General features: G+C 39.9%; 1 protein-coding gene across 33 annotated transcripts; it reads right to left on the reverse strand.

Moving 5' to 3' along the window:
* Nucleotides 1–14,664: 14,664 nt before the first annotated feature.
* On the reverse strand, nucleotides 14,665–52,957 carry SRRM1 (serine and arginine repetitive matrix 1). Of its 33 annotated transcripts, XM_007491312.3 has the most exons (19): nucleotides 52,750–52,914; nucleotides 49,871–49,960; nucleotides 48,896–49,018; nucleotides 46,615–46,785; nucleotides 44,068–44,183; nucleotides 41,813–42,016; nucleotides 41,368–41,562; nucleotides 40,923–41,042; nucleotides 38,340–38,614; nucleotides 30,601–30,681; nucleotides 30,009–30,095; nucleotides 28,349–28,493; nucleotides 27,953–27,994; nucleotides 23,628–23,747; nucleotides 22,523–22,987; nucleotides 20,972–21,167; nucleotides 16,974–17,162; nucleotides 15,591–15,729; nucleotides 14,665–15,238 (listed from the first exon to the last, which is right to left on the reverse strand). In XM_007491312.3, exons 1-18 carry the CDS (start codon nucleotides 52,768–52,770, stop codon nucleotides 15,625–15,627), a joined length of 2,745 nt encoding a protein of 914 aa, XP_007491374.1. In that variant the 5' UTR covers nucleotides 52,771–52,914; the 3' UTR covers nucleotides 14,665–15,238; nucleotides 15,591–15,624. The 33 variants fall into 33 exon arrangements, with proteins under 33 accessions (XP_007491374.1, XP_007491377.1, XP_056651519.1 ...); XM_007491315.3 differs by having other exon boundaries at nucleotides 14,665–15,729; nucleotides 38,340–38,611; XM_056795541.1 differs by having other exon boundaries at nucleotides 14,665–15,729; nucleotides 23,628–23,744; nucleotides 28,349–28,469; nucleotides 30,009–30,092; nucleotides 38,346–38,614.
* Between the last annotated feature and the right edge of the window lie 14,351 nt (nucleotides 52,958–67,308).

The raw sequence follows: 67,308 nt of genomic DNA on the forward strand, positions 1-67,308 counted from the left end.
TAGATCAACACCTCACACCCTACACCAAGATAAATTCAAAATGGGTGAGTGACTTAAACATAAAGAAGGAAACCATAACTAAATTGGGCAAACACAGAATAGTATACATGTCAGACCTTTGGGAAGGGAAAGGCTTTAAAACAAAGCAAGATATAGAAAGAATCACAAAATGTAAAATAAATAATTTTGACTACATCAAACTAAAAAGCTTTTGTACAAACAAAACCAATATAACTAAAATCAGAAGGGAAACAACAAATTGGGAAAAAATCTTCATAGAAACCTCTGACAAAGGTTTAATTACTCATATTTATAATGAGCTAAATCAATTGTACAAAAAATCAAGCCATTCTCCAATTGATAAATGGGCAAGGGAAATGGATAGGCAGTTCTCAGATAAAGAAATCAAAACTATTAACAAGCACATGAAGAAGTGTTCTACATCTCTTATAATCAGAGAGATGCAAATCAAAACAACTCTGAGGTATCACCTCACACCTAGCAGATTGGCTAACATAACAGCAAAGGAAAGTAATGAATGCTGGAGGGGATGTGGCAAAGTAGGGACATTAATTCATTGCTGGTGGAGCTGTGAACTGATCCAACCATTCTGGAGGGCAATTTGGAACTATGCCCAAAGGGCGACAAAAGAATATCTACCCTTTGACCCAGCCATAGCACTGCTGGGTCTGTACCCCAAAGAGATAATGGACACAAAGACTTGTACAAAAATATTCATAGCTGCGCTCTTTGTGGTGGCCCAAAACTGGAAAACGAGGAGATGCCCATCAATTGGGGAATGGCTGAACAAACTGTGGTATATGTTGGTGATGGAATACTATTGTGCTAAAAGGAATAATAAAGTGGAGGAGTTCCATGGAGACTGGAACAACCTCCAGGAAGTGATGCAGAGCGAGAGGAGCAGAACCAGGAGAACATTGTATACAGAGACTAATACACTGTGGTATAATCGAACGTAATGGACTTCTCCATTAGTGGCGGTGTAATGTCCCTGAACAACTTGCAGGGATCCAGGAGAAAAAAACACCATTCATAAGCAAAGGATAAACTATGGGAGTGGAAACACCGAGAAAAAGCAACTGCCTGAATACAGAGGTTGAGGGGACATGACAGAGGATAGACTCTAAATGAACACTCTAATGCAAATACTATCAAGAAAGCAATGGGTTCAAATCAAGAAAACATCTAATGCCCAGTGGACTTACGCGTCGGCTATGGGGGGTAGGGGGGAGGAAAAGAAAATGATCTATGTCTTTAATGAATAATGCTTGGAAATGATCAAATAAAATATATTTTAAAAAAATTAGGCAAACACAGAATAGCATACATGTCAGACCTTTGGGAAGGGAAAGTCTTCAAAACCAAGCAAGATTTAGAAAGAGTTACAAAATGCAAAATAAATAATCTGGAATACATCAAATTAGAAAGTTTTTGCACAAACAAAACCAATGTAACCAAAATCAGAAGGGTAGCAACAAATTGGGATACAATCTTCATAAAAACCTCTGACAAAGGTTTAATTACTCAAATTTACAAAGAACTAAATCAATTGTACAAAAAATCAAGCCATTCTCCAATTGACAAATGGGCAAGGGACATGAACAGGCAGTTCTCAGCCAAAGAAATCAAAACTATTAATAAGCACATGAAAAAGTGCTCTACATCTCTTATAATCAGAGAGATGCAAATCAAAACAACTCGGAGGTATCACCTCACACCTAGCAGATTGGCTAACATAACAGCTATGGAAAGTAATGAATGCTGGAGGGGATGTGGCAAAGTGGGGACACTAATTCATTGCTGGTGGAGTTGTGAATTGATCCAGCCATTCTGGAGGGCAATTTGGAACTATGCCCAAAGGGTGATAAAAGACTGTCTACCCTTTGATCCAGCTATAGCACTGCTGGGTTTGTACCCCAAAGAGATAATAAGGAAAAAGACTTGTACAAGAATATTCATAGCTGCACTCTTTGTGGTGGCCAAAACTTGGAAAATGAGGGGATGCCCATCAATTGGGGAATGGCTGAACAAATTGTGGTATATGTTGGTGATGGAATACTATTGTGCTAAAAGGAATAATAAAGTCGAGGAATTCCATGGAGACTGGAACAACCTCCAGGAAGTGATGCAGAGCGAAAGGAGCAGAACCAGGAAAACATTGTACACAGAGACTGATACATTGTGGTAAAATCAAAGGTGATGGACTTCTCCATTAGTGGCAATGCAGTGTCCCTGAACAATCTGCAGGGATCTAAAAAATACTATCCACAAGCAGAGGATAAACTGTGGGAGTAAAAACACCGATGAAAAGCAACTGCTTGACTACAGGGGTGGAGGGGATATGACTGAGGAGAGACTCTAAATGAACACTCTAATGCAAATACCAACAACAGGGAAATGGGTTCGAGTCAAGAACACATGTGAATCAAGAATCAAGAACCGTGGAATCGTGAGTCGGCTATGGGAGAGGGAAAGGTGGTAGGAGGGGGGGCAGGGAGGAAAAGAAAATGATCTTTGTTTCCAGTGAATAATGTTTGGAAATGACCAAATAAAACAATGTTTAAAATTTTAAAAAAAAGATATGAAATCCTGGGAATATCATGCAATTCAAGTATATGTAAATTTGGATGGACAGGAAATGACTAAGCTTTGTACTATTGTTACTGTGCTTGTACCAGTGTTGGAAACATTCCAACCACCAAATAGTACAGAACCATATGTGTCTGTAACTATTGGAGACCATATTTATGATCTTCTGGTTGATACTGGAGCCAGTAAATCAGTTTTGCAAAGTCTTTCTAAGAATTGTAGAGCTGTTGGTACAATGAAAGTAATAGGAGCTACTGGTAAACCACAGAGAGTAGCGAAATTACGACCAAAAGTAATTACTTTAGGTCCATTATCTATGGAACATGCATTTCTGTGTATGCCAGACTGTTTAATGAATCTTTTAGGTAGAGATTTATTATGTAAATTAAGAGCAACATTCCAATGAACTGATACTGGTGATATCTCATTACATCTACCAGAAGAATCTCTGAAAGTTTTTCCATTACTGTTCTTATATTCAGTCAGTACAGAGGGTGATTTAGATTCAATCTATCCTATACCTGAGGATATCCCTGAAGATCTTTGGTCAAAGTCTTCCACAGATGTAGGTCTATTGAAGTCAGATACTCCAGTAAGGGTGAGGACTAAGGAAGGACTAGTTCCTTATGTACCTCAATATCCCTTGACTAAAGCAGCAATTGAGGGTATAAGACCAACCATTGAATCTCTAATCCAACAAGGGATCATAATACCTTGCTTCTCAGAATTTAATACCCCTATTCTTCCAATCAAAAAGCCAAAGTTAGATCAAAATGGAAAAGATGTATATCATTTTATACAGGATTTAAGAGCAGTCATTGATTATGTAATCAAGGCTCATCCTGTTGTACCAAGTCCAGCTGCTAAAATTTCTTCCATACCAAGTCAGGCAAGATATGTCACTGGTAGATTTATGCTCAGCTTTTTTCTCAATTCCAATTCATGAGGACTCAAAGGATTTTTGCTTTTACCTGGGAAAAAAACCACTGGACCTGGTCTTTTGTCCTGAGGATTCACCAATTCACCGAGCCAATTTTCACAAATTCTTAATAGAGATCTAAAAACTATAACATTCAAAGAAAATAAATTAGTGCATTTGTGGATGATATTCTCCTTGCATCCCCAAATGCTAAAGTGTGTCTGAGAGATAGCAAGATTCTTTTGTTAGAATTATATAAGCGTGGGCATAAAATCTCCAAGGCAAAATTACAGTGGGTTTTGCCTCGTGTGCAATATCTTAGTTTTGTGTTATCAGAAGGTTCCAGAAGTATCACTCAGAAAAGAATAGGAGATATCCAGAAACTGAGTGCTCCTAAGACCAAAAAGCAACTCAGAGTTGTTCTGGGAACAACTGGTTTCTGTAGACAATGGATACCTGGATATAGTAAATTAACAAAATGTTTAACAGATTTAATCAGGAATACAGAACCAGAACCTGTGAAACTAAAGTCTGAACATCTGCAAGCCTTAAGTAAGCTTAAAGAAGCCATTTGGTCTGCTCCAGCTTTGGGTATCCCAGACTACAAAATCATTCCAACTGTTTGTCAATGAAATTAAAGGTATTGCTTCTGGTGTACTGACATAGACTTTAGGACAAAGTTATCATCCAATTGAATATTATAGTTGTCAACTTGATCCAATAGCTGCTGGTACAGTTCCTTGTCTAAGGGGTGTAGCAGCTGCAACAGTGTTAGTCCAGAGGTCATCAAATTTTGTTTTGGGATATCCATTGACTGTATATTGTTCACATCAAATAGAAGCACTAATGAGGAAATTTCATACTGTTATGGGGATTTTAGGAAAGGGGAAAGGGTTTATACACAAGGGAAAAATCACATTTAAATTTTTTGTAAAACTTATACAATGTTGTGTTCAGTATATTTTTAAAAATTTTTTTCTCTAAGTTTGAAGTTTATGCATTGCAATAGTAGTAGAATGTTCTGTATTAGTTGATAAGAGTAGTATTTTATGATTTTAATGTTTTGCATGTATTTGTATTTGCATTTTGATGTTATTTACTTGTTATGTATATGTTTGATCTGAATTTTGAAATTTGTAATTGTTCATTATTTAATACCCCTTTTTCCTTTCCTTGATTAAACCCCTAGAATAGGATAGTATTAGATAGGATAAGATAACTGAGTGTAGGCTATTTATTATTTTGGGTAGAAATTTTAATTTAAGTAATATGTAAGTAAGTTAGTGCACAAATGCCAAAATAGTGTTTTCAACACAATTTTGGCTTTGTGCAAAGGGGGGACTGTAGCAAGGAAATTTTGCAAAGCTGATTGACAGCCCTCAAACCAAGATTCTACAGAGCTGGCTGAGTCAGGATTCTAAGACAGTTGGGGGAACTGACAATTAGCTCTCTCTTAAGCTGGGATTCAGACAGAGAGGCTGTGTGTCAAAAAGTCTCCCTGAAGAAATCATCTTTGAAGTTGCCTGACTTGGATTATCCTCAAGAAAAGGTTGAGTGTGTGTTCCCCTTCCACACTGGTGGACAGATGTTAGTAGGGTGTGAACTTCCTCCCTTCCTGGATCTTGTAAGGACTCTACATCTGGATTCTTCAGTCTGACCCTACCAAGGATTCTGGAGTTTGTGAGAATCTGGGCCCCTTTTGGATTTTATCTTTTATTTACCTTTTAGTTAGTTAGGTTAAGCTTAGATTAGAAACCTTAGTGTGTTAAACTCTGGGTGGGTAGAGATAAGTCACTCCCTGATTCCCCTTATCCCTGTTTGGTTTAATAAACCCCTTTATATATAATTTGTTAGTAGATGATCCATCTGTTAACCTTCCCTTTTCTTTCCCTCCTAAAAGTTCCTTATTATCCTACCTGGTGTTCTCCTACCCCTTAACAGGGCCTTGGTGAAGAAAGCATTTTGGAAACTGAAAAATGCTAACAGAAATATGAATTATGATTACTATTATTAAAGACATTGGACTGTAACAGCATCAGAGATTGCATCTATCCACTTGTTAACCAGGGGGTATGGATCTCTTTCTTAAGTGCTCAGGCTGATCCTGGATATCTCTGGAAGTCACCTCAGGGACTTACCCAATGTCCATACATGAACAGAAATCCTTTCAGTAATGTTTCCCACATACAGTCATCCATGCTTGGACACTACTGTGGAAAAGGAGCTCAGCACTTGCTAAGGCAGGCTATGTCATTATTGGTGAGCTCCAATCTTTAGGAAATTTCTCCTCCTATGAGCTCGAATTTGGCCTTTCAACTTCTATCCATTGCCCCTGGTTCGGTTCTTTGGATTTCAGCATAACAAATCTAATAATCCCTTTGCAATAAAATGACATTTCTAATATGGAAGAATAATTCTATTGTTTCCTATTAAGCATTGGGCTCCAACTTGTCAATACTCTTAAAAAAAACGACCCCAGAATTGAACCCAGCATTCCATATGTGGCATTGTGTGAATAACTCTCTTCTTTTCGCATACTAGTTCTTTTTCCTCCTCTTCCTCCCTCCCTCACTTCTTTCCTTCCTCCCTCCCTCACTTCCTTCCTTCCTTCCTTCCTTCCTTCCTTCCTTCCTTCCTTCCTTCCTTCCTTCCTTCCTTCCTTCCTTCCTTCCTTCCTTCCTTCCTTCCTTCCTTTCTCTCTCCAATCAATGGGCTTTAATTTCTTTCCAGGATTTTTCTATAATAAAAAGTGCTATTTCTGGTATTTTTCCCCAAACTCATCCTCAAAGGGACAGAGCATTAATCCTAGTAGTTTGGGTTTGTTTTTTTAGAAAATCCTCCAGATCCAGCCTCCTATCTTTGGTGTTTCCATGCTCCTAACTACTGTGAGCAACGGTTCAGTCTCATCTGGAGACATGTTCTTCCTGGGCCTAGAGGGGCAGTTTAATGGATAAAATGCTAGATCTGGAGTCTAGAAGACCTGAATTCAAATCCCCCTTCCTAGGCTTAATAGTCATGTGACCCTGGGCAAGTTTTTAAACTTCAGTTGCCTTAGTTGTAAAATGAGAATTATAATAGCATCTACCTCACAAAACTGTTGTGAGGATCAAATGAGATGAGATGTATAAAGCCCTATATAAATGTTAGGTATTATTGGCATCATATTTATTTATCATTTATTATATATTACTACATTATTTGTTATTCTATATGATATTATCATTTATCATATATTGCTATATGTTATATTATTCATCCTTTATCAATATTTTATTATATATTATATTGTTTATAATTTATTATTTTATTATATAAGATATTACTACATATTATTCTTATTTATGATTTATGATTTTATTATATATTACTATATGTTATACTATTTATCATTATAATTTTATTATGTATTATAGTTATATATACTATATAGTGATATTACTATATATTATATTATCATTTATTGTTATATAATATATTTATTTATACTATCATTTTGTTACATATGCATATTGTTATATATTATATTACTATATTATATTTGTATATATTATTTATCATTTATGATCATTTCATGCATTTTACTATATTTTATATTATTTATAATTTTATTATCTATTATTAATATTTTGGGGTTTTAATTATTTATTCTACATATGACTATATAATACTTATCATTTATTACCATTTTAGTATTATTATATCATCATCATCATTATCTAGAGCAGAGGCAGCAGAGCTGAGGGATGACAGAGAGTGAAGATCACTGGTTCCCAATGCAGGAATTCTCCGCCTCCTGGAACGTTCAGTAGTCCCCTCCTCATTGAGATCTCCCATCTGGCTCTCCCCAGCCCCATAGCCCAGTTTGGGCTTAGCACTGAGCCCCACCTAGTGGCTATTGTCTGATCATTGGCGGAAAGAGGAAGAAGCCAGATACTGAGTCAGGATTTAGGGAGAGGATACAGACATACAGAAAGACAGGCAGAGGAAGGGAAGGAGGAAAAGAAGGGAAAGACAGAGGAAGAAGGAGAAAACGCATAATACCTAGAATTCTTTCTCCCTTCTTACTTAAAAATAACACCATACATTCTGTCTTAAAACTAATACTAAGTACAGGTTCCAAAGCAGAAGAGCAGTAAAGACTAGGCAGTTGGGGTTCAGTGACTTACTCCCCCAGAGTTGCATAGCTAGGAAATATCTGAGGTCAAATTTGAACCCGAGATCTCCCATCTCCAGGCCTGGCTCTCTACCAACTGAGCCACCTAGCTGTTACAGAACTTACTTTTTAATGGAGAAAACATGCAAACAACTATACAGATACAAGATATGGAAAATGTAAATGGAAGGTAATGTCCGAGGGAAGGACTTACATTTTCATCTGGTTCTCCTTGTAGGAGAGAGTGTTGCCTGGGGGACCTTGTGTTTGACACCTCTGGTGTAGTTTAAAGTCCTAGCCTGGGAGCCTAGAAAGACCTGTTTTCAAATCCTAATCCAATTCAAATTTTGACACTAATTAGGTGGCATGGACATCATGGAGGCATGGAAGGATCAACCTGTTCATCGTTCATGGCCTGCTTCCCAATCTGCAATTTGGGCATAATTCCACTCATAATGCCTACCTTGACAGGTCATGATGATCACTTTGCACACATTAAATCCTATCATTAAAATCTATCATTTAGAGGTTTTATCTTTTACCAGGCTCTCTACAGCCTTCACTTCAAGCTGGTAAAGATGGACAATGGAGGAAAATGAGCTTTTTGTTTGATTTTTCTCCCCAAGGAGAATGACTCCAAATCAGACATCATAAAGCCTTTTCCTTCAGAAGGAAGGAAGGAAGGAAGGAAGGAAGGAAGGAAGGAAGGAAGGAAGGAAGGAAGGAAGGAAGGAAGGAAGGAAGGAAGGAAGGAAGGAAGGAAGGAAGGAAGGAAGGAAGGAAGGAAGGAAGGAAGGAAGGAAGGAAGGAAGGAAGGAAGGAAGGAAGGAAGGAAGGAAGGAAGGAAGGAAGGGAAAGAGGAAGGGATTAATAAACTTTAAAACAAAAAAAAAAATAAAGCCTTTTCCTTCCAGTGTAGTTTGAGGATTTGATACTTTTTGGCCTCCGTGAGCCCTTGAGCATGAGATTGGAAGTGGAAGCCCAGAAATGAAGTGACTTTGAGCAGGTCCCAAAGGCTGTCCATGTCACAGATGCCATTTGGACCCAAGTCCTTCTCTGCCCCATTTCTCCATAACATGATGCCCCCCCCCATTTGAATACAAACTTAATAGGCTGCTTAATTTTCAGAACATTTAGAAGGCTGGGCTAGAGGTGAGCTCTATGTGGAGAAGTACCAGTTACATGTCACCCCAATCCTAGGGCAGCCGTCTCCATCAGCCTTTGTACTTCCTCCATCTCATCACTGCCTCCTGCCTCTCTGACTAGGATGAGGCCATCAATCCCAACTTCCATGAAAGGAGAGAGCTCAACTCAGTACATCTTATTTCCCTTCTGGCTGGGCTATCTTGAGATTTCTCTGGCTTCTCCAGCAGACCCCCTGCCCCCCCCCCCCATGCTGAGCACCTTCTCTGCTCTACCATATCCCTTTCAATTTCCTTTTCTATTTTGTCCCCCCCCCCCATTAGATTGTAAACTCTTTGGGGACAGGGACTGTCTTTCTTTTTTTGTATTTGTGTCCTGAGTGTCCATAGTAGGCTTGTACTAAGTTATCTGTTGACTATTGAGCTTGAACTGAGGTTAGAAGAATTTTAAATAAATTATTGGATCAATAAGCACTCACTGATGACCCCTCTACATGACCTGGGAGAGTCATGAAATAAGTTCGCTAGTTAATACTTTAGATTTGCAGAATGCTTTGCAATTCACTTAATTTATTTCCTTTTCCCCTTCCTTCTGCTCTGATTTACCCAAATGCCCCCACTTCTCCCATCCTCCTTAGGGGCTGCCCAAGGTTGTCCTGAGGGTCAAGACTCTCCTTTGGATTGGATCCTGCTATGGCCAGGCCAACAGTCATTACAAATATCCTTCACAAAAGCCAGAATGTAGCAGTTAAGGATAAAGCAAGGTAGGGAACAGGAAATCTGCCTGACCTGGGATGAGATCCCAACGTGGAAGTTCCTGAAGAACACAATATTTTCCTCTGGGTCTCTGTTGCCTCTTTTTTGTTAGAAGGAACTCATGTTTGTAGGCAAAAATAAATAAATAAAATGAAAGATCACTTCAACTTCTGGATATGCCACTAAGTCTAATGTGTGGTCTTGGGGCACTTTTCTCACTTGCAGCCTCAGTTTCTCCACTGCTAAATATGAGGTTGGAATCGATGATTTCTAAGATTTCCATCAGCTCCAACTTATTTTTAAAGCTCTTTTCATTTTTAACATCCTCTGATTCAAACATTAAGATCACCCATACTAAAGGATAAACCATTTCCTCTGCTTTTGGACCAGGAGGTAAATGTTTCAGCTCCAGATGAAACAGGCTCACCTCTAGAACAGGAAATCCTGCAAACCAAGAAGTCATACAAGGCAAACCAGGAAGTCCTGGAGAGCAAGAGGGATTCCAGAACATTGAGGAAGAGCAACTGTTGCTTTTCCCTAGCAGTCAGGAGAGAGCCCAGAGGGTTTTCTTTCTGGTTACTCTGAGATGGACCCAGAGAGCCAGTGATTCCCTCTTCTGTGGGCCTTCTGGAGACTCTGCTTATCCCTGATACTGCTACTGCTGAGGAGTGGCTGTTCAACAGAGCTGCTGCTGACTTCCTACTGAGACTGCTGATTGACCCAAAGAAGAACTCCAGTTGTCTGAGATCTATTTTGGTCTTATTCTTGCTCCTACCAAATCTGCCCTAATTAATAATTCAATAAGTTTAGAATAGTTATAGGAAGTTATAAGGGTTTTAACCTGTTTTGGGGTAAGAATTAGTTCTTCCCTGATTCCCTTCCCCTTCTCCCTTTAATTTAATAAACTTGTTATTTTGTTATATATGTATATTTTTGAACCCTTATTCTACCCACCTATTTCAACTCCCATTGAATTAAGAGAGCCGGGCTTGCTTTCTTTGGCTGCATTAGTCAAGGCATTTGTACTAAAACAACAAAACAAAGCCCACTCTTCTTTGTGTACACCAGGGATCTACATAATTAGCTGGAAGTTCGCTTTGGAGGGAGCTTCAGTTATCCACCCATTTGCCTAACTCTCTTCTTAACCTCAATGCCACACCTGTTGTAGAACCTTAGCATCTTCAAAGATCATCTGAAAGACTTTAAAGTCATCTATCTATCATTTACCCATCCATCCATCTATCTATCCATCCATCCATCCATCCACCCATCCATCAAATCATCTATCCATGTCTGTCTATCCATACATACATACATTCATCTAGCTATCTATCCATCTATCCATCCAATGATCTATCTATCCATACATCCAAAGACCTATCTGTCCATCCTTCCAACAATCTATCCATCCATCCATCCATCCATCCATCCATCCATCCTCTCACCCATCTGTCTACCTATCTACCTACCCCTATGTATGTATGTATATATTTATCTATCATACATACATCAATCAGTCAATCAGCTTGACAGTATCCTGGTTGTCCTCTAGATACTTTCTGGCTTAGCACTGCCCTTGTGGGATATAGAACTGAACTCAACACTACAGATAAGGTCTCATTACCGCCATGTCTGTCCTGACCCATGCCTCCCATGTGCCCTAAGATCCCCTTAGCTTTCTCGGCTTATAATCACACCATTGTCTGTATCTTGAGATATACTGGAACCTATTAAAAACCCTGGATCTTCTTTGGAGATTGCATTTTGTAGGAAGAGAGCTGCTCTAGGTGTTTTGGGAGGGTGATTCCTGATATAGAGCAAAGGTTTGCAATTCATAATGGCCCACAGATGCAAAACTAAGTGCAGCTCCAAACCAGATTAAAACATAACTGGGAAAGAGTTAACAAAATCCATTAAAAAAATACAACATAGATGCTGGCCTGTGGTTTCCCGAGGCAATCTGTGGTTTGACACCACTGTTGTAGGGGACTTGGTTTCTGGTGCTTCCACTCTGCCTCAGTGACCTAATGAATTGGATCTATTGATCTTTAAGTCCTTTTCAGCTCTGGGATGGGTTTCAGGGTAGGAACTATCCTTCTAAGTGATGCTTAAACTTCTCTCCATTACAATATCCCCTGATTTCTACCACCTACTTTTTGTTTATAGAAATGCCTTTATTTATCCTCTGCCGATTTCATACCTTAACAGTGTTGGCGAATGTTTTTGAGATTGTTGTGCCCAAACTACAATTTCAAGCTACCTGTGAGCCCCCTGTATTACCCAACACAGGGGAGGAAGTGCTTGCATTGGGTGGCTGGACAGAGGGTCAAGGCATGCAAAAAAAAAATGTTCTCAGGTGTAGTGGAGAGGGGGAATGAAGCATCCCTCCCTGTGCTGCTCCAGCATCCGTGCTGCAGCTTCACCAACACAGCCCTAACAAGATGTTCCTCTGTCAGGGACCCAGCAACCAGTGACTCATTTGGCCAGACACTAAGACACACCTCTCTCCCTGCTGGTAAGAGTTGTCCTCAAGTGGACATGTGTACAAAGGCTCTTCCCTACTCCCCAAGAACCTGTCCATGGTCAGTGACTCCTAGCGCTCAGCTAAGTGCTACAAACAAGCAAACCTGGAGGTTTTTGACACAAAGAACTTGATAGAAAAACAGGTGGCATGCTCTATATACCAGGGGTGTAGGGACTCAACCAGGAATGGAGCCACTAAACCATCCGTAAGATCCCTCCAAAGGCAGTTAGGTAGCTTAGTAGATGGGGAGCCAGGCCTAGAGATGAGAGGTCCTGGGGTCAAATGTGGCATCAAACTTTGTGTGACCCTGGGCAAGTCACTTAGCCCCAACGACCCTCACCTTTACTGCTTTCTTGCCTTGGAACCGATTGATTCTAAGACAAGGGAAGGGATTTTTTTTTAATAGTTCTTACAGGGCACAGAGTGACTTAGAAAAACATGTTCATGCTTTCTGCTTTCCTTATATTTTTATTTTGTTAACTATTTCTCAATGACATTTTAACCTGGTTCAGGTTGCATACTGGACACCTCTATACCAATCTTGGACCAAACTGGGTTCTGCAGTTGATGACACCTCAAGGGGGAAGTCCAAAATGCAATGGTAAGTAAGTACAGGCTGAGGCCGACAGAAAAGACAGGCTGTGATCTGGTTCAGGGAGCGCTGGGTTCTTGGGGAAGAAAAGCATGGTAGGATCCAAGCAAAATGCCAATGCCTCAGAGGGTAGGCTGTGTGCCATGCATGTGGGCATATTCAACAACATTGGGATGATTAAACCTTGCTGTCTGATGCGTCTGGGGACAAGCTAAAAAGCCAGAGAAGTCAAACTTTTCCTGGACGCTGGGGGCAGGCTCCAAACGTTGAGAATTTAAGTTTGTATTGCACTTTATTTTCTAAAATGCCTTTCCCATGGATTACTTGCTTTAAAGACTTGTAAAGAGGGCAGGTAGGTGACCAAGTTTCTTCTACAAAGTAGTGGAGGGGTTTCCAGGCATTTGGGTTCTAAGCAAAGGTCCCAGACTCCCACATCACTAGGCCCTAGGAATCCTGCCCTTCTCAGGGTTTTACTTTACCATGGAATGGAGCCAGCCCAGAGAACCTTGTCTGTCAGACCTTGGCTAAATTCCTTCTCCCAGGGCTTCAGTCTTGGTAAAAGTACAGGGTTTGAGCTACATTATGTGTACCGCCCCTTCCTGTCCAATATCCTGTGATTGGAGGGGAGACCCTCAGAGAACACTGCTCCCCCTTTGACATACACCATACACTTGACAGTAGTTTCCACTTCACTTGATAAAGAAGCCCCTAAAACATTTGCACAAGTAGAAAAATAAAGCCTAAAACTGGCAGCACTCATGACCCTTGGCCCGGGCCTATGGATGACAGCTCCAGGGTAGCACTGTGACTGGATTCAAATGGGACTTAGGCTCACTTTAGCCCTTCACAACCAAGTGCCAACATGGCTTTCCAGCTACATTGTAGGGCTTCTCCCTTTCTACATGAAGCTCCACCAAGCCTCTAGGCTGGTCTCATGCCAACCTTTCCACTGCTTCTGGGAATCCTGTTTTCTTCTGTTGTATCACCCACCACTTGGAATCTTCCCCAATTCCCTCTGTTCTCAATCAAGTGGACCTTGTAGTAGTCTTATCTGATTTACTTGACTCCCTCCAGAGAGGCAAGCTCAAGGTCATGGACTTGGGGGGGTTTCCATCTTTGTTGATGCCTGGCACACAGTTGGCACTTGATATCCTTATTCTAAATCTCCAGACAGAAACTAGGGTGTGATTAGTTTTTCAAGTCAAAAGCCCCCCTTTCAGGCTCTTCCTCACCCCCCCCCCCAAAAGTGCCTTCAAGGCCTTCTGGAGCCTCCACTGCCTCAGGAATGAGGAATCCTGCTGATTGCACGTGAGAAAAACTTGGAATACCTTCCTTGTGGTGAAAGGAATTTACACCTCTGCTTGCATCCCTGTATCCCTACAGCCTGGCATAAGCTATGGAACTCCAAACTCGAGACATCACTCTGAATGGTATGGAGGATAAAAGGGGTGAATGAGGAGGTGCTCGAGTGCTCTGTCTCTGGTATCCTGTGAAAGAACTTGCTGAAGGGGGTGGCTGCTGGCAGCACCCACGTAGGAGCTAGATTAGGCTATTTTCCCCATCTTTCTACCTAGTAATTGTAATAAACTTTATTAATTTAAGGCCAGTCTCATAATTTTCACTCCCTTGAAGAGAAAAACTTCTATGTAACTTGCTAGTATCAGTCCAGCAATTTAAGAACTAATTCTGGGTAGCTAGTTACTAGGGAAAACCCACACGGAAGTTCTTAACTAAACTCGGCCAAGCAACCGCTGACCATTAAGCTCTGTACTGACCAAGAAAACAGATGTAACTGGCATTGTTGTTCGTCGCCTATTCTGAAGACAGCCCCAAGGACATATCTGCCAGAGGTCCTCAAGTGTTTCTGTAAATGGACCACATTACCCTTAATGGGGTAGTGGGAATCACTTGGCCTTTAAAGGCCCTTCCTAACCACGTACAATTCAATAAAAAGACAACGGGCAAGCATGCTTTTAAATTTAGAAATTTATTCTGTTTAATCCACAAGCTTTATATAGCTTTATTTAAAAAACAAAAAACAAAAACAAAAAAAAAACAAAAACAAAAAAGACCAAAAAAACCCAAAAATAAAATAAAACGATGAAAACATGACAATATCCAAAATCGAGACCCTTCCATGTTTCAAAAGCAAGAGCTCTGAAAGTTCAGTCTATCAACTGGAAGAACCCTAACAAGACAAGAATTATGAATGGGGCAATGATGTCATTTCACAAATAGAATTTTATGTAACTGAAGGAACCTTTGAGGGGGCATAACTGTCCTTACAAGCAAATGGAAGGTGGGGGTGAGGGGGTGGGGAACAAGACAGGAAAAAAATGAAATTCCAGTGTTCCAAATCAACTAGTTCCATCAGTATAAGCCCACAGTGTGTGTCCTGGCGAACAGCGGCGTTCGTTTTCTGGACCGTGCTAAGAGCTCTCATCTTGATTCACTTCAGCAGAGGCGACAGCAACAGGAAAGAGGGTGGCGGTAAAAATGCTCGCGTCGACTTCTGGTGAACAGTGGTCTCTCTTCTGGGCAGCTTCAAGGTCAAAGCCACATAACTTAAATGGGGGTCAAGAATTGAACAAGAACTTAAAAGATAATCTCTGTGTATGGTCAGGGCTGGGAGAGGATTTAAAGGAACCAGACGGTTGTGAGCCGTACTTAAACCCCTTTAAAAAAATTGTTTTCCCCTTAAAAATTTCTCATTCTAAATGAAGTTATGTTGGCTGTCAATGAATGTCACTAGTACACTGTGGACACCTTTTGTAATGTAAATCCATGCCCTTTTTTTACATGGTGAACCTCAACCTAGCAATTATGACAACAAATGTTATAGCCTAAAGCTCAAACACATTTTAGCAATTGTGAAATGGAATCTGAGTACAAACCCAATCAAATGTACATTATAACAAACGGTCCCATCTAGGACTGTGGGGACACCTGCGCCTTTCTCATCGACCTCAGCGCCTTTTCCCGAAGGTGTTTTTCTAGGTCATCCAGGTTGTCTTCAGCTTCACTCTCAGTCTCCTGCAGAGAGAAGGTCCATATTTCATTTTTAAAGATGCTGACAAGTGAAGGGTACCAAGAGGAAATGTTACAGCTCTAGAGGTTTCCTCTAGTGACCCCCCCCCCAAGTCTGAAGCCCCCATATCAGGTGAAGAGGCCCCATCTCTGATCAGAAGCAAGGTTGCCTTTCAGAAAGCAAATACTGAATCCAGCGTCATTTCAACCGAAGCTAAGTGGAATATAGTTCAATGAAGTAAACGGACTATAAAAATCACATATATATTATATATAAATATAAATTATCTCAAAGCACAGCATGCATGCATTTTCTCCCCCTCTTAAAATAATCCACTTCTGTACTTGTCTCAACCACAGAGAAGATAGCAGAGTGCAATGTACTTCAACACATCTCAGATACAGATCCTATTAATGGGAAGTCCCAAGTGGATCCAAATCACATGGGGAGAAATGTAAACACTGCAACAACTACAGGAATGTATGTGTTCTCTTGGTGACTTGCCGAGTAAAGGCACAAAACAAACTTTTCTGTGGCTCAGCTTTCCTAACAACAGAGAAAGAAGGATGTTTTTATTAATCAAGACAACAACTGAAGTGTGTGTAACAAGCTGCAGAAAAATCGGGTCCACTCACTACTCCAAATTGACATTGTCTATAATGCCCACTGTCCTTTGGAAACAGATTATACTTTCAACCCCTAAGCTCCTTAACATATTACTACCAGATTAAGCCCTAAAGAGAGTGATGGACACTGGTGAAAGACATTTTTCCCTCACTACCATCTGCTGAACTGTTGCCAGTCTGTTGCTTTATTCGTCATTTATTAGAGCCGAGGCTGGAATCTCAAGGCTAAGTTTTGCCCTTTTGTTCAGTAGCTTTGCCCAGCTCCAGTGTAACCCAAGGTAGCAGCAGATAAGGGCTCTGGTCTGGGAGTTTGGAAAGCTAGCAATCCCATCTTCTATGATCTAGGGACCTGACTGCTCTAGGCTTCAGATTCTCATCTACAAAATGAGGGAGCTAGGCCAGGGGGGAAACCCTAAAGCCCCTTCTTGCTTTGATGAGCTTTGGGTCAGAACCTGTGCAACCTTAAAAGGGAATGAGACCAACAGTGTGAATGGGAAACCAGAAGATCCCAAACCTATCTGGAGAACAGTCTTGCCCTCTGTGAAATGAGTGGAAAAGTAATTTTCCAAGGGAAAGTCTCCTTGCCCTCTGACTTCATCACACAGAGGACTTGGAACTGTTACCTTTTTGGGCTCTGTCTCTGCTTCAGGCTCTTCCTGGGCTGATGTGGTGGCAGATGCCATGGCAGCAGCCGCAGCAGCCGCTGCCTTCTCCTTCTTATGTTTTTTGTGTTTTTTGTGCTTCTTGTCCTTTTTGTGTTTCTTGTCCTTCTTTTTCTTCTTCTTCTTCCCTCCTCCCTCCTGGTCTGAATTCTGTAAAATCATGGGAAAAAAAAAAACAAACAATTGCACAGAGCTTCAGTGGCCCCCACCATTAGGACAGATTCCCAAAATATATCTTTGTGGAGGTCTCAGAAATCACAGCCTGAACACGGGCAAACTCTGACAGAAAGATATAGGGAGAGCACTAACTACAGCAACAGGTTTTAGTGAGACAGTGACAGGGAAGGCAGGCTCAGGGAGAATTCTGAAATAACAAAGTATCTGACTTGTGAATAAATTCATGAAAATTAGGATTCAGAGACACATTTCATCTTGTCCAATGCCATCATTTTGCAGAGAAGGAAACGAAGGTCCAGAAATGAAGGAACTTGCCTGCAGTTAGAGGCAGGATTTTTGTTCCATGGCATTTTATTACATGTTAATATTTTTTTCACTCTGCTTACAGGATTTGCCTCAGAGCTTGGACAGAGAGGACGCCTGCAGACAGCTTTCCTTCAGATGGGTCACGTGAGTTAAGGACTGATTCTTTCCACCTGGGCCTTTGGGCCTAAAACTCCCTCTGCCTTGGTCAGAGGTTGAGTAGCCCCTTTCCCTTTTTCTCTTCTCTCCTTCTCTCCCTCTCCTTCCCTACTCCCAGTGTGATTAAACCTCCATAAACTCCATTCTGACTTGAGTGTTTCATTTTTAGGAATTTCATAAGTAAATTCCTTGGCGGCCATTGTTTAATATTACATAAAATCCTGTAGCCACACTTTAACCATTACAATATTATAATATCTCCCTAAAGCCCACAATTTCCACCATTACACTACCTACATTCATATTCACAGTCTCCTACCTTTCACTTCCTAACTGACCAATCATCTTCTGGATTCCTTATAGTGTGTCCAAGTCTTTCATGGGGCTTCTTGCTTTATTAGTTCCTTTCTGCCATCCACAGCAATTCCCACAAAGTTCTGTCCTTGACTCTTTATAGCAATGCTGATAATTTCTTCCATTCCCATTGCACGCCAGTGCCCATCCCCATCCCATAGCCACTCCCAAATAAGTATTTCTAGCCTTGATTTCCAAGTCTCATTTCCAACTATCAGATCCGTCTCCACCAGACTGTCTTTGAAGGCACTTCAAAAACCAATTCAGATCTAAAATTCAGTTCATTTTTTGCCCTCTACCAAATGAAACCATTTTCCCTTCTTGAATCCTCATTTCTACTTAAACTATAACCATTCTTTGAAAGCCATAGAATTATTTTCCACTTATGATGCTGTATGTGGTTCTATGAAAATGTGCACAAAAATTCTCCAAACCAAAACACCAAATCATAAGGAATCCACCATTTTTCTAGTATATGTCCTTGAAACCACATTTTTGGTTAGCTCCTCTAAAATCTTGTGTTCTGTAAAACAAAACTTCACAACATGACAGTAAAGAATAAAAACTAATTTGGAATTTTATTATTTTAAAATCTATCCATGTGCAAAACTTAGGCCTGCAGGGGGGCAAAACTTCTAGCATGTCAGAAACCCTTCTTTGTGAAATCTAAGAGCAAAAATGTCAATTATTTAAAGCTCAGCTTTGAAAAACAAAGATGACACTTCCCACTCATATAATCTTTTGTGACATTCTCTTTTTTTGGTCTAGACCTGGATATCCTATAGAGATGATAGCCTGGCAACTTCCTGGTCCCAATGCAGATTAGTAACCTAATGTAACATCATGTTTCACAGCCCTTCTAAGGAGATGAAGGGATGAGAGCTATGACCACTTGCCTGGTCATAGCTCTGGCTTATGGCAGAGGCTAGATCTAAACTGCAGGCCTCCCTCCTCTTCAATTTTATATTTTATGTCTACACATTCTGTTCTCTTCCCTCCCCACCCGTTTCCATCTCTTCCTGCCCCTTGCCCCTCTCTATTTCCCAAATGACAGAGCCTCAAGTCTCCCTGATGTGTATTTGCCACCTCCATTCACTAATTTGTTGCCAAATCATGTTGACTCCAGATTTCTTGAGCAGCTCAAAAGAAAAATGAGCCAAGACAATTTCCCAAGGAATAGGCTGGTTCATTACCATACAGAAGTGCATGAGTGACCTTGTTTACCAACAGCTGTCTTACTCTCTGAGTTTTCCACTAGCTAAAGACAGACTTGGGCTTATACTTTATTGCCAAAGGGAAACTCCTTCTCCTTCTGCTGCTGTTGTTGCTGCAAGAGGGCCTTTTCTGGGAGAATTGTCCAGGACTCTGAGAGGTTCAGATTAAGTAAACTGCTGAAATCCAGGTCCTTACTAGGCACCAAGGCCATACATGGAAACAAAACACCTAAACTCGCATTACGTTTTTAAAACATCCTAATACTAAAAAGAATAATAGTCCTTTTTGGTGACATTCCCATAATTGGTTGTGTTACTATTGCCTTTAGGATCCAGAGGAAGCAACTACATTTGCTCTTTATACCTCTTAATCCCCATTGCAGGAGTGCATTCCTTCCTTACCTCCTTCTACCTCTAAGAAGCCTCAAAATCAAAGCTAGAAATACTTATTTGAGAGTGGCTATGGGATAGGGATGGGCGCTGGCGTGCAATGGGAATGGAAGAAATTATCAGCATCGCTATAGAGTCATGGACAGAATTTGGTGGGAATTGTACTGATTCTAAAACAAAGGGTCAGGATTTGTTACAAATGAAAAAGATTACTTGTGAAATGATCTATCCTTCAAGAAATTAAAAAGGGTGTTGCACTGTCCACTATGTCTTTTTTTTTTAAACCTTTTCCTTCCATCTTAGAATCAATACTATGTATTAATTCAAAGGCAGAAGAGCAGTAAGGGCTGGGCAATGGGGGGTTAAGTGACTTGCCCAGGGTCACATAGCTAAAATGTGTCTAAAGCCAGATTTGAACCTAGGACCTCCTGAATCTAGGCCTAGTCCTCAATCCACTGCGCCACCCCGTTGTCTTCTATCCACTATGTCTTACTGATCACCCTTTCTTCTCCAACCTCCTAAGGAAAGGGACAAATTTATTCCTCTAATGCCTAGCTCAGTGCTGGGCACATGATAGGCAATTAATAAACAGCTGTTAATTTGATTCTCTTCTCAAGATCAGGTCCTTGTTTCTTGTATACTCTAATAATATAATTAGTCTTTTTGCAACACCCCTTTTAATTTCTTGAAGGATAGATCATTTTACAAGTAATCTTTTTCATTTGTAACAAACCCTGACCCTTTGTTTTAGAATCAATACTTTTTGGTTCCAAGGCAGAAGAGAAGTAACAGGGCTAAGTGATGTGCCCAGGGCCACACATCTAGGAAGTGTCGGAGGCCAAATGTGAAACTCAAAACCTCAACTCCAGGCCTGGCCCTCTAAGTCCACTGAGCCATTTTTCTTCCCCCATTTCCTAAATAATGTAATGTACTACATTCTGATCACATTACTTCCAATATTAAAAAACATATGGATTGTTATCTATTGCCTGCTTAATCAAGTACACATTACTGACAGTGGCAGCATTTAAGAGCTCCTACAATCTGACTGATTTCCATATCCTAAACCAAACTGAAAATGCTAACCCCCCCCCCAAATTTTTATTCTCTCCTGGGAACCCATTATAGCTCTGTGTGCATTTCTATGTCTTTGTCTCTGTATCCCTAATGCTAAGCATGATACCTTGCACAAAGGAGCCCATAATAATTGTTCAATGACATGAAATCGAAATTATTTTAAAGTCTTATCAGGCTGATAACAGAGGGAAACCTTATTGACTTTTCTGTCATCTCCCTGCATTAAGCACTATGCGTAACAATTACCCAACCAATAATTACTGCTGAATGAATAAAGTTTCATACCCTAGCAGGTGATGGGCTTGGCGTGGGGCTTTTAGCCTTTTTGACAGGTGCTGCTGGAGACCAGTTTGTGGATGGGGACTGAGACTGGGTAGGGGATGGAGGTGCTTGGTGTTTCTTAGCTGCTGGCTCAGGAGATCTGGAGGCAGATCGGGAAGATGAGACCCGTCTCACAGACTGGGGACTTGGTGAGGCAGCCCTGAAAACAGAAAACAAATTAATCCTTCAAATTCTCTATTGGTCAAATCACAGTAAGTACCCTAGTCAAATTCCCTGCCTGATTTGTTTCCTCATTGCATGGGAAAGCAAAGGTGAAAAGAATATCATGAATGTTCTTTACCTATACAACTTAGCAGGATCTTAAACCATTCCTTCACATTATATACACCAAGTCACTTCTACCATGCTACAAACTCCCATAAGACACAGGAAGGCGATAACAGGATCACCTCTCTGAGAGGCAATAATGCCAATGATTTGGAGTTCAAAATATGAGTTGACACCCCTAGGTGGAAAGGTGCTATAGTAAACAGCATGGCATCTTATTCAAACCTAGCATCTGGTCAAATAAACCACCCAAATCATTCCAATGATGGAAAAAAGCAAATTCAAAGAATTTTATTATGCCTCAACTGATTCCCTCCCCACACCCCAGTTCCTTTTCAGTTAAAGGGAACAACATAGTTCAGATTTCAAAAGGATTCACTTATCATCTTACTAAGGAAAACAGTGAAAACTTCACCAAGCTTGCTTCAAAAAGTTTGTATTTCTATTGTTTTATGACATGCTTAGAAAGTTCATTAACACTTCAATAAAGCTCTGATTTCATCAGTACTGGAGGAGAGATGAGGAAATAATTCCTTCTTGCTCCTTCCAATGAGGTAAACTATTTCCTAAGTTACTACATTAAAAAATATATAAATGGCGGTTAAGGTTCAAGAACTAACTGAATCCTTCTGTATTCCACTAGATTAGGTCCTTTCATCACAAATTCAGATGAGGCTTCTCCAACATGGCGGTAACATGTGGCTCTACTAACATCGAGCCCTTGAAGACCAAGGCCTTCCCTCTAAGCTTCAATCAGGCACCCAAGAAGGAACTTAAAATGCCAAATTTATTTATGACAAACTCGAAGGATCCTATGCTTTAGAGCTAGAAGGGATTCTCAAGAGATCAAATCCAAAATGCCTAGGCTTGCCTAAAGTTCCAAGGAGAGAGATAAGAGATCTGGGATTCAAATCAAGCCCCTTGGATTCTTCTGTCAGCATTCTTTTCACTCTGCCACATCAAGGTCCCTTTAGTCTAATACAACATTCTAGGCTTCTACATGGAGCTAGAGGGGAGAACTAGGACCACCTTGTACGACTACCAGAAAGGCACAGCTTTAAATAGTTAACTTTCTCCCCCCAAAAAATAAATAATTAAATAAATGAAAACAGAAAGGGGAGAGTTACGGTCAAACAAAGACTAGATAAAGAGATATCTAAAGAAAAAAATTGTATTCAGGATGGGGCTAAACATACCCAAAAATTTAACAATTCTAAAGATACCTACTTTTTTGCTTTTCGGGGTTCCGGGGTTCTGGAGACTCTCCTGATAGGCCTAGTGCTTGGTGATGGGGACTGCCTTCTTTGGGGTGAAGATGAAGCTCCTCTTCGGAGTGGGGGAGGACTTGCAGAGGTATGAGGAACTCGAGGCCGTGGTGAAGGTGAATGCCTTTTGTTTGGTAGAGGAGACCGGGTTTCTCGGGTGGATCGGCTAGGGGGGGACCCTTTCCTATGCTTAGATGATAAGGAAGGGGAACGTCTCTTTGTAACAGGGGAACTTCTTGGCTTCGGAGGTGGCGAATGGGAGACCCGTCGCTTTGGGGGAGGTGAAGGCGATGCTCTTCGCTTGGGAGGTGGTGGTGGGGAAGCTGTTCTTCTCTTAGGAGGTGGGGAAGGAGAGTATCTTCGCTGAATTGGAGGAGAGTATCTTCTTGGAGAAGGTGAGCGTCGACGTGGGGGAGGAGAAGGAGTCCTAAAACAAACATAGGAACACCAAGATAAACAGAAAAACAGCAGGGGAATAAGTTATGATGGAAAGACATATGTGTGCTGTACCTATTGCTGGAGAGATTCTCTCAAGGAGTCTTGTTTACATTTCAAGAATTTCATATCAGTCAAAAGGTCAAAATCTGAGGATTCATTTTCTAGTAAATTCTGACAGCCAGAATTATGGGCTCCAGTCTACTAAAGCAATAGATTTAAAATTTTCAAAAAAAAAAACAAAAAACAAAAAACACTAAGATAGGGTAGGACTATAGAGGTAGAAGTTTATCCTTTGAGATTAACTTGCCCAATACCCTCACATTATTACAACTTTTTAATTGAATTCTGGACAAACACTCTTTTAAGCTTCTTCTTTCTCTTTTTATATCCCTGGATGCAAAGGCTAATCCAATCCAGAAACCAATAAAGTACAATATAAGGATTTTAGACTGAATATAAAATTCAGGATCATGCCCATATGCCTCCAGCCTATAAGTCTCACAGACTATAGTCTGCTATATACTAGACCATTCGTGTTACATGTCAACAGCAAATCTGTGCTTCCTGCTCCAACCCATCCGTCTCCCACCCCCAAACAGAAGCCACAAATCCCCCAAAATCTAAGGTACCTGCGCCGTGGTGGTGGTGGTGGTGGTGTGGGAGACCTCCGCCGCCGGGGTGGAGGAGCAGGAGAAGGGGAGCGCCGTCTTCTGGCTGGTGGTGGTGATGGACTTCTCCTCCGCCTACTACTAAACCAAAGGAAAGGGAAATATGAATTGTGGTTTCTGTAGCTGTCAGGGCCTAAAATAAAAGCCAATTATCAGGCAATACAGATATCATGGAAAGCCTCATGTTACACTGAAGTGCAAAGAATGGAGCTGAGAGCTGGGTTCTCTGTTCAACTTAGCCACTAATAAGTTGTCCAACTTTACTGGTTTGGGCTTCTTTTTCTTTATCTGGTGAGGGAAGGGAATCAGCTAAATGAGTTAAGAGGGTTCATCTGAGTTTCAATGAGAATATACATGAAGGAGACACCAGTGGCTTAAAAACCATTGGTTGAACATCACTATTCTCATTTGAACCTGTCAAGGCCATGTCTCAAGATCTGTGTGTGTATGTGTACAAACAGAACCAACCTCGCTGAATATATCCCTTAGAAGGAAAACATAAAGCACCCTGAGCATTATGATTAATTTCACTGTTAAAGAACAGATAATTACACTTCAAATACTGCTCAGGAAGGTGCAGCAGACTAGATTAACTTGACAAGCATTATTATGTATGACCAGTGTTAAACTTTACCAACTCTTTTGGCCATCTGCCAAGGAAGGTTATTGCAAAGAGGCAGTCAAATGAATGTCAGCACTGTCTTCCTCTTCTCAGTCAGCACAAACACATTACTTTCCTCAGTCTGATAGATGTTTATTTGCAATTGAATCTACCACCTTTAACTAAATAAGCTTCCAAAATAGAAAGGAAACTAGAGTATCATCGTGACAACATAATAGCCACTGCAATTTAAAAATGAGATTATGCTTTAATCCAGCCAGGTGGAGTTTAAAATGCTTCAATTCAGGAAAAAAACTATTAAAACACATCTAGCAGGGGAAGTTAGGAAGCAGATTCAAGTCTAGAGTTGGGAAGATCTGGGATCAAATGTGGCCTCAGACACATCCTAGCTGTGTGACCCCAGGCAAATTATTTAACCCATATTGCCTAACCCTTGCCACTCTGTCATAGAATTGTAATTAAAAGATAGGAGTTTAAAAAAATATATTAGCAAAAATCCAAACAGTTATTTTTTTATCTGCAAAATGCACACTATCTGCCTCACAAGGTGGCAGAGAAACAAACCAAATATTATCTATTAAGTGTTCTCAAAACGTTCTGAGTTGAACGCAAGATTACACTGCTATATGAGGAACTCTAAGAAAACTGCCTAGAGAAATACTCTGGAATTTATAGTCTTAAAGAGAATTGTTTGAGACAGAGAAGTGATTTTGTAAGAAGGAGGGCTTGAACTCAAGTCTCTGGTTTTGAGAACAATTATACTCTAACTACAAAAGGAGTTAAACAGTGCTCTTCCCAGGTCACATTTACTAAGTACCATTATAGAAAAATTTGTTTAGACACTTCCATGCCTCAATTCTGAACAGAAAGGACTGGTATTTTAACAGGTAGAAGGGGGATATGAAAGGGAAAACAAAAAATTAAAACAAAACATTTGGGAAGCACTCCTAATCCAGCAGGGAGAGATATAGTGACTGGAGGTTCTGGTTATCAGATGGAGCAAACTAAGAATGATGAAAATTGTAAAACTTGGAATCACAAGAATCTTAGTATCAGGCAGGAGGACTTGGCTTATGTAGACATGTGATCAAAGAGTTATATCTGTTTAATTTGTTAAAGACACCCAAAAGTGCCCTGAGGGAAACAAGAATTTCCAAAATATGTGTCTAAATTTAAAAACAGAAACTGCTATCTTGGATATGGCTTTTCTTTTAATATAACTAATCCCCAGAATATACTCGTCAGAAATCATTTTTTGAAACATGCTGAAGTAGAATTAGAATTGAACATGGAAAACAATCTACACAGTCTCTGAACTCACAAGAAAATTAACAAAACAAACAAACAATACATGACCTGGTGGTCCATAAGAGTTGGGGAGAAATTTGGACAGGTCTATGCATGAAGAAAATGTCCTGGCAATCACTCAAAAGAGGGGTCAAGGCAGCCACTTCTGTGCCCAGCCCTATGGGATATGATTAAGAAAACTCAGGAAAATTTGTGTGAGTTAATAAAAGCCAAGAATAACAAATAGCCAAAAGATCCTAAGAACTCACACTGAACTAATGAGAAAAAAATTGATTTGGAAAAGGTAAGTTCTGTGTTCAAATCCTAGCTACTAATTTCTCATTACCATGTGACCCTGAAGAAGTCACTAAGGTGTTGGAAACTCGGTTTCAAAGACCTAGAAAACAAGGGGATACACTTTAAGATTTCGGACAATTCTAAAATTCTCATGTCCCTATGTAATCTCTGAAATTAATGCAGTTATTCTCTAGTTTCAAAAGGGAACCAGGTTATAGTTTTAATAATGTCCTCAGGGGGGTAGGACAATGATAGCTTGATCAAAGGTGTAATGAAGAAAAGGCTGGGAGAAACCATTTTGTTTTCCATCTTTTGTTTTAAGTACCCAACTGCTTCCATAGTGTTTTAAACCTCTTAACACCTATTCTCAAAATACCAGGTAGACATTCTGGCAAGTCAATTTTCAATTACTTTAGACTAGAATGACCTTTTATGGAGAGGAATGAATGGCAAAAAGATCTGGCTGCAGAAGTAGATCATACATATACAAACTTATTGCAAGTATCATTGTGGGCGAGGTTCCAGAGCCACAGAATTAGTTATATTATAGCTGAAAGGGATTCCCCAGAGAAAGGCCAACATTATGTATTAATTCTGGTGAAATAAGGTCACACACCTTCAGACCCAAATTATATCTTTTAAAGGTTCCAATTTTTCCAAAATGAAGTATTGACAGAGGCAATACATAGCTTACCAGCAGTGTAGTTATATCTTATCCATCATTGGTTAGACCTACAATGGCTCACAGTTCTGGATAAACCAGTTACAACTCCAAATAGCAACACTAAAACAGCCGGTTTACTCATTTCAGGAATGATCTGTACTTATATATTATAAAATAGTGCCTAGGATTCCAACCAGTTATCAGCCAGAGCACCTGAGACACCTAAAAATTTGTTTGATTAGAAATCCAGTTAAATTCTTCCTTTCTTTTCTTTTTTAAACCCTTAACTCCCCATCCTAGAAGCAATACTATGTATTGGTTCTAAGACAAAAGAATATAAGAGCTAGGCAATGGGGATTAAGTGATTTAGGATCACACAGGTAGGAAGTATCTGAGGCCAGATTTGAAGCCAGAACCTCCTATTTTCAGGCCTGGCTTTTTATTCACTGAGCCACCTAGATGCTCCCAGGCCTAGTTAAATTCTAATGGGTTTTCTGAGTTTTGATCCTCTTGATTCTTTCATTTCCTTTATTGTCACACAAAAATGCTACATCATCTTTTTTCAGGGTTAATTGTTTTTTTTTCCCTCTGCCTTGTAGAAATCCAAAAGTTTGCTGAGTTATGTGCCCAAGAAGGTTCTTAGATTTAGTAAGTGAATATTCTTATATTAAACATTATCACATTCAAGATATAAATTTATATATCTTAGGTTTTATTATAAATGTATAAAATGTTATATAATTATCATATAGTGTTATGTTGTTTTTGAGGGAAGAGAGGTCCTATGTTTGTGGGTGCATAGATGTAGTATATATAACAGAATGAAGAAACTAAGCTGCCATACAAGATAATCTAATATTACTATGTCACAAGTAACCATTAGTTTAACATTTTTCCTTCTGGAGCCACTACAGCTCCTTTTCCTAGAGATTAACTAATATATTGAAAAGAAAACTGCATTAGCAGTAGAAAAAAAAATTCTAGGTTTTGGTCCCAAATTGGCCACTAACTTGCAGTGTGTACCTTGGGCCAGTAATTGGGCCTCAGTTTCATTACTGATATATAGTGGGCATTCTACTAGATGATTGCAATCAGTCCTGTCTAGCTCTAATATTCAGAGTCCTCTAGAAAAAAGACCTTTTACAAAGCAGTTGTAAATATATATTTGAAAATAGATTGTAAACATTATCCAAAATGAAGGTAACAAGAAACCAAAAACATGGTTTGAATACAGCTTTAAGTCAGCACCTGGTGTGAGTTTTCTTGACCCTTTAAATGGGCTTCTGAGATCAAGAAGCACTTCCATATTGTCACCCACCCTGATTCAGACTGCAGAAAAGTCACCTGGAAGGGAGGTAACTAAATCACTAAAGCTTTGACACTTAGCCCTAATTTACAAAGTAATTTCTAACCAACCTTTTAATCATTGGCGATTGCCATCTCTTTCCCATCTGCATCCTGAGAGCAGTGGAGAAAAACAAATGTCAAAAACTTAATTTACCACAGTTACTTTGAAGCAAATATGACACTGAGGGAAACAAAACTGAAAATCACTACATAGAATTGCTTGGGCTATACTTCAATTTCCTTATAGTCATGCACATATGACAAAACATGCATATACACCTCATATGAATTTCATGCCAATCAATAATCTTCAAATTAAAATCAAACCCTAAGATGAAATGAACCAAAGATTCCCTACAAGAAGCACTAACACTAAGCAACGCTATTGAGAAAGAAGGGCTCAGTCTAGAAAATAAATCCTTATTGTTTTGAGCAATGGCACCAATACTTAGTAAAGAAAGTTACCGAGGAGAGGACTCTTTCTGACGTTTCCGTGGTGATGGGGATGCACTCCGGGAGGCTGAATGTCTTCGCCTTCTTCCCACTTCTCCATTTTTCACATTTGATCTCTTCGGTCGCTCGTCTTCTGAGGAGGAGGAGGAGCCAGAGTCTACAATCACACAATTGGCCATGGAAAATTTTGTTAACATTTTACGCTCCTGTGCAGTAGTGACCATAGCCAGGTTGGCATCTGACTTCTATCTAAACCCACCAGATGAATGCACCCATTTCAATACATTTCCCATCTTCTCGTCAATGCAAGGTGACAATGTGGACAAGTTGCTAGAATTAAACCTACTGACACAAGTAGGTGATTAAAACAAATGCTCAGACTTTGAAACCATATAATCACAGCACTCTCTATGAAGAAATAATCATAGATTTATCTGAGGTCATTGATAGTTCTAACTAACAACTAAATATTTCTCAAATTACTTTTGCTTCTGTAATGTAACATAATAATTGTGATGGTAAGGAGAAATGGAGAAAAATGGACATGAATAAACGAATTTGTGATCTATGATAATCTAAATCATGATGTCTTTAAACCTTGCCCCTTAAACTATGTCTGTTCTCAAACTACTACGGTACACTGCCACCTTGCCATACCAGAATACAAACTTGTGTCATTTCTTACAGTTTCTATGGCCCAAAACTGCACAGAAATTCAAGTTTCCTTAGTTTCCATTTTATGTTAAATTACTTAACTCAATGACCCTATATCAGAACAAATACAAAACAATTATAGGCCCCACCCCAAAATGACCAAAATTTGCATTAACTTTCAAATAAGTATTTGCTTTTTAAAAACTGTTTAAATAGCCTATAACCTTTTTATCTGTCATACATTTATTCTGTCTTTTGATATTATCATTTGAGCACAAATAGAGAATATCCTCAATCTGTGAAACTGAGGGTAAGAATGGTTTGAGTTTTTTGGATCTCCCCAGAACATAGCACAAGAATTATGCATATAACAGGTGTTAAAATATTTAATTTGAAAAATATCACCTCAAGTTTATAAAAAGTATCTTTCAAACACTGTGGACTTCCAACAGCTCTATTATTTAAGATATTACTATTTCAGAAATGAGTAATTTAAAGTCAACCATGAAGTAATAGCAAAATGGAATTTAGAAATCAGATTTCCCATTTTGGATCAACCTAAATGAACAAACACATTACCCAGCATATAAGCAGCCCAGTATTTCCATAGCTATGTCATTTCTTTTTTCTCTCTTTTTTAAACCCATACCTTCCATCTTAGAATCAGTACTGTGTATTGGTTCCAAGGTAGAAGAGTGGTAAGTGCTAGGCAATGAGGGTCAAATGACTTGCCCAGGGTCCCCCAGCTAGGAAGTGTCTGAAACCATATTTGATCCTAGGACCTCCCATCTCTAGGCTTGGCTCTCAATCCACTGAGTCACCCAGCTGCCCCTATATGTCATTTCTTAAAGGCCCAGTGGTAAAGGAATTGTTCTGGGACTGAAAACACAAAGATTAATGAGGGCTCAGACCCTGTAGGCTAAAAGAACTCATCCTCCAATAGGAGAAAACAATTTCTTAACATCTTCAGGAGCACTCCCTTTTATAACCCAGTTAAGAGAAATCCCAGTATTTATACCAGAAGAGGACTGCTGGTTTTGTCTCCGGTATTGTCGCCTCTGTTGCACGGAATCAGCTGCTGCCATTTTGCCACCTTTATCTTCTTCTGAAAGATACGTGTGTTTAGAAAGTATTTACCCGTAAGAGACACAGAAGAGAATCTACCCATTTGTATAAGGAAGTTGGATGGTTCTCTTGGGGGTGGAATGGGGGGGAAGGGGAGGACTCAGTCAGTAAAATTCACCAAAACCCCTATAGATGACCTTTAGGAGGATTTCAAATCCTCATTAAACACAGTTTAGTGACAAACATCTTTCATAGCTTTTCACATTTCTGGTGCCTTATATTTACAAAGTAGCATACATCCATTCTCTCACTGAATGATTATAATAATCCTGGGATGAAAGCAATGTAATTTCAATCCCCATTTAACAGACTCCAGTTTGGAGGTGAAATGATTTGTTCAGGTCATACAGAGCTAGTGGTGGCAGACTTCCCTCTTCTTCCCTGCACCATGACCTATGTATGACCTAGTGTTATATCACTATTTTCTTTAAAGAGGGATTTCCAACTACTCAAAGCAAAATGAATACAATGTCAACAAAACGTACCCGATTCAGATAACTCGACTTTCCGGGGTTTTGGTGCTGGTGAAGGTGACTCCCTTTTCTCGGTACCTTTATGTTTTGTTGCTAGAGAAGAGGGGAAACAAGGCAAAAGGTGTTCCCATGAAAGGGTGCCGAACAGCGCTAGGATCACAATGAAATCACACTAGAGGCTACATATACGGCAGTGAGGAGAGCACGGAATTTCAGTTCAGAGAACACGGCTTGGAACCTTGGCTTTATATTCTGCACCTGTGTGAGGTAGGGCCTCAGTTTCTTCCTGTCAGGTGACTAGTCGAGACCTAAAATATTATAATATGGCTTTTTAAAAAAATTACTATTCAGATACAAGTCCCATCAAGTTCTCTGAACCATACCTAGCTCCACAGAGTAACTCCCCAAGGAATCTTGTTGTTAGAGAAGGCAAACATTCCCCTTTCCAGAAACAGAATGCTGCTAGTGTGCCTATAGTCTAGGCTGAGAAAAGGGCAGTGCTCAGGCAGGATATATATAACCTGGCCAGTATAGTATGGCAGCATGCATCATTTTCTGAAAATTCTCTAAACATTTGCCTCCAAATGATTAATGGTCAGTTTTAGCCTCAAGGGGCTTTAAGTTCTCCCTAAAAATGGAAATGAATATTCAAGTGTCTACCTGATGAAAACTTTAAAAAGGGTCTTCAGGACTCTTTGAGTCTTAGTACTTCTTAGGAGGGGGCAGCTGGCTCAGTGGATTGAGAGTCAGGCCTAGAGACGGGAAATCCTGGGTTCAAATGTGACCTCAGATACTTCCCAGCTGTGTGACCCTGGGCAAGTCACTTGATCCCCATTGACTAGCCCTTACCACTCTTCTGCTTTGTGTATTGGCTCCAAGACAGAAGGTAAAGAGTTTAAAAAAATAATAATAATAAAAATTAAAAAACAAAAGAAGTACTAAGGAGTTTTCCTTGTGGATTGACTAGAAGTTAAAGGGAGTTGGCCACACATGAGTAATACTCAAGATGAAGGAAACCTTCATCCCATTAAAATGAGGGGGGTGGGGTGGGGGTGGGGAATGGAGGGAGACACAGCTGGGTAACTAAGTGGATTGAGAGTCAGGCCTAGAGATGAGAGGTCCTAGGTTCAAATCTGGCCTCAGACACTTCCCAGCTGTATGACCCTGGGCAAGTCACTTAACTCCCATTGCCTAGCCCCTACCTTGGAACCAATTTAAAAAAGGGGGGGGGGGGGGGGGAAGGACTAGCATGGAACAGTGTCATTTTGGGCTTTACAACTTAAAAGCTGTGGAGAATTCAGAGGATAACTGTTAGGAGCATTTTACTGCCCTAATTACATGCATTTAGAGGACAATAAAAGTCTCCAGTAGTATATATATGGTTGCTAGGTGCTTAGGTGGGAGCATTCTTCTTGGGACTTAAGTCATTTCACCTTTCCAGGATCTCGTTTCCCAGAAAGGAGAGTCGGACTAGACTCTCAAGTTCTCTCCAGTTTTAAATCCTAAAATTCAATTAGAACAAGATAGATTTATCTACCTGAGGTAAAACAGAAGGTGGTTGAGTAGACCTGTGGTTCTCAAACTGACATGTTAAACAGTAGAACAATCACAACTTTAAAGAGTAATAAGTAATATAAGCAGCTACTTCCACCCCCTTCCCAATTAAGTACATATGATATACTTGAAAAATGGCTACTTAGCATTCCACAAAAACTTCCAATGAAAGGAAAACCATTACCTCTTGAGGCAACTTACTCTGTTGATGGACGCTGCTTATTCTTAGATTCTTCTCAAATCTCCACTGCTCTCTTTTCAACTTCTAACTATTGCTCCTAGTTCTGACCTCTGACACCAAACAGAAGAAGCCTCGTCCTTCGTCTAGGTGATAGGCTTTCAAATACGAGGGGTCTTGTACCAATGGCCATCTCACTAAGGCTCCATCCAGGTCTATGATTCTCCTCCTGGCCAAAAACCCTTGGTTCCTTCAACTAATCTTTAAAAAACACAGACTTGTTTGAGGCCCTTTACTATCCTGGTTGCCCTCCGCTGGACATTTTCAAGCATGCAGTAATAAGTAAAACACAATATTTATTCTGGATGGTCTCACCATGACTGAAGACAGTGGTACAATTATCTTATTCTATCAAAGTTCTCAACATACCCCAAAGATCTCATTGGATTTTGTGGCTTTGTCATAGCATGTTGACTCACACTGTGTCCATCAAAAAACACACCCACATCTTTACAAAAGCAGTTGCCTAATGATGCAACTCTCATCTTGTATTCATAAAGCTGCCTTTTTTTTTTAAACACAAACTAAAGACAATACTTATTATTTTTCATCTATTAGATTCACTCAATGTTCTACCTTGTCAAAAATCTCTCTGAAATTAACTCTTTACCTATCAGATTTGTATCTTATATAAATCTGTTAAGCAGGCCACTTACGCCTTTATCCAAATTATTAATTGAAATGTTAAAAAGCACATATTCCTAGGCCATTCCATGGAGACCTCTCAAACTGACATCAAACAATGAACAACTATACTCTGGTTCTAGTTTGTCTAAATCCATCTGATTTTCCAATCATCTAGATTGCATCACTTGTAATTCCTTGAGAACAGAAATGAGAAATGGCTTAATCCAAAGATCTATAAAAATCAAGCTGAGCTATTCTTGTCACTCTCATCTACCAATTTAGGAAAAACAAAATAAGGTTAGTCTGGGATAATCTGTTCTTGATGAAGCTGTCCTGATATCCTCTGATCATTAGCCTTCCTTTCTAAATGGTCACTCATCCTCTTTAACACAGTTTAAAAATTTGTTAGGAATAGAAATCAAGCTCATAGGCCCGATGTCTCGGCCTCAGCCTCCTCGCTTTCCAAGGATCTTTTGCATCACCTATAGTGTCTCAGCATTAACACCCACTCTTCTTTTGGTACTGTGAGACTTGGAATTGGAATAGTTCATGATGCTAAGTGCTCTATCTCCTTCCTTATCTTGGAAAGTATCCCCCATGAGCACCAGTTCTGTTCTCTCCTCCACAGAGAAAACAGAAGCCAAGATACAAAATATACAAGCTCTACCTTCTTCTAGCGGGCAGTTGTGATCAGCCCAGATGGCCGGCAGGGCGGTCTTCTCCCCTGCTCCAACTCTCCTTTTTCTCCCACTACAACACAAATCCCTCCTTCCTTTCTCCAACCTCAGCTCACTCTCCTAACACCATCCTGATGCCACTGTGCCATGTTTTTTCATTTATTCTAGTTTCCATTTTATATACATTTTAAAACATCTAAGCTGGCAGTGAGTTCCTATATACATCTGCACTAGCCTAAGTACTACCTCAACCAACCCAAGAGCTTCGAGAACCAGTTCTATGCTATTTTGGGATTTCCAACAAACATCACCTTATTCAACAGTGACCTTGGCATTCCTTCCCATTTGTTGTCTGAGGAGAACCAAGGATAGAGACTCCCCAGAAATGTACACAACAGAATTCCATAATTAAGAAAACAGGTATCACATTATAAATTCAATTGCAATTCTCCCACTTTCCAAAATGGGGGACTAAGGAACAAGGCGCTCCAATTCTTCCATCTTATCCTTGCTGCATAGCAGCCAATTTTCAGTGCCTAATAGAAGGGGAGGGCCATTTAATAACCAAGGGGAAAGAGAATTTCCCCCAACTTCTCTAGTCAGGGAAGGAAATCCAGTAAGGCTGGTTGGTATTAAGGATGGACAGTGGCAGACTACCTATAGCCCAATAATAAATTTAAAGGCTAATGTTGGGCTATTTACTAAATATTGAATAATGGGATTTTTGAAGAAAGTCACACCACTAAAACAGATTTATCAAATATTGTTCAACTATCATCTCAATGTAGGATTCCCAGATCTACAGATCCAGTCTCAATGTCTCTTCTGAGCTACATGCATTACCAAACCAAGTGCCTTTTAGACATGTCTAGATGAACTGTAAGCATTTCAAAATGACTGTCCAAACAGAACTCATTATTTCCACCCCTAAATCCACTCCCTTCCTATTACTGCTGGGGGCACCATCACTCTCCAAGTTAGCCAAGCTTACAACATCAATGTAATCCTCCAACTCTTCAATCTCACTCCCCACATATCCAAATCTATTGTCAAATCTTGTCATTTCTACCTTCACATTTCTTTTATGTTCTTTTCTCCTTTGAAACTGCCACTACCCTGATGCAGGCCCTTCTAGCCTTTCTTGGTTTATTTCCCTGCCTCTCCTGTCCTTCTCTTCTACTTAGAGGCTAATTACCAAAGTTATTACCAGGTCTATGTCACCCAGGCCCCTCACAGATATTATTTCCCAGATTCAATATAAAGCTCTCTAAAGTTTGGCACTTAAAGGTCCCTTCCTGTCTTCCCCTCTTCTTGTACTCTACACAACTCTACAATCTAGCTACACTGGCCCTCTGCAATGACTGTCCCCCCATGCCTACAATATTATATAGCTGGAAATTCTTGAACCCCTAAAAACTCTATTACCCAAAATTCCTTTCTGTATTACCCAGAATCCTTTTCCCTTTTCCTGGGACCTCACATTTACATGATTGTATTTAAGTTTGCTGTAACTCCTCTCTCTTCCTCTCTTCTCTGGTGAGCAGGCTGGATTATTTAGGGAGCTTTTACTCTAGTTGTTATTAATAAAACTTTAAACTCTCCTCAAACTTCAGGAAGCCTTTCCCTACCCCTCCTATTACCTCAAGTTCTTTCTACTCTGAGACCTGCTACCACTCATCCTGGGTACACACCTCTTATGTTGGGTTATTTAGATGTGGTCAAGAACTGACTATGTGCCAGGGTCTCTAACAAAGCTGCTTAACTGGTGTTTTTGCCTTTTTTTGTATTCTCAGGGTTTGGCATGGGATCTGGTGCATAGTAAGAACTTAATGATCACAGCCTTACAATCAGTTTAAATTGCTTTGATTCCTCCTATTGGGCATAAAAAAATAAGTGTCTCTTCCTTTTGGAATGATTTGAAATTAAGAAGTCATTTGGAGAAAATCAGGAAAGCCTATCTTTTCCATTCTATGAAAAAATAGGAAATTAAAAGCTGTACATCCATTAACATAAACTTTTTAAAAATCCCACCTTCTATTTTAGAATCAATACTATCTTATCAGTTCTGAGGCAGAAGAGCAATAAGGGCTAGGTAACTGACTTGTCCAAGGTCACACAGCTAGGAAATGTCTGAGACCACATTTGAAACCAGGTTCTCCCAATTCCAGTCCTGGCTCTCTATCCACTGAGTCACCTAGCTGACCCTATTAACATATCTTTTTTTAAAACTGGACCTACTTTACTGGGAAAGCTCCTAGTGAGCATGTCTATCTAGGCTGACAAGCTCCTTTTCTGCACTGTAGTCTCAGTGAGTTGCCTGGGTGACTGACAAGACAAGTGACCTGCCCAAGGCCTCACAACTTATGTAAACCAGGAATAGAGCTTGGACCCACCTTTTCCTGTCTCAGTGGCAGCCTCTTACCAGGACACCATGCTGCCTGTTTCAAATACATTTACATAGAAATATATTTATACCACCAAATTTTCTAATACGATGTTACTTCCTTTCAGTATTTGAGTCGAGTCACAGCATCATTGCTAATATGTAATATTAATTGTTCATCAGAAAATTTTGCCAGTTTACAATTTAAAACCAATGGAACAAAAGGAATTTACAATGGTAAAGAGACAAGTATTTTTCTAGTAGAATACATTGTAAATAAATGGGAAAAAAATGTACACAACAGAAATGTGTCTAGCAGCTAGAACTATTGATGTTTTCTTAGGTAATTCATTAAAGCCCACATCTTCTGTGGTTTGATGAAATACATCTACTGATGCCTTAAAAAGCAGTGAAGGAAATGAGACCACAAAGTACCTACTGAGGTTTGTTATTCTAAACAAACAAAAGCATGGCTAGCATCACCAACAGTCCCTTTTCTCTTCCACCACAGTTAACAACCAAGGGAAATACCTAACTCTAAAGCTAACTCAGGAACTTGTTCTAATAGAATATGCTAAATGTCCCAAAAGGATAATTAACCTATAATTTTCCCAAAATATCCTTTCTTCCCTCCTCCCGCCTACCCCTGCTGAATTCTGAGGAGTAAATAAAAATGTTTTATCCCTCCTTCACTTAATCTCTCACCATGGCAGCTTGCCATTGTCAAAAGTGAGAGTCCAAAGCAATCCCTGGAAGCCTGGTGGTTGCAACCTCAAATAAAATCTTATGTAAGAGGTCATCAATATCCTTCAAGATTCTATTCAAGCAGATTGCATCAATTTAAGAGCCAATCCATTTAAGGGTGCCTAGCTTTTGTAACAACCAATGAGTTCTATTTTACATCACCCTTTTTCTCTTATTGGTCACTTTAATAGACCAGTCACGCTTCTTCTAAAAATGAAGCACTCTTTGGACAACAGCCACAATATCCACCAGCTCAACTTCCTGACAACCACTTGTGAAGCCATCAAGAATGCTTCAAACCCCATCTCCCATGCAGGTTTCCCTTCAGTCTTCAGCATGTGAATGTAGTAGCATTCTTAAAAGTATTCCCTTGGTTGTCTACTGTTGGAATTTACACACCAATAGCCAAAAAGGATTCTGTACCAAAAATGTTTGATTAAAACACACACACACACACACACACACACACACACACACACACACACACACACACACACTTTCATGACAAAAATTAAATATCGTTTAAGAGTGCAGTTACTGATAAATTTATGCAGAAGAGGTTTTACCTTTTTTTAGGTACCACCCTTAAAAAAAAAAATCTACCTGACACCTCCTCCCCTCCCCTAATACAATATACAACACTACCTACATTTGTAGCAACAGGGTTCCACTTAAGTTTTTAATCACAGTGTAGAAATTCTGATCATCAGAGGGGGTTTCTAGCATCATCAGCTTTAAATTGATTCCAACATAAACTGGACCACGATTGGACTCATCTACAGGCTCCTAAAGTTCCAAGTGTTAGTTGTTCTAGTGACCTTAGAGAGTTCCTCCCCTATCACTCATCTTTCTGATTAAACATATTTCAGGGCTATGCACTGAAACCATGACAGCTTAAAGAAGCCTTTTAGATGTTCTTCTGACAGAACTCAAAATCCAATGAATGAATATTTAATATTGAAGGGACCACAATCATCTATATATCCCACATTCCTACTTACATAAAGCATTCTACTTGCCCGGCACTATCACAAACAAATTCCTTAAGAATAAAATTACAACAAAGCAATAGCTAGTCTACATTTAAAGGAACTTAATTTTTTTTTTAAATGCTTCAGAGTACACCATGTTCTTCCTTTGAGGGAACAGTGTGGTCAAGAGAAAATTAAACTAGAATGAATACGAAGTCCTCAAGTAAAATTATCATAAAGAATTATCTTTGGAAGAAATGCTAGTTGATCCAACAGTAATGAAATGTTCCCCTAAATTGCAAATTAGCAGCTTATAATGACTTGAACTTTTAAAAACAAAGTTTAATCTATCTGTTGGTAACCTTACTTCCTTACTGATAACCAAAGCCTCAATTTCAATTATTATTAAAATGCCACAAGGAGGACCGAAAGGTGGTTTCCTTAAGCAAAAAAAGAGGACGGATAATCAACATATACACTCCCCACCCAAGCTTCCTCCACTGCCAACAAACCCACTTTGGTAAACAGAAAAAGAATGAACACAAGTCTGGCTTTACCTTTACCTGAGGTTCTCCCTGGAGAAACAGAGCCACGACTTTTTCTCGTACGATTTGACTGCTGTGGTGTTGGTGACCGACGGGCTTTTGGCGGTGGGCTTGCTGGAGGGGATGGTCGATGTCTTCGTCGTGGAGGACTTGAAGATGGAGAGAGTCTACGAGTTTTTCTAGGGGGGCTAGAGATTCTTTTGGGTGGTTTCTTTGGAGGTGACCGGGACCGGGATGAAGATGATGATGAGCTGCTGCCAGAGAGAGATGCTGACGAGCGCCTCCTTCTGTGGACCAAGGTACTCATATTCACTAATTTTTAACCACAATGATTAAAATACCAGCTTTTCAGGTATGTTTTGCATAGAAAGACAATTCTAAATTTTCCCATTTTTGAGTTTATGTAGCCAAGCACATCAAGGATTTTTTTTTAATGAAGTGGAAATTAAACTCTATATAACCTAAGTCAGGAAACAGCTATTTCTGAGATAAGAATTAACAGAAGAAAATCATTCTGACAAAGGCTGCAGTTTTTGCTCTTTTAAGTTAAAAGAATTATAGAATTCAACACAGTACAACTTTTTTGTGTCCTTTGGAATGATGTTTTAGCATTTTGGTGTTTGCAGACATAATTTTAAGCGGCAATTTTCCATTTGAAGAACATTCTGTTTTACTGAACCTTTTAAGGTTGCATTTTTAAAAAAAGTTGTGCTTGAGCAGTTTTATTTAAAGTGCTGACTGTCTTCTAAAAAGTTAGGATACTTGAACAATCTGATCAATTTGTCTCATGGAAGGGAAAGAAATTGAAGAATTCCTTTTAGCTACATAAACTTCTAAGCAGAGGGGCTCTTGAATTCTGTGACAAAATTTGTGTTAAGTTCTGTTGCAATTATGTGTACCTGCAGAATCCACCTTTGACGGCAGAATTCTTGAGAACCTGAAAAAAAGAAACCCTACCTTAAGTGTGATGGAAAGATCTGCTGAAAGGGAATCTTACACAACGTGCAAATATTTTGATTGAAAACTGGCTCAGAAAGCACAACAACAACAAAAAAATACATGCTGTTCAAAAACCTGACATGAGAAGTAGCTGTTTCCATGGATTCTCTAACTAGAAAGCCCCATAGCCACCTCCCATCTGATAAGGAACCATTAATTCAACTTTAGAAAAACTCCTTTCAATGATGTTTAAACATCACAGAAATACAAAATCACATTGATCAATGCTGGAGTAGGGGCAGCTCCACACCCTGGGCTGGGTTGGAGACCAGTATGCCCAAGAGGGATTGGGGGGTGGTAAGTGTTGGGTTTAGAACAGGGACTGATGAAACCACATCAATCCCTAGCTGTCACCAACCTGTTCTCTGTCCTCTGATAAGTTTTTTCCATGCCTAGGCCTCAAGCTTTCTTTTTCTATAATTAAGAGCATTGACCTAGGAAACCTTTCCAGTCCCAAACAGTCCATCAATTGTGATCAGGTCCTAAACCACTGGTAATAATAAAGTCAATCCTTTTACCAACTCAATCCAGAAAATAATATTTTCTTGCCTTTTGGATATTCCCTGTGTAACGTTCAATTTATTGAAATATAGCATAATTAAAACCATTATGTGGGAAAATCTACAAATAGCAGGAATTAAAATGATTAAATGCTCAGGGTGGTTTGTGTTTGGGTTCTAAATCATCTTTAGCAATAAAAAACTAACACTAAAGAAACAGCCATCATTTTAGCCTTCAGGCTCATCTGGCACAGATGTCCTTTAAACAAGCAATTAAACTGTAACAGCTCAATTCACAGGCTTTAGCTTGCAAAGAGGTTTATATACATCCTCATTTGAGATTCCAATCCCACCAGTGAAGGACTACCAGTCTTCTTAGTCCCTACTTTACCGATGTGAAAACTGAAGGCCAAAGAAGTAATGGGGTTGTTCCTGGTCACCAATAAGTATAAGAAGCAGGTTATAACTAAGTTCAACCAATCCTAGAATTTTGCCCACAAAAGCCTGCTGCCTCACTGGTAGAACAGTGGGGGTCACTCATATGCAACCTTGCAGAGCTGAAGCAATTATTTCTAGTCTTTTTTTGCTGAAATTAAGAAATCTAAATTTTCTTTCTTATAAATGGTAATTCAAGTAAAAGTCAACTCAAGGAAAGGTCAATCAATCCATTATCATTAATCTTATTTCTTTTCCCTTTAAAATATCCAGTCAGTCTTGTAAACAGCTACTTATCAGAAACAAGAGAATTATGGTCATAAGTAATTGCCCAAGATGACAGATTTCATTGAGGTTATTTACTCAGGTCTCTCCAAACAGTGGAAGAGGCAGCTCAGAAAAATTGGTCAATTCATGAAAATTCAGATGCCTACTTGATGACCTAGCCCACCATGTCCTTTGAAGACCAGCAGTTTACAATTTGCTTGAGACATTCCTCTCCTCTACATTAGTGGACACAGTTCAGTGCTCATATCAAGTATATGATGGAATGGAATAGCTTTATGAGCTAAATGGCCAGTACTTTGAATTATCTTGTAAACTGAACAAATTGCTTGGTGCCCCTCAAACATTCTGAAATTCTCAACATAAAATGGCTCACCGTCTCACAGGAGATCGGCTTCTTCTATGCCTTGGTGGAGGAGGCATTCGTCTTGGTGGGGTTCTTCTTCGAGGAGACGGCCGCCTTCTTGGACTTGGTCGTCTTCTAGGTGAATACGACCTATCATTAACAGAATGTTATCAGCTCATTGTCACAGTTTTTAAAGTTTACAAAGCCCCCAACAACCTCAGACAATTAACTATATAAATCTAGATGTAGATTATATAGCAAGTAGCACTTTAAAATTAAACTTCATGGGGCATGCATGGGTGGCTCAACGGATTGAGAGCCAGGCCTAGAGACAAGAAGTCCTAGGTTCAAATCTGGCCTCACCTCCCTTGTTGGGATAGTTTTCAACCTCTAAGGAGGACATAACTTACTATGATCTTAGTTTTTTATATTATAATCTGGAAATTTAACAGATGGATCTCAAGTTTTAACTCACCTTGACCGTGTTCTATGCCGCCGTCTAGGTCGAGTATGAGAAGGGGATCTAGAACGTGTTCGTGACCTCGATTTGGAGCGTGATCGAGATCGGGGGCGGTTTTTCTCCTTTTCTTTTTCCTTTTTTGAATTTTTTTCTGGTGAAGGTTCCTTCGGTTCTGGCATAGGTTCAGGTTTGGGAACTTTCAGAATGTCACTATATGGAAACAAAAAGGTTCACTTTTTCCCCCCATTGAGATAATAAATTATGTAAAATGATGATGCAGTAGTCCTTCAAGAAAGTATTTGTATAAATTATGGAACTCCATTCCTAGCTCTAAAATATATCAATCACTTCCAATGATACTATGTGACTGATAGGTACACAATCCTGAAAATGATTTTAAAATTATTAATTACAATGGAACTTCATAAAATATCGAACTAAAGATTTCTTGAGTACTTGCCTTGTAGAGGTTGCCTCTTGTATGGAAGGTTCCTTGACCTTCACTGAAGGTTCTGGAAGTTCTGGGATCTCTTCTTTCTTTTCTGGAACAGGGGAGGGGCTTCGGCTCTTAGTTCTGTGACGGGGAGATCGAGAATGACTTCGCTTTCTCTCACGCCTGACAGGGGAGGCTCGTCTTCTAGGGGAAGGCGATCTGGACTTGCGTCTAGGATAAAAGCAGTTTTCATTTCAGGTTTTTGTCCAATATGGGAGTGAAGGACTTTTATTGTCATATTATGGACATATTATTTTAATATGAGTACATTAACTGTTCATAATTATGAAGGATCACATGGAAACCAGAGAGACATTCTATTTCTTCCTCACCAGATAAAGTATGCGAGAAACCTAAAAAGTTTCATCAATTATTGAACGTTTCAGTAACAGTGGAATACAAATAATTTAAGTCACTAGTTTTTTGGGTTTTTTTAAACCTTTACCTTCTGCCTTAGAATCAATACTGTGTATTGGTTCCAATGCAGAAGAGTGATAAGAGCTAGGAAATGGGGGTTAAGTGACTGGCCCAGGGTCACACAGATAGGAAGTGTTTAAGACCAGATTTGAACCTAGCATCTCCTGTCTCTAGGCCTGGCTCTCAATTCACTGAGCCACCCAGCTGACCCCAGGTCATAGTCTTAAAAGACAAAAAGAATCAAGCTTTTATTTACTTCCTCATCATTTCGGGAGATAGAAAGCCTATATAAAGAAAACACTGAAGAACAGCATCTTGGAGGAAATGTGAAGTTTAAACACAAATCCAGACTCATACCTACCAACAAACAAAATTTTAGGCATCACATGGACTCAAACCCCTACAAACAAGAGCCACCTTCCCTTGTTAGCCTGTAACCTCTGTGAGGGCAGCAACTGGCTTTGCCTTTTTTGTATCCTCAGAGCTTAGGACAGTGTCTGGCTTATTGACTAACAAATGCAACTTGAGTCCTATGATTAAAATCAAAATCACCAAAGTGAAGTCAAATAACAAATTAGCTCAATTACAGAAAGTCCCGTTTCTAAAGATAACATTCATTAGGAAGGCTTTTTCTATTTGCTCTGAAGGAAAACCAACAACTTACTTGTGAAGTAACAGTAAAGTCATTAGGAAGGATGACTTGTACCTTTAAATTTGAAGAAGCATTGCTTATAGTGAAGCTTTCCTTTCACCTATAAATAGGTTTCAATTTCACTGTTAAGTACTTAAGGGAAAAGGATTAGGTACTTAGCATCTTTTCTAGTTTATGAATTACACAAGGGGAAAGGAGGTAAAGAAAACCTTTTCAGAACAAATAAGTCTACTCAAATTCTCACCTTTCTTTATAAATATGTAGAAGCAGACGCCTGGAATAAAATGTGACCCTACCAAGAATCCCATTTGGAAGGCAAAATAAATGATTATCTAAAGTTGTAATTCCAATACAAAAACCTGTGACAAGAGATGTCCAACATGTTTAGAAAATAATTCTAAAACTAATGGGAATAAATTCCCAAAGAGAAGGCAAAATGGGGGAGGGTGGAAGCAGAGAATGAATTGGAATATTTTGGTTTTTTTAAATTACGAAACATGAAGAAGGAACATTTTTTAGAACCTTGACTTTTATTGCTCTATAGCAAAAATGAATAATATGGAAATAGGCATCAAGTGATAACATTTGTACAATCCAGTGGAATTGCTTGTTGGCTCTGGGAGACGGTAGGGAAGAGAGGAGGAAAAGAAAACGAATCATGGAAACAAGGAAAAGCATTTTAAAATAAAGATTAACTTAAAAAGAAATATTTTTTTTAAGTCTTGATTTGATTATCTGGGAGTTATTTTATCTCTAAAACAAATGAGTTTTGTGGATCAAAAAGATGAAGTGTGATTCTTTAGGACAGAATAATAAAAACAGCTATAATATCTTATTAGAAAACCATAGACAGGCGGCAGCTAGGTGGCTCTGTGGACTAAGAGCCAGGAGGTTCTGGGTTCAAATATGACCTCAAGATACTTTCTAGCTGGGTGACACTGGGCAAATCACTTAATCCCCCATTGCCTAGCCTATACTGCTCTTCTGCTTGGAACCAATACAGAATGTGGATTCTAAGAAAGAAGGTATGGGTTGTAAAAAAACTAATATAAACAAACCAAATTACTAGACATTACTTATAACAAAGAATTTGTTATCCAACCTCTTTATAGAGCCAAAAGGGCCCTAAAACACACGTATTTGTTCATTATACCTTCTTGGGCTTCGAGATCGCTCCCTTTTTTCTCTGCTACTCTCCTTTTCTTCTTTGTCCCTCTTATCTTTATCTTCATCTTGTTTTTTCATCGATGCCAGTTTTTCTTGTTCAATCTTTAAATAATCAGTTTAGATTTCCAAAGTCAGTTGCAATCAGTTTGAAAATTTAAGATTAACAAGCACATAATTTTTAAGCCACTTATTTTCTTGAGAAGCAAATATGATTGCTTTACTATTACTCTTTGTAAAACAATGAATCTTCCTTTAATTTCAAACCTCCTCTCATTTTTCAGTTGGTGTGAGAAAGGCACTTTATAAACCTGAAGAAATTTAGCATTTGAATTACCATATTTGTGTCATCCTACATGTTTACAATGGGCTTGGGGATGCTTGCTAAACAAATGAATATCCAGACTACCCCTTCATTTTTAAAATGAGTTAAGAGAATTGCCATTCTATTCAAGCCGGTTTAGCCAACAAGAATGTTTATGTGATCATTAATGAACACACTGGGCTACATGGACTCTACAGTGCCATTCAGTTCCAAGATTCATGATCATTTTTTGATTCAGGAATTTTATGGGGATATAGCACTGAACTTGGCAAACAGGAAGACTCAGATTTGATTGTGAGCCTGGATAAGTTACTTGACCTTGTGTAGTCCTATAAAATAGAAAAGAGTTGAGAATGAGATGACCTGTAAGGTCCTTCCATCTCTAGACCTAGGAGACCAGGACCTATAGGGAACCTGGGGGTCTTCTAGAACATTGCAGATTTACATAGCATTTTCCCATTTTAAAAATGATTTAAAATCCAACACCTAATTTGATCTTCCTAACAAATCTATGAAGTCTAGAAAGATAATTAATATTTAGTACTTTTTTGTTTTTACAAGTCACTTTCCACAGAATAAGCCTAGGAAGGAATTCTTTACTCTTACCTCCAACGAATAAAGAAATCGAGCCAAAATCATAGAATCATTTATTTAGAGCTGGAAGAGACCTTAGAGGAACATCTTAGTCCAACTTGCTCATGTCATAGGTGAGGAAAATGAGTTTAAGTGATTTTCCAAGGTCACAAAGAAGCCAAGTGGCTGAGGTAGGGCCAGTCACTCACCTTCTCTCAGTCCCTTTTCCTCCATCTTACTATAAGCAATCTCTATGCTCCTGTTATCATTACCTAAACAAGGATCCCTCCTCCCCTCTACTAATGGCTAGTATTAGATAGCATTAGAAGGTTTGCAAAGTGTTTCACATTTAATTCACTGGAGCCTCACAACTACCCTGTGGGAAGTCGAGACTTACCCAGGATCACACAGCTAGTAAACTGCATCTGAAACTGGACTATAACCTTGGACAATTCTTCTAAGTTCAAGATCTGTGCCCTACCTACTAAGCTACCTAACTGCCCCTACAATACAGTCAAGGAAAGGTCATCCTCCTGCTTAGAGATTTTTTGTGAAGGGAAACTAGCTCTAGCTATCTCTTGAGCAAGCCTATTCCACTTTGGCATAATTCTAATTGTTATAGTTTTTTTTTTCTTACATCAAGCTTCAACCTACTTTCTCTGTAGCATCTACTCATTGTTCTTAGTTCTACTCCAGATCCATTATGTGATTTGAGTCATACTGAGTTTACTAAGATTTCCAGGTGTTCAGATGAATTATTTAACCTCATTTCCAATCTCCCCACCCCCTCATCCCCATGTTTTTAAGTTGATTTTTAAAATTTTAATTTCATTTAATTAAAGAAACATTTAAGATCTTTCTGGATACTGCCACCCAATGTTGTTATATCATCTTATAGTTTATATCAGTGGTAAATTTTAATAAGCAGATCACTCATGGCTTTATTGAAGACTCTCACAAATGAAGTCACTGGAAGCATACCTACTACAACAACCATATTATACCACATAGGTCCTAAAGGAACACTATTACAAAACGCCCTGAGTTGGCATTGACCATTAATGACTCTTTGGGCCTGGTCAGCCAACTAGGCCCTAATACCATTTAATTACACTATTGACTATTCCTATCACCACTTCCTCAAGAACAGCATGAGATATTGTTAATTGATGTGTTCTTAAAATACAGTTAAGCTATACACCTGAAGCATGTACTCTATCTAGTACTACTACCAAATCACTGGAGTCTAAGAAGACTTAACTATATGTTCACATCATACACTGGGAAAAACAAAGGACCCAAATGTGGGAGTTCTTCCATCAAAAGACACAGTAAAAAAATATACCTTCTGTAAACCGAACCATTCTCACACAAAAACAGCAATATTTTTAATATGCATATATACTATTGTGATGAACAAAATAACATTTAACAGTGTGACTGACCTCATAGGAGGTTTTTAATTATGTAGTTTCTCAAACAAGGGATACTACTAGTATGACTTATCATGTGAGGGTCGGACAAATTTAAACGAGTTGGAAATTACTACTGACCAAAACAATGTTCAAATATCAGAGACAATGTCTCCTGATCCCAACATGACTGGTCAAGAACGCTACAAAAATTCAAAACAGTCACCTGTCTTTGTTTTATTTCCTCCTTCTTCAGTTCCAAGAAAGCTGAAGGGATCCCAGCGATGTTTTCTTGTGCACTTAACAACAGAGGCCACAGCTCTCCCATAAATTCTCTAGCATTTTTTCCATTCAAGAATCCAGTCAGGTTAATCTGCATCATTTTGGAATCTGGATTCTGGAAAGAGATACGACAGGAAGAAAAACAGGTTACTCGGAAAAAAGTCCTAAAATTCACTAAAATTAGTTTAAAAACAAGTCTACCATTGGGGCTAAGATACACATACACTCAAAACTATTTTTTAAAATTTCCCCTATTGATGTCAGCATTATAAACTCTAGCACACATTACCAATTTCTCCCTTGCTCTTTACCAAAAACTTCAGAGCAGCCTGTTAATCCTTTGTGGATTTTTTTTGGAATGTATAGCTGTTCTTGGGCCTTGAATTTATTAACACAACCAGCATCAACAACCAACTGCTACAAATTCATAATTCCTAGAGAAAATATTTCCTTTGCTTGGAAAATTTGCTTTAATGCAATCTGGAAAATGTACAGAACAGTATACTTTTCTAACTTATATGTGGCTTTCTGGAAAGTACCTTATGTTCTCTTATGAAAGCTAATAAATATTTATGCATGCATTTTCTTATTCTCTCTCCAAAACTAGACTGAAAGACTAACTTCTACTATACAAGAAAAATCTATTGTAACAATGTCTACATCCCATTCTGTACTTTCCACAAAGGGCTAAGAGGTCAAGAGGGCTCTTAAATGCTCAATATGTTGGTCAAGCAACAAGGTCCATATAACAAGCACAGCTCAATAGCACAAAGCAAGTACAGATCCCAGGTGTCTTCAGTTTCTTCTTGGAACCTTGGGGGGGGGTTTGGAATCGCCAAGTCCCCTGTAGAGAAAGATGTTCCCTTGGCTTGCTTCCGACTCCCTACTGCAACTCAACCACCTTGAGTTTAATGTTATATCATTTATCTAAATTGCAAAAGACGAACAAGCAATAATGAGTACACAACCACAAAAAAAGGAAAGTGTTTTTTTTTAAAGTTCTAAACGTTAATCTCATGCTCAGTATAAAGGGAATTACCCCAGGTATTTTAGGCTTTAATGCACTAGTATAAAAATCAGCAAAGCATTTTTGTCAAATAAAATCTATTTCTAATCAACTACTTAAAAAAAAAATACAATGTATTCCCAAGTTCTTGGGTTTTTCCCTAAGTAAAGTGTATAAACTTCTAAGAGGAAGTACTTTTATAAATTAAATATTTATAACAAAACAACTTTTGAATTATTATAAAAACAAATACCTCATCAGTTGAATGCCAACTGTTCTGTCAAAGCACAAGGGTGAACTCTTTGGAAAAAGAATTATTTTAAAGTACATTCACATGAGAATATGTTTGCCAATAGAACATATGGTACATCTTACTGTCCCTTGGGTTGCAGTGGCAAACTATCTTAACTATTAAAGAAAAAATAAATCACCATCTCAGATTAGCTTGGATATATATGGAGGAACAATTGCACTGTTGGGGGAGAAGGGGAGTCCCTAACAATGCTGCCAATTTATTTCAGTCTGAAGTTAAACTTAACTGTTAACAACAAAAACATAAACCTGGATTTAATCTATCAAGGCCTAGCTGACATGCAGCTATACCTACAGAGCTAAGGTGGCTCTCAACTTTTCTCAATTAAAAACAGCATCCAACCAATGCAGAATTGCCCCTCATGCTTCACATCAAACTCCGGCTACATTAGAATAACCTCAAAGAGCAGTGTAAAGCTTTACCCAATTGCTCTTTCCTCTGTGCTTTGTTTTTTGTTGTTCGGCCACTTTACACAACTCACCTCCAGCACACACTGCATCATCAAGGGAGTTGGGTCAGAGCGACATTGGGACACTCACTCTGCTGTGACCTAATAAGGTGATGGTGCTATACTTCAGACGCAAGGAATAACTTCCATTTTGGTTCAGGCCTTTTAAATCATAAATCACATCATCATTAGAAAATTGCTGTCAAAGTAACTTAACATGTAACAGCAAAATTACAAACAGTAAGTTTGATTTTTTTTCACCTGTGTATTTTTCAAAACTATGCACCTTCACTAAACTTCCAGCCTTAATAGCTGTTTATAAAGTGAATTTCTTTTTCACAAAAAACATTGTAACAAAGCCCTAATTGTATTTGTATTCCATAGAGAAATTCACAGTTTCCATAGATTTCACAAAATTTTACACATTCAGAAACAAAAGCCACTTCTATTATCATTACCTTCACTTCCAGCTGGTTGAATATGAATTCAATTACTACATCATCCTCAAATCCAAGAATTTCTGTTACTCGTTTTGTAATCCAAGGCTTTATCACCTCCAAATTTACTTTGCTCATGTCTACCTGTTGGGGAAAGCAAACAACTATTAAGCTGACCATTCATGAAGACTCTTCATACACAAGGGTCACACTGTGGTTTAGTATGATTCTTGGGAAAATATGATGCTGTTTATAAGAAACGAGGTGACAGAATTGTGAAAAACGAGGTGACAGAATTGTGAAAAAGTGGACTAGATGGATTTGAATCATGTTACCTACAGGGAATGTGTGACTTTAAGTAAATTTACTTATCTCTTTCATCCCCAATTTTCTTATCTACAAAATGAGGATTGACTAGACCAGGGATTCTTAATCTGGAGTCCTTGGACAGATTGTAGGCAGAGGAAGGAGTGTCTGTGAACTTGGATGGGGAAGAATATTTTATAATTAATTAAAATTTGGAATTTTTTTCAAGAATTAAAAACACGATTCAAAGAAGGGGGTCCACAGGCTTTTTCCAGCCTGCCAAGGGTGTCTATGACACAAAAGGTTAAAATCCTCAGGAGTAGATAATATCTAAGGTTCTTCCCACAAGGAATTCCATGTTCCTATTAGTCTTGGCACCAGCATTTTAATAGCTTTGGACTGATTTTCTTCACCTGCAAAATGATGATACAAACTATCCACTTAATAGAGATCTTATGATGATTTTAAGGTATGATGTAAATATGAACTATTATTATGGTTTATATGTAAAGCTTGTGTATGTGTGTGTACAGATAAATCATACACACGTTTGAATATATCCATACTATAGTTGCATCAAAGAAGTAGGCAAATGATCCTATATGCATTCTTTCCTTAGTAGTCATTTCATACTCCTTTCTTCAAAAGGATTCCCAAACTACTGGTCAAGGCATTAATCAATATGCCTACCTTTTTTTCTAGACATTCTGCAAACTTCAACTGCTTCAGTAGCTTCTTCTGTTTATTGCTGAAACGATTGTCCTGTTCTGCACTTGTTCCCTGTGAGAAAAGAACATACTTAACTAGAATTCAAAAATGACATTCCCACCCCTAACAATTAATGCTTGACTTAAGCCTTTATACTCAAAGGGTCAGTGCATAAAAAGAACTACACTATTTACAGGTACACAATGTGCCCCCTGCATGGTTTCACTCTCTTCTGAAGACTCCATTACTATGCTTTCCAAATGAGTGTGGGGCAGCATTGGCAAACTATAAAACACAGAACATTCCAATGGAAGTACAAAGAGTAATCTTTAAACCCAGAACTAAAAACTACTGCTTATTACTTTTACTCTTTCACTCTTTAATAAGGAAAAGTTTATTATGATTTTTAAAAACCATAACTTAAATAAACATTAAGTAAAACTACATAACATAAAAAGATCAGATACTACCATTCCAAATTTTGGATTGAAAAGTTTGGCATAACTAATAGTGTCACTTTCAACTAATCATATAGAAAAACTAAATAAATGTATTCCTCAGCTGAGACAGATGTCACAAAAATAGCCTTTCCAGTTCATCAAGTTCCATTAGTTTTAAACATTCAAATTTAGTTCACTTAGGGTTAAGAGGTTAAGAATGTGAAGTTTATAGATCAAATGTCCAACTCCTGACTGCCCCCCTACACTAATAGCTATGTGGATTTCATTTTCCATATAAATTTCCTTTTTATTGGCAGCAAGCTTATTTCCTTAGAACAAAAAAAAAAATCCAAGCCAGCAATAGTCCTAACATGCAGTTCTGAATAGTGATTCAGAAGACTTTGCTATATTGAAAACAAAGAAAAAAAGATATAAATTTAGTAAAAATATTCAGATGTCAAGTTAATATTGTGATACATGTAACAGGTACAAAGTTGACAAAGTGCTTCAAATGCCTTAAATTATTTAATATTGACATGCAGAGCTATCTTTTGTAGTTGGGGAATAGTATAATAGGTTACTACATCTTTTCCTGGTTGTCACCAATACCTGAAACGAATAGCATTTTAAACTTCAGCATTAAACATTTTGCCTTTTTTTCTGTTGGACTTTCCTTCATAAATCAAAACTAAACGTTCATTTTTTTTTTGTTGTGGTTGCTTACTCTCAAACCATTAACTTGGAATCACTGATGAATATTTTCTGTGATACCTTTCCTATAAGAGGACTAGAACACAAAGCCACTTAATTTTTCAATCACTATATTTTATTTACTAACTCTGAAATATAAAGATGCATCAATTATGTGAGAAATCATCCAAATCTAGTGTCTTGGATTAATGTTTAATGCAATTTATTTTGTATATCATTTTAAGTTAATTCTAAAAGGAAAAAGTCCACCTAAACATTCTATAGAGTGCTAGAAAGAACCTCCTAGACTTACATAAACCCTGAAGTCTGAACCGTTTAAGCTAGGACAAGGTGCAGATAAATTTAATAAAACCAGCATATAAACACAGTTCATTTTCGACTTCTCATCTTTCCTTTTTTTTCCTTTACGGAACACTCGAAATTAGAAGATATATAATTCCAGGATATTAATCGTAGTGTCGTATGGAGGTAAGGGTGGGGAGTAAGAATTTATATAGCTACTCAACCCGCGCCCCTTTTTAACAATTATTTGAACCTCACAACCCCTGTGGAAGGTGCTATGCTTATCGCTCCCATTTTTCAGTTGAGGAAACTGAAGCAGAGTTGTTTGTGAAGTGAGTTGCCCAAGTCACACAGTTTGTAAGTGTCTGAGGCCACATTTGAACTCGGTTCTTCCAGGCCCGGCGCGGCGCCCTCAACCGCAGGGAAAGAACACTGATGCACTTGAAATCCAAAGACCCGGGTTCAAGGCGGGGCGACGCCACTTGCATGTGACCTTGGGCAAGTTATAACGCCTCAGAGCCAAGTTTCCCCGGTCTGTAAAATGGTGATAAGCCTCTCTCGGCAGGCCAGGCCCTCCGGGATCCCTCGGAGCCGTCGGGAAACTTTCCCGAGCTCCGCTAGCTGGCCCGTCCCTGACCCCTCTCCCTGGAACTCGACACTCCGATGAACTTGCTCCGAAGCCCTCTTTGCCGCTTCTAAAGTTTGCCGCTGCCGCTTTCCGGTACCTTCCTGTCTCCGTCTCCTCCCCCTCCCTGCGCCGCCCGGGAAGGGGCTGCGTGGCGGCGGCTGCAAGCTGGGGCCCTATCTATAGAGCAGCCTTAAGAGCCCCCGCCCGCCCGCCCTCGGAGAGGAATCCCAGATCGGCAGGGTCGCCGCCGTCAGAGAAGGCCGAGGAGGGCCGAGAAGGCGGAAGCTACCGCCGGCGACACCCCTAGCGTGGCCCGGGGGAGCCGCAGGCACGCCGGGCCCCACCGAGAGACCGAGGTCCACTAGCTCTGGCGGGAGGGGGCGTCGCCCAAGTGCTCCTCCCCGGCTCGATCCCTCACCAGGGGCACACGTCGAGAGTCTCCGACCCCCGTGCACGCCGCCGCCCCGGAGCCCGCGGCCTGCTTCCGCGCCGGTTCCCGCGCCCAGCTGAAGAGGGAGGAAGGGCCGGGGCGCGCGCCCCCGTCGCCATCTTCCCCCCCCACCCCCGCTGCCCGGGCCGCGCCGGGGCCGAGCCGGGGAGGGCGAGCGGGGTAGTGCGCAGGGGCGGCCCGGACTGGCGCGGCTGGCGGGGAGCCGCAGGCCCGCCTCCACTTCGCTCGGTTCCTGCCACCTAGTCTCGCCCACCCCTTGAATCCTGGCCCGAGGCCATCCGGACCGGGTCCGCCAGCCTTCCCAGCTCGGCCGGCTGCGGCCCGACCCAATCCCGGCCCCCCGACTTACGCGGAAGAATCCCGCGTCCATCTTACTGCCTCGCACGGCGATCGCTCCCTATCCCACACTGCACCGCGCCGCCACTGTCGACGCCGACGCCGACGGAAGGCGGGACTGGGGAAAGGAAACCCGAGCTCCGGAACGCGCGCGCCGAAGGACCGCCCTCTCCCCACCCCCTCACTTCCGGGCCTGCCCGGCTGGCACGCTTTTCTAGGCGGCGCTTCCGGGCCAGCTCGACGGCGCGCGGGGGAGCCAGTAGAGAGGGGGGCTCGCGGCCAATGGGAAAGGCGGACGTCGGGAGCCCCGCCCCTTTCCTCTTTCCTAGGTTTCAACTAGACTTTTTTTTTTTTTGATAGGTGTCTAACTATATTCCTATACTCGCTTGCGCCTTCGCTCTTAGTGGAAGGTCCCTTCCGCCGATCCGTAAGAGAACGGCGTAACTATCCCGGACGTGTAAAGCGAGGAGGGATTGGATAGGGTTTATTTCGTCTACGGAGCGTCAGCAGTTGAGTGAGCGCCGCGTGACTGAGCCCTTCTGCTACGCACCTCCGCTGTTTCACTTAAATAAATAAATAAAAGTAGCTGCACGCCTCTTATTTTCTCGAGTCTTCCCGGCCACGAGGCTGGGGGCGGGTCCCGCGGAGGCGCATCCCTCCCTCCACCTCGTACAGGGCTCTCTACGGAAGCCTGCAAAGGTCACTTTCCTCTCCCGCCACCCTTCCTCTAGCTATCTGCAAGCTTGCGTTCTCAAGCAATACAGGCTTAGCAAATTACCCGTTCTTGACCCAGCTTTCAATGCAGTTAATCGTTACTTAATGGTGTACATGCAGAGTCCTTCCCAGTCGATTAGGAAACTCCTCAGCGCGGTACCAGGCACAAAGTAGACACTTAGATGCTTTTGGGATTTGGACTGAAATGAATTGAACCCAAAGCCCTGCAGGGGGTAAAAAAAAAAGTAAATTGTGTCCTCAGAGGAAGGAGAAGTAGCCCAGTATGGTGCCTAGCACAGTATAAATCTTTGTTAAGCCCATATTGATCGATTGAGATCAGAGACCCGTTGGGGCTAGGGATGGTCCCACAAAACTCAAAGGTACCTTGGGCAGGACATTGATAAGCTGAAAAATCAAGCAATAATTGTTTATTAAACAGGACAGCTAGAGTGCTTTGTGGTTTGTGAACCAGGCATGGAGAGGGGAGACCCCGAGTTCAAATGTGGCCTCAGTCATTACTAGCTGGGTGACCCTGGACAGGCCACTTAACCCCCATTGCCTAGCCCTTACCACTCTTTTGCCTTAGAACCAAAACCCAGTATTGATTCTAAGATCGTAGGTAAGAATTTAAAAAACAACAAACACTGAAGGCCAAAGGACAGCTAGCAGTACTGTGGAGAATGCCACTATTATCCCCAACCTGAAGGCTCATGATAGGTGTCATCCTTGGCTCATCACTCTCACATCCCCCATAGCCAATGGGTTGTTGAAGGCCTGTTGATTTTACCTTTAGAGCATCTCTTCGTGTGTTCCCTTAATTATCTCCTCTGACACTTCTACTACCCCAGCCAGGCCTGATGTATCTCCTCAAGCCAGCAGGCACTCTTACTGTCATGCTCTCTCTCTCCCCAACTGCAACTCCTGGCTTTCTGTTTATCCTGTGTATATAGACTAATTAACTGATTAGTTCTTCAGCTACTATCATATTCTGTGACTCATAGCCAGAGAGCAGTAGAAGAAGAATACTGGTATTAAAAAAGGTGGGCCTGGCCTTTATTCCTAGGAAAAGTTTAGAGGCATTTAAGGAGCTTTGCAATTTCTTTTTCTTTTTTAAACCCTTACCATCTATCTGTCTTAGAACCAATGCTGTGTGTTGGTTCTAAGTCTGAAAGGTGGTAAGGGCTAGGCAGTGGGGGTTAAGTGACTTGCCCAGGATCACCCAGCTAGGAAGTGGTGGAAGTCACATTTGAACCCAGTGGCATGGGCATTGTACCCCTAGAAACTCAGGCAAACTATTATCAGGGAAATTCCTTTGCTCCCTTACACCCTCAGACTCCCAACCGAAAACATCTGACCCTGAAAGGATTATCCTCCTTTGCCCCATTGATTTGAAGTAGACAAAGGACACACCTCATCTTCATCCTTCAGTCCTCCAAATCTTGAGAACTACCCCCAAGCCTTCTGGCAAATCTCCTCTCCACCATTTGCCCCAGGGTCCCAGCTTCACTGTGTTAAAAGAAGATAAGAACCCCAGAATTGAGGCATTCTGGGAGCAACCCTCCAGGTTGCTCCACTCATGCTATCTTTCTGTCCTCCTGAGGAGCAACTCTTCCACCCATGCTGTTCCACCTAGGAGGCAGGCTTCCACCTATGCTGCCTCCTGATCAGATTCAACATTACTTTCCAAATTAATAAATTTTTCTTTATTTTTAAGCCAAATTTCGGTGTCTTGCATTCTTGCAAAAGGTATCCTTCCCAGACCCCAGGGGTTCACACTCTGAACCCCACAACACCAGGACCTCCTGTTTCCAGACCTGACTTTCAATCCCCTGAACCAGGTAGCTACCCCCTAGGTTAATAATTTCTTGAAACCAATCCAGTTTACTTACATCTTGTTTAATTCGGGGCCAAACTCATTTTCCAGTTATACTGTCTATCTAACATAATATTAACTACATGTTGTTATTTAATCTGTATCCACTTGGTTTTTCCTGTGTAGATGGTAAGGCCAAACTCTTTGAGTGATGATGACTCTCTTCCAGGGCTTGATGAAACCAGCTCCAAAGAATCCCAGAGAGAAACAGCTGGCAGTATTCATTAATGAGGAGTTCTTCCACCTGGGTTCTATGCTAAATCTCCTCTATGTCAGTGGCAAACCCCTTCAAGGAGGTATCTCTGGCTCCCTATTTTATTCCTTGGTCACAGAAATCCTGAATAATTTTGATACGTGAAAAGGAGATTTCTTGTTGGAAGAGAGGCTTTGGGTGCTTTGCTCAATTGAATCAAATGTGATTTTGTATCATCACCAAAGAAGGCGGGAACATCTTTCAATCAATTGTGCAATGGTAAAGATGTCATGTGGAATGCTATGGCTGAAAGCCTGCCTGTTTCCAAACAGTCCCCTCATGGAGAATGTGCTTCACATGTGTGAGGGTGATGAATTTCATAAAAATTTTACACAGATGGGAAAATAAGCATAGAAGCTGATCGTTGCTGATATCTTCTCATTAAGCTTTTTTTGTTGTTGTTATAATAAAATCTAATATTTAATCTAATATTTAAATCTAATATAATAAAAGATACCTTTGGTATCTTCTCCTTCTGATAAGAGGAGGAAGGGAGTAGCACACGTATCAGGCACTTTACTGGAATTATCTCATTTGATGCCTACAACAACCCTAGAAGGCACATGTTATTATTTTCCCCACTTTATAGTTAAGAAAACTGAGGCAGAGGGGTTTTTCTTTTTTTTGTTTGTTTGTTTGTGTATTTGTCACCTAACTAGTAAGCATCTTGGGCCAGATTTTTTTATTTTATTTATATAAATATATATTTTAATTTTATTATTTTTAAATATTTTCCATGATTACATCATTCATGTTCTCTCCCTCCCCACTCCTGAGCAATTTCAGGACAGACTTAAACTGAAGTTTTCCTGACTCCAGACCCAGTACTCTATATCTTCTGTTCTACCCAGCTGCTTCATCAAAGGTTTCATGTACATACCATTAGTTGGTCTAATTCTGATGTTTTTCCCATTTTTTGTTCTCATTTGCATCATTTCTTTTTCCTCTGTAAGGACATCTGAGACTATAATGTTAGATAGAGTGGTTCTGCCTGCTTTGGGGGGAAAAGTTTGTTATAAATATTTTTGCAGGGGTGAGCAGTTAAGTTGCTCAGTGGTTAGAGAGCAGGCCTGGAAATGGGAGGTCCTGGGTTCAGATTTGCTTAACCTCCACTTCCTAGCCATTAATGAGCTTTGACCATGTAAAAATACAGAATACTGATTGAAGATAAGGTTTTTAACAACACAAAACTTTTTTTTCATATCCTCCTGTCCTCACCAAAGATTTAAAGCTGGAAAGGACTTCCTAGTCCAACCTCCTCATTGAACAAATAAGGAAACTAAGGCCCAGAGCAGTTAAATGACTTTTGGGTCCCACAGATGACGTCAGAGGCAGGATTTGAACCCAGGTCTTTTGACTCTAAAAAAACCTACTCCTTCCACTGCTTACTCTTCTGTATTCTCATCCTTCCATTTTGAGCCTTCAGTGTCTTTGGAATGATGACTTCTTTGGATCTCTAGCCAAGCATTCTTTAAACTGGTTTTATCCACTATGGCTTTTCTTAGTTTTATGAGGTGAAACTTCTCATAATCTTCCCCAGTTCTTCCCTGTAAGATTTTACAAAGAAGTTTATAGTGTCATTCAATCTTGCCCTTGGCTGACCTTTCTCTCTTCTTGGCAAGTCAGTCAAGTGGTTGCTGCCTACAATGCTCTTGAGGCTTTTTTAATCTCTTTTATGGCATTTGATTTACATGTTAAATATATTTATGAAATCATATGGTCTGTCTATATTCTTTCTTCCATCAACCTTCTATCTTTTCCTATCAATCATTTGCCAGAATATCAATCAACAAGCTCTAAGTGTGCCAACTGTATACCAAGTACCATGAACAGACCAGAATGGACTTATTTCCATTGTATAGCATCTTTTTTTCTTATTTTTCTTATTTCTTCTAACTTTGCACTGATAATGATTTTTACTCAAACAAGTTGATTTAACAAAGCAATTTAGGGGCAGCTGAGTGGCTCAGTGGATTGAGAGCCAGGACTAGAGACAGAAGGTCCTGTGTTTAAACATAGTCTCAGACACTTCCTAGCTGGGTGACCCTGAACAAGTCACTTAGCCCCCATTGCCTAGCCCTGTGATGGTGAACCTATGACACACATGTCAGCACTGACACACGTAACCATTTTCAGTGACGCGTGGCAACATGCGGGCTCAGTGTGCCTCAAGGTCTAGGAGCATCACTCACAGCCATGGCCGTGGCCATGCCCTGGCCCGGCCTAGGAGGAAGGGCTGCTCTACCGGCTGGTCACTGGCCGAGGGAGAGGGGGGAGGGGCCAAGCAGCCAACATTGCATGCCAAGTAGCTGGCTGGGGCCCGTGGGACTCCCACAGGGGCAGGGAGGAGGAACATGCTCAGAAAGAGCATGTGTGGACAGGTAGGCTAGTGGGTGACAGCTGCTGCTCTCTGAGGGCTGGGGTGGGGCCAGGCCAGTGGAAGACTGGGCTGGGCTCCAGCCCACGTGCAATGGAGGAGGGCCTAGAACCCATTACCAGACACTTTTGGCACCCTGAAAAATATAGCAATGGCTTTACTCACAATTTTTTCCTCAATGTACTTTTGTGAGACCTTATTCTCAAGATTAAATAATATTAAAACCAACAAAAGAAACAGACTGACAGATGAAGTTAGTAGCGCTTGCTTGGGCTTGAAGTGTACAAAATACCAACCTTCAATTGAAGATTTAGACAATGTAATTCAGCAACAAAAAAGTCACTAATAGGCAGGTTAGTTAAAGAATTCCCCCTCCCCCTCACTTATTTTAGTTCATGGCAACCCATACACGTTAAATAATATCAAGACCAATAAAAGAAACCAACTGACAAATCAACAAAGTAGTCACTAAGCAGGTAAGTTAAATAATTAGTTTTTGGTTTATTAATAGTTATATATTACAATTATACATTTTTCTTATTTAAACTATAAGCATCATGAAATTATGGGTTTTTTTCCTCAAAGTGACATACCACCTGAATTATGCTTGGTTTTTTGGCGAATTTTGACACACCAAGTTCAAAAGATTGCCCATCACTGACCTAGTCCTTACTGCTCTTCTGCCTTGGAACCAATACACAGTATTGATTCTTGGATGAAAGGAAATGGTTTAAATTTGGGAGAGAGAGAGAGAGAGAGGGAAGAAGGGAAGAAGGAAGGAAGGAAGGAAGGAAGGAAGGAAGGAAGGAAGGAAGGAAGGAAGGAAGGAAGGAAGGAAGGAAGGAAGGAAGGCAGGCTTGAAGGGGGAAGGTGGTTCAGTGGATGGAGAACCAGACCTAGAGATGGGAGGTTCTGTGTTCAATTATGGCCTCAGACCCTTCCCACCTGTGTGATCCTGGACAAGTCATTTAACTGCTTTTCTGCCTTGGAAACAATACATAGCATTGATTCTAAGATAGAAGGTAAGGGTTTAAAAAAAAAAACAAAAAAGTGATTTAGCAGCAATTCCTATAGCAGTAATGGGCCATTTCCTCTATGATCAGTGTGTGTGTGTTTATTCAGCATTCACCATTCCTGATGCCTACCAATTCCTTTTTATAAGAAAGTATTCATGACAGTATGAAGTTTATAGATACTATACAGGTCTTTGTCCTCTTTCATTCTTTATTTCTTATATGTGTTTTCTAATTTGTTTTGTCATTCACTCATTTTTCAGTCCTGGTCAACTCTTCCTGACCCCATTTGGGGTTTTCTTGGCAAAGATATACTAGAGTGGTTTGCCATTTTCTTTTCCAGATCATTTTACAGAGGAGGAAACTAGGGCTAAGTGACTTGCCCAGGGTTACATAGCTAAGAAATGTGTGAGGTCAGATTTGAACTTATGAAGATGAATCTTCCTGATTCCTGCCTCAGCTCTCTGTCCCCTATACCACCTAGTTCAATTAATTCCCACATTTATATTGTCAACGTGGAAAAACACAGAACCACTAAAACCACATTTTTTATCAGGTAAAAGACAAATTTTTAATATTCAGCTGCCACACAGAGTGAAGCACTTAAAAACCACATCGAGTCAAGGCCCAGGGACTCTGAGAACAGTGTCTCTGCGAGAATGCACCCCCAAAGAGGAGTCTCCAAAGAGTGATAGAACTTGGGATTGATCTTATATACCTTTGGGAGAACAGAGGAGGGGGAAATAAAATGGATTAGTTCTAATTAGCAAAAGGAAATAATGAGCTCAGAGCTTGATTAACAGGAAGGGGCTGATGGATATAAAAGCATGTTTTTCGGGGGCAGCTGGGTAGCTCAGTGGATTGAGAACCAGGCCTAGAGATGGGAGGTCCTAGGTTCAAATCCGGCCTCAGCCACTTCCTAGCTGTGTGACCCTGGGCAAGTCACTTGACCCCCATTGCCTAGCCCTTGCCACTCTTCTGCCTTGGAGCCAATGCACAGTATTGACTCCAAGACAGAAGGTAAGGGTTATTTAAATAAATAAATAAATAAATAAATAAATAAAAGCATGTTTCCAGCCAGGTGGGACTTCAGAGAGGTGATACAATGGGAGAAACTTCTTAAGACAAAAAGGACTTGATGGCTATTAATCTTATCTACACTGGGATCATTAAGAACTTTGAGGTCTATTGTTCAGTTTAGAGATGAGGTCAGTCTGGCACTTGGCTAACTTGTAGATTTCAAAAATACAATTGACACATCCCCTTTTGATCACACAAAAGGATATGTCAGATCTGCTGTTTACCAAACTCAAATTAAGTTTCTTATTCTCCAGAACCCATAAACTTAATCAGAAAAGCCTTATGTTCACTATACAGAACAAGTAATAGCTTAACCAAAAATTAAAATAATAGCATTCAGATCAAGAGTTAATACCTAGAAAAAATACATCTCATTACTAGTATCATTACAATTAACTGCTATTGATATACACTATTCCCCATTGTTAACTGGGAAAAATAATTACTATTAAAATAGTCAGAAAACCCATTCTTTAATTAAGGAAAGGAGTTTAGAGCTAGAATTTAGGCCTCCTCACAGAGCCGTGTGCCATAAACCCATTCTGGCAGCTCTGGTAACTAAACTCCTGGGAGTGCCGCCATACTAGATGACAGCTTCAAAGAGGGACAGAACTTGGGGGTCTTTTATACCCTCTGGAGAACTTGGTTCAGGAGCATGCATACATAAACTGCAAGAAGGCTGCCAAGAGGTCTGCAGCCAGCCTCAGGGGTATCAGGGAGCTGTCAATTATTACAGTTACAAAGGAAAGGGTCAAACTAAGAGCTGGACTTCCTAAGAGAGGACTTTAATACAATGGGAGAAGCTTCGAAAACAAATAAAGGCACTCAACATTTTCACTATGTCCACAGATCCCACCCACACGAGGGTCCCCAAACAGTTTAAGGTCCATAGTGCTAGTACTGGGGTTTCTCAAAGGGCAGGGATAAAATTGAGGTATCCAAATTTCACGTTGACATAGATTTAAAATGATGAATCCTGGACCTTCCTTGCTCTCCTGCTGGAGATTCCAATATCCAGACTGCCAGTTCCTGTATTTTCAGCTTTTGGGGAATCAACAGTTAGATTATGGCTAACATTTAAATTGCAAGCTTTTTTTTTTTTTAAACCCTTACCTTCCATCTTGGAGTCAATACTGTGTATTGGCTCCAAGGCAGAAGAGTGGTAAGGACTAGACAATGGGGGTCAGGTGACTTACCCAAGGTCACACAGTTGGGAAGTATCTGAGGCCGGATTTGAACCTAGGACCTCCTGTCTCTAGGCCTAGCTCTCAATCCACTGTGCTACCCAGCTGCCCCCTAAGCTTTTAAGGTTAATATTGGAGAAACCTTCATCTAAGAAATATGTTAGACATACGATATAGACAAAACTCAGAAGAAATCCAGAACTTAAGTTCACAAGCTTCTATGAGAAGTTTTGTCACAAAAATTAACCACCATTTAAAAAAGTGTTATAGCATTTCATGCCATGAGGAACTTTCCTCTATTTTAATTGATCTAAAGCAGTTACCAAAACTTTGATTAAACTCTTGGGTTTAATAACTAACCTCCAGCTCAGCTACCCATTCAAAGTTTTAGCCTCCCATCTGTGCAGATTCTTTTTCTCACTGCTTCACTCATATATTTTCACAAAGCACACACAACAAAACCAAACACATACCAAACCGCATTTTAGCCACAAAATGCTTAGGGTCAGAGTCAGGCAACTTTTGCCAATAACCTCTGCACCTACATCAAAGAGTGGCTGGATTTCCCCAAATACACAAGTTCATCATTGAAGAGTTTTCATTTACCCAGTCAACCTGATAAGTTGAGTCTAGAGTGAAACTCAGTGGGATCCCATGGGTACCACACGTCTGGAGTCCACTACTGGGTGGCTTAGGCAGCCATGACTTTGAATCTCACTGGGGCCTCCATTTATGTCAACCTGGAAAAACACAGAACCACTAAAATAGTCAGAAAAACCAAATCTTGAATCAGGTAAAAGACAAGTTCTTAATATTCAGCTGCCACTCAGAGCCAAGGTTCTGGAACTTTGGGAACAGTATCCCTGGGAGAATGTACCCCCAAAGAGGATTCTCTAAAGAGTGATAGAACTTGGGGTGGGTCTTATATGCCTTTAGGGGAACAAAGGAAGGGAAATAAAATAGATTAGTTCTAATTAGCAAAAAGAAATGATGAGCTCAGGACTTGATTAACAGGAAAGGGCTGATGCTTTGCAATGGTTACAAAAAAGATGTTTTCTAGCCAGGTGCTAGACACCAAGGAGAGGTCTCTGATACAGTGGGAGAAACTTCTTTTTTTCATCTTTATTTCCTCTTTTTTATTTATGTATTTATTTTAAATTTTAACTTATTTATTTAATTAATTGATTTAGAATATTTTTCCATGGTTACATGATTCATATCTTTCCCTCCCCTTCTTCCTCCCCACTCCTGTAGCCAACAGCAATTAATTCCACTGGGTTTTACATGTATCATTGATCAAGACCTGTTTCCATATTATATTTGCAATAGAGTGATCATTTAAAGCCTACATCCCCAATCATATCCTTATCGAGCCATGTGATCAAAGAAATGTCTTCCTTCTGTGTTTCTAATCCCACAGTTCTTTCTCTGAATGCGGATAGTGTTCTTTCTCATAAGCCCTTCGAGATTGTCCTGGATCATTGCATTCCCCAATCGATGAACACCCCCTCATTTTCCAATTCTTTGCCACTACAAAGATCGTGGCTACAAATATTTTTGTACATGTATTTTTACAATGAGAAAAACTACTTAAGACAAAAAGTATACCTAAGATTTGATTGTGTACTAATCTTATCTAAACTGGGATCATTAAGTACTTTAAAATTTGTTGTTCAGTTTAAAGATGAGGTCAGTCTAGGACTTCCCCCAAGACAAGTTCCTAAGGGCCAGGGGCAAACTTGTAGGTTTCAAAAATACAGTTGACAATATTTACATTCCCACATTTAGTCACTGAGAATCAGAGTACATACTAATTTTTTTAAACCCCTGCTTTCTATTATAGTATCAGTTCTAAGACAGAAGAATGGCAAAGGGTGTTAAGGGACTTGCCCAGGGTCATGGAGCTAGGAAGTATATGAGGTCAAATTTGAACCCAGGTTCTCTCAACTCCAGGCCTGATGCTCTATCTTCTGTGCTACCTAGCTGATCCAAAATACTGAATTAATTTGGAGGTCTTAGGAAGACCTTCCTGGAATTTATCTCATTTTTTTTGTCCTCTGCATCAGATATTAGCATAAAAGCTACAATTATTTCTGTGTCAGTCTTTTTAGCAGATGCATTTATTTATCAAGGTGCTGGGAGCAATCAAAGACCATGCTGTTTAACACGATCACACGTGGAAACTAGGGCCTGGAAAGCAGCACCCAGGAAGGATGGAAACACCCATTGAAACCCCCCTAAGTGACTTTTCTTTTTAACATCCCGTTATTATTGGAATTGCTATGATTATTATTCTTATTTAGCCCCAGGAAAAATAGATGAGAACAACATGCTTGCAGGGTTAATACAGATGTCCCACTCTGTCCCTTCTGAATATTACTAGGAGATCCCACTTACAAAATTAAACCTAAGGATTCTTATATACCCACTTAGATAGGACCCTCTTTTCTAGGCATAAAAACTTCTGGCAAATCTATGTCATGTTGATTCTACCCTCTGACCCTGCACTTAGCAACAGTGTTTATGTTGACTATCTCCTTAGGCTTCATGTCTGTTGTTAGGTTCTATGGAAGCATGTATGTTGAGGATGAAATTGTGTGCCAGAAAAGTATACTCACTGAAGCTATAAAATAAATGAAAACCCTGTGCAATGGCAGAACACCGAGTGCCACCTAAGCACAGATCTGAGCACTCAGTCCTCTCTCATCTCTTATTTGCCTGACTGCTCCACCTAGTCAGAAGGACATTCAACTTTGAGAGACTGTGGGCTCAGCTCTCAAAATCAAGGGTGCTAAAATATGAGTTAACTAGATGTCCTACTAAATGGCATATCTTATTGACCCTTGAATGTAAGATAAAACTAACTCCTTCATTTGACTTTCATGGAAGTCTGTATAAATGGAGATTTTGAACCCTAGACTTCATTCTCCAGAAGTCCTTGGCATTTCCCAGAATTCCCTATAATTTCTCCTGAGTCTCCACATTGATGAGATTATAATTGGTATTTAACTGGCAGTAACACCTCCCACATGCTATTCCTTTGCAGTGATGCAGCAAGTATAGTGGTAAGGTAAGTGCGGGGATTTTATATAGGCTCATCAGCCATGGGCACATGGTTTTTATTTTGTATCCTCTTTATTCCTTGATTTCTAATGATCCTTAATAAACCTCATAAAATATATTTTTATTATTAGAGATATAATTTAATTTTTATAAGTCTGAGAGCCCATTTTCTATTAGGCTGCAACTCCTTCTACCCTCTCATTTTCATTTACAGTGAGAATGTCATAATTGATATAGTCTAGTTCATCTAGTAATCTGTCCAGTCATTGGTCATTAGGCAAGATCTTTAGAGTAACAAAAACTAGAATTGGTAGTTCTGTAATTCTTAGCACCTTATACCTATTACTCATTTTTACCAGTCAGCAATGATTTATTTGTTTATTTACTTTTAAACCTTAGTTTCCATCTTAGAAAATGGATACTAAATTGGGCTTCTAATGCAGAAGAGGTAAGAACTAGGCAATCAAGGTTAAGTGATTTGCCCAGGGTCACACAGGTAGGAAGTATCTGAGGTCAAATTTGAACCCAGGACCTCCCATCTCCTGGCCTGGCTCTCTATTCACTGAGCCACCCAGCTATCCCAATAATCATTTATTAAGTGCTTTCTAGATGCAAGGAATTGTGCTTAGTGAGAGAGAATCAGAAAGGGACAAAAGCAAGGTTCCTTCCCTAAGGAGCTCTCATTCTAGTGGAAGAGACAACATTCAAACAGCAACATATGTATATGATATCTATAGCATCCATACGAGGTAATCTTGGTAGTCTCAGAAGGGAAACACAAACTGGCAGGAAGTTGGATGTGGGAGAGTTTCTTGCAGAAAATGAGATCTGCCCCATGATTTCACACCCTGAATTGCCCACACATGAGCCCTAATATTTACTCCAAGAAAGTCTCCAGATGTATTTATGTCTAAATTTTTATGAATGTATATACAAGACTCCCCACATTTTAGTGCTTTCGGTAAGCATTGTGGGAGTTTTCCAACCTGAACTCCATGAGAACCCAGAGAGAATCTCATTTACCATGAGTCCTGCAAGATGAGGTAGGGAATGGGGGAGTCAAAAAGTGAGTAGCCAGGCTGAAGGGAAAAGAAATATATTGATGCATTAAGGAAGACTGTTCAGATTAGTAGCAGCTGCAACTTCTTTGAGCATAGACTGAGTTTTTAGCATTTTTTTAGACTTGCTTAGAGTACACAATCAGTAGCATCCCTTAGGAGAATGGAAATGGGGGAAGTGTCCAAGCCTTAGAATCATGAGAATAACTAAAGATCAAGTTTGATCCTGCAGGAAAATGCATTTCTCAGTGGCCTCTTTTGAGCTGAGTCTTGAAGAGGAACAAATGCATTTGGGGTACATAACAAACTTTATTTCTTACCACAGAAAAAGAAAAAGAGTCAAGGACTCAAAAAGCCCATAAACAACATCCAGAAAACACCCAAATCTTTTAGATTAATTTTTGGAGGAAATTGAATTTGGGGATTGTCATTAGAATAACACTAACATTCTGGTGTATCTTAGTTCTTCCTTAAGGTCCTTCAGAGCTGCTTCCAGACTTAAGTGCCCCAGTTTTTTAGACCTCTCACAAAAAGCAAAGATATTATGAAGTTAGCATACATGAAATCACTTTAGTAGCAAAAGATGAGAGTGGAATGGTAAGGCCTCATTTTTTCTCTATCTATCCCAATCCCCATGATATGACTCTAATGCTCCTGCTCAAGGGGCCATGTGAACAGTCCTTTTCTTTCTTTGAGAGTCTCTTTGCTTAAAAAATCCCCTTCTCTCTCCAGATCTGATCTCCAGCTTGGGAGAATTTAGGGTTATTCACAAATCAATCCCTAAGGCTAGAATGCTCAAGAAATATTCTACTGTCAAAAAGATGCATTTTAAAATAATGCCCCAAGGAAATCAACATTCTCTGCCCCTAAGAACATTATTCTTGGATTTCTCTTTGGGCCACTTGGTCAAACACATGTTTCCTTCATGTGTTTCTTTACTCCCAGATACTGCCATCTCTTGGAATGAGAATCCTTACTCTCTGGAGGCAGAGATGTGAAAACTCTGGGTAAACACATCTAACTTCCTTGAGCTTCTGCCTAAGATGACCATTATCACTCTCTGGGGAACAAGAGATAGTTAAAAGATTGTTTATTGACTTCTCCACTACCACTACCCTAGAACATAGATCCAATCGACTGGCCTGTCCCTTTGAATAGGAAAAAAGTGAAAAAAAGTTTAATGAACAACAAAAGGATGAGAATAGTGTGTCTCTTTCATAGGCTATGAACAACTTGAATGTATGTAGGAAACAACTCGAAGAGTCCATCATTGCAAATATCATTTATACTGGAGACATCCCCAGTCCCTGAAACCCAATCAGAAGTCATCCCTTATCTTTCCAACAAAGTATCAATGGCAGGTCCATTCTTCTTATGAGAAGGTACCCATCAGATCCCTAAAAGGCTCAGCATCCTGTAAGCTCAAGAGGGAACGCCACTCATCAACACTTACCCTATCATCATTCTGTGTCCCCTTATGATATTTGAAAGATTTGGGAATATTTATTTTGCTTGGAGAGGAGACTCAGGGGAGACATGATTGCTATCTGCTCATGTTTGTAAAATAATTTATAAACCTTAAAATGACCTATAAATGTCAGCTCTTCACATAAGGGGAGGGACCAGCATGAGGAAGAAGGCAAAGATTCTTTTCCTGCTTGGCTCCAGAGTGTAGAACTAGGAACAGTGGCTTTAAATAGTACAATTCAAGTTTTAATTAAATATAAGGATATAGTTAAAATTATTCCATTTGGCTCTGGTACCTTGACTAGGGGAAGAAGACATGTCCATGTCTCTTTTATCTTCTAAAAAACCTTATTTGATCTATCCACAGCCATGGTTAAGCTCTGAGAGAGCTGTCTATAGTAGGTATATTCACTTCCTTTCCTTCTTACTCTCTTTTTAAGTCTTTATAGTCTGACTTCAGACCTCTTCTTTCAAACAAAACTGCTGTCAC

Source organism: Monodelphis domestica, chromosome 4 (genome assembly GCF_027887165.1).
Source record: "Monodelphis domestica isolate mMonDom1 chromosome 4, mMonDom1.pri, whole genome shotgun sequence".
NCBI classification, from domain to species: Eukaryota; Metazoa; Chordata; class Mammalia; order Didelphimorphia; family Didelphidae; genus Monodelphis; species Monodelphis domestica.

Bases quoted from the DNA above. Each gene is read 5' to 3' on its own strand.
- SRRM1 (XM_007491312.3), bottom strand. From the start codon at position 52,770: ATGGACGCGGGATTCTTCCGC. The intron at 41,043-41,367 runs GTGAGTTAAAAC...TGTTAATGATAG, and splicing joins CGGCATAGAACACGGTCAAG to GTCGTATTCACCTAGAAGAC. The intron at 28,494-30,008 runs GTATAAATACTG...GTGTGATTGTAG, and splicing joins AAACCAGCAGTCCTCTTCTG to ACTCTGGCTCCTCCTCCTCC.